The sequence below is a fragment of the Erpetoichthys calabaricus genome, chromosome 12 (assembly GCF_900747795.2).
Source record: "Erpetoichthys calabaricus chromosome 12, fErpCal1.3, whole genome shotgun sequence".
NCBI classification, from domain to species: Eukaryota; Metazoa; Chordata; class Cladistia; order Polypteriformes; family Polypteridae; genus Erpetoichthys; species Erpetoichthys calabaricus.
This window is the reverse complement of record NC_041405.2, coordinates 104,945,817-105,017,905: the sequence shown is the minus strand read 5'-3', so window position 1 is coordinate 105,017,905 and position 72,089 is coordinate 104,945,817. Positions and strand designations below refer to the sequence as shown.

Here is a 72,089-nt window from a genome sequence, read left to right as displayed (position 1 = left end):
GGGCCAGCCAGTCCGATGAAAGGACCCCTCCTTCCCATGATTCCTGCGATCCTCCATCAGGGATGACTTTACCTTAGGCAGGCAAAACAACTTGACAGGGTGCCACATTCAGTGCGGAAACGCCCGTGTCCGCATTGTGCCCTGGAACTGCTCCACCCACACTACCATGCCCCATCCTTAAGGCGCGAATGTGGCGATTATTTATTTAAAATGGCAAACAGCCGTGGACCTCACTTTACCACACAGTGTTATGAAAATATTGCAGTCTAATAAATTTCATCCAGAAAACTTTGTGATTATTCCAAATATATGTGAGTAATTCAAAAAGTAAAGGCAATTTGAACATTACGCGGTAACTGCTATGGATAGAAGCTGATGCAATACACCACGTTCTCATTGGCTTATGGGTAGTTTGACCACACACAGTGCAGCATTCTACCATTAATCTAGTTGAAGTCAAGGTCAAATGAACATGGACGCTTCCTGTGGGATTGCACCATTGTTGAACAACGTGCCAAAGTGAGATTTCTTTGGGCAGAGGAAGTGAAACCTGCTGAAATTCATTGAAATATGTTGGATCAATGCAGAAATGAAAACAGTATGACTTAATGAAAAGTTTATGAAGGGGTAGAGGTCTTTAAAGTGGGAAGAATAAGTGTAACCAATGAAACTCAATCTGGTTGACCATCAGAATTGTGCACACAAGCCAGTATTGACATGGTGAATGCCTTCATCATAGAACACCAACAGATTATGTTGTCTGCTGTTGCTGCACATTTGAAAATCAGCTATGGATCTGCACATGCCATAAGGTGTGATTACTTGGGGTACCGTAAAGTGTGTACCTAAGCAGCTTACTGATCTACATGAGCCAACATCCTTCAGTGAATTTTCTGTCTTAAGAAATCTCACTAACAGCAGATGATTCAAAATGCAATGGCATGTTTAATGTTTAACCAGTCGTGGTGGACACATGTCACTCGTCTCTTTAGATCACTACATTGGCTTCCTGTAGAGGCACGCATTAACTTCAAATTCTTGATGCTTGCCTACAGAATAGTCAGTAGATCCGCACCTATATATATTGTTATCACTGCCACAGGGGGACGAGGCCACTCTTTAGAAACTCCTTCTTAAACAGTATTTCAATAGGAAACAAACACACTCTTACACTTCCTCTTTGCGGAATCAGTTACTGGCTTGCTGGCTTGCCGTGTGGCATGTTCTTGTCGCGCAGGGCTTTGAACATTTAAAAGACTGATTTGTGGCCATCTTAAGGTCTCACTCTCCTATCCCTCTGCTCTAGTTGCTGCTTCAGAGCCGCTTTACCTCCTTGAAGAGGAAGACTTTGTGTACTTTTGACCAGGAGTCGGAGCCAAGGCGTCACGTTTGACAGCTGTTCCCTGTGTGGCTGGACCACTTCTGAAAGGGTCTTGTGTTTGTATCTGCCAGAAGTGCAATAAAGCTTCTGCTCCTTGAAAACCCTTCTGTGTTCTCCTGTGCAACTTTGTGAACCAAAGTTTATTGTTATGTGCACAGCAAGGAAACATGTTTCCCTGTACAATGAAATTCTTTCTTTGCTGTCCACACCAAATGACAAAACCAACGTATAAAGATAAACATAGATAATAAGTAGCAGATAGATAATAAGTAACAGAGGTAGCATAAAGTATAAAAACAGAATAGAAATATAAAGTGTAATGTGCAGGTAGGTGTGTGAAGGACAAGTCAAATACAGTTGTGTGAGGTAGATAGTGTCACGCACACGCACTTGGGGAGCCGCGAAAAGACCTGACGAGCAGCGTAACACATCGTGCCAGGGGATTAAGGCGGGGTACTAAACTTTCTTTCTCTTGTTCCCACAGAAAAACAGAAACAACGCCGCCATAACTTTCCCCTGACGCACTAAACCACACTCTGCCACTTCTGCATTCCATCCCTTCCTCTGGTCTCGCCTCGATGACGTCACGGCACCCATAACACATTTCCGTTCCTCCCAGCATTCCAGTCATCAGTTTCCGGTCCCTCCTTATTTAAGTTCCCCCTTTGCAAAAGGAGGGGGTTCTTTGCAATGACCAGAAGTCAAAGCATTGACCGCATTTTTTGTTTATTAATAAGTTCTGTACAGTATACGGGGCCAGAAACCCCAAACCTTTGTACATTTCCTGTCTCGTTATTACAATAGAATGAGGTGAACTACTGTTATAAACTCCAGTCAGTTATTTAGGAGTCTAATGGCCTTGGGAAAGAAAGAGTTCTTTAGCCTGGAAGTCCTGCATTTCATACTTCTATACTTCCTGCCTGAGGGTATAAGTGTGAACAGTTCGTGTTGGGGGTGGGTGGGGTCGGTGGGTGTTCTCCCTAAGAATCGAGGCAGTTCTCCTGTGGACTCTGCAGTTGTAGATGCTCTGCAGAGAGGGCAGTGGGGTCCTGGTGAGCTTCTCAGCAGTCTTTACCCCACTCTGCAGGCGTTTGCAGTCCATAGCAGTAGTGTTGCTGTACCATACGGTGATGCTAATGTTGACCTCTTTCTATAAAAGCATCTATTAAGCTAATAAACGTTAATGTAAGTTTAAACATCTCTTGGCGAATCAAAGACTCCTCTAGCATGATTGTTTAGTAAATGAATTGAAGTCAGTTAGCATGTTCAGATTATCTCATCCTGTATTTGTACAACTTTTGTTTTGCCCTTTGGGTTTAGATCTTTTTTGTTCAGTACGTCTCTTTTTTGCTGGTAACTTCCAACCGCCTTTTCACAATGTGCTTTTTCTGTCCTTTTGTTCCTTTTTCATCTCTTAGCCTTTTTTTCTCCCTAAAAAATGAAGTGCCCTTAATTGTCATAACTTTGTTTCCTGTTCTCATAGCTTGTTCATTGATGTCAATTACCAAGTGAAGTAAATTGCAAAATTAACAAGGCACAGAGGAACATATCAACACCTAATCACCATATTGATAATTCAATAAAGTAACAACACAATAATACTACAAACTCAATTAAAACATCTCCCTGGAACACAGTGAAAATCAACAAATGACACAATAAAAATGCATTAATACAATACAATACAATACAGTTTATTTTTGTATAGCCCAAAATCACACAGGAAGTGCCGCAATGGGCTTTAACAGGCCCTGCCTCTTGACAGCCCCCCAGCCTTGACTCTCTAAGAATACCAAATCTCTGTGCATCTGATGATGTTTGTGTTTAACTGTATCCATTGTGTATCATGTTGTTTATTCTATTGCAGGCTCTTTAGTGATTTTAACGAATGCTATGGTTTGATTAAAAACACATTTCTAAATTTGTGTCGTACTCTGAGCTTGTTGAACATCAGAATGGTAGAACAGTTTTGTCGAGAACAGGCCAGCAAAGCTGCCCGTTCCGATTCACCTAATTTTATCAAAATCACAACAAGTCCTGTTTTGAAACTCTCTGAACTGTCCACATTACGTGGTAATTTATTCCATGTGTTTAAAGTTCTCTATCCAATGAAAAACTTCCTAACGTTTTTGTGAAAATTACACTTAACAAGTTTCCATCTTTGTCTCCATGTTCTTGTTGAACCTTAATTTAAAATAAGGATTTTAACTTCATCATGAAAAATGAATAAAATCGAATCATAGATCTTATGGTGTGTTTTTTGGTAGGTATCCAAACCTTCTAGCACTCTCTTTGTACTTGATGTCCACACATGAATCCTCGTCTTTAACACCTTAGGTGTTCTCGGGTCCCAACCCTTCTATTTATCCAATAATTAGTTTAGAACGGATCTGAGACAGTCCTCTCTTCAGATTAGAATAGCCTGCTATGTCAGCCTTTCACTGCTGTTTGTTTGATGCGCTTATTCTACTTTTCACGTCACGTCACGCACCTCTATGGACAAGTGCAGAACACCTCTTATTCTAATTTCAATTCATTATGATGTTTAGGTTATTTGCTCCTTGCATTTTTCTAAATTAGACTTCTTGTCTTCTACACCAAATCTGCACACCTAGAGTGTTAACTCCATTAATCAGTTTTTGCTATATTTTATTAAACCTGCAGCCACTGCGGCCCTCCAGGACTGTGATTGAGGACCTCTGACCTAGACCATCAATTGTGCTGCAAAATCCATCAGATATGGCCTAATATTGTGGATGCTATATATAGTAAGTCTGCAAGACTGAGAGAAATCTGCAACACTGTCTGTGAAGGTTCTGTTTTCTTCTTCTGCCATAACCTCTGTCACTGGTAACTTGTTAATGAGCTTATTAGATCACTCAGGTTTTCATCTTTAACTTTAAACTACAGGACGCTGATGCTTTCATTTGAAGTGAAGCGCATGTCACAGAACCATTTTCACGTTTGGCGTACTGACAGATTTCAAGATTGCTCCGTCCATATAATAATGTGGTGGTTGGAGCTCAAGGTGAGCAACTCTCCGCTGGTATTTAAGTCCTACCTTCTCAAAAATTGTTCTCAAAAGTGTTGTTTAGCCTTTATTATCAGTAAATTGGTTTGTGTGCAGAATAGTGAACAATATTTTCAATACATGTGGAATTAAACTGATCATTCTGTGATCTCCATATTTTATCATATCTGCCTTGTTTTGAAGTGTTACTGACATCTTCTGGCCGGATATGAAATGTGTTGAAAGGGGCCATTAAACACACCACAGTGGGTCTTCTTAACATTACAGCAAAACATCTGCCCTATTATTAAATAGGTAAATAAAAACACAATATGGAAGCTGAGGAGGTCACAGATGTAAGAAATTTAAGCACCTTAAAATCTGACACTACTTCAGAATACGTGGTGAGCCTGAGCCTGGTTTGAAACAACAGACCACTTAATTTTATAAGATAGTCAGGACACTACAGAACTGCAGGGACAGTTTGGTCCACTAATTGGATCTCTGACGTAGCGTCCTGGATCAAAGGATGGATCAGCTCCGAGGCTTAAGGAGTGGTGAGCTTGGAGTTGGGAGGAACAGGTTAGGAGAAAGAAGAAAGGTCAGAGGTGAGGAAAGAGGATGCGGAGGAGTAAGGATTTTGGATGTAGGCACACACACCATACACCCCAAGGGACCCATCCTGGATTGTCCACCGTGGTATAGATTATTTTGCTTTCTACTTTCCCTCTGTGTTTGTTGCCTATTTGTGGACCTACCACTTATTTTTGGAATAAAACCCATTCGCTAAGTAACCATTTGTAGTCTTTAGTGCTAATTTCAGTTCGGACAGCTCTCAAGCACCAGCTCGGCCAATACATGCATACATGTATCTTAAAATGTGATATTCTGATATTCTAAAATACATTTTAGGATTTCTCAAAATGAGCAAAAACTTGTCTTAAGATGTTGGGAAATAACTGTACATACATCTGAAATGCATTTTAAGACCCCTTGATTACTTTTTTAGATATCCTGAAATAAGCACAAGAGCATTTTCAGATAATCTCAAATACGTTTGTGTGCAACTCAAGAAATCTCAAATATATTTCAAGAGATAATAAAATGGTAGGAAGGACTGCTGAAAATTTTACAGGTAGTCTTTTTAAGATTCATTTAATTGCATTCCAGATATCTGTAAATGTGCACAAAGTTATTTTAAGATATCTCAAAATGTGTTTACTTTTTCAAATACATGGGACGTATTTCAAGATATCTTAAAATGCATTTTAGTTATCTTAAAATGTACTTCAGATATCTCACACCAGCCAGAATGTCATCTTGAATATGTGTTTGAAATGGTCTCAGACATCTGTTGTATACTTCATTCTGAGAGATCTGAAAATGCATCTTTCACCTCGTGTGTGGTGAGCCCACTTGACAGCTCCACTCAGTTCTTTGCAGGTCACCCAGTCACATGTGGGGGAACTCAAATCTCCTGTGTGGCTTCAGGTATCCCCATTCCCCAAGAATATCTCTCTTGATTTATCTGAGGCTTGTCATGGGGGTATTTCATGGATTGCTCTTTGAATGGCCTCTACAATTTGACCATTTTACCACCTGTAACTATAGCATGAGCGTACATCTTACTGCTATGGCTCGTTGAGGCACACAAACCCCACCACACCAAGGACTTTTTATTTTACTTGGTTACAATAAAATCTGGAAAAAAATCTGTATTGATCAAAAAAAAAAAACTATAAGGTCAAACATAAAAACTAAACTACTGCATTCTTCAATGTCAGTTCAGCTGGTCCAGTTGTGCTGTCAACAGAAGATTTGGGAAGAGCAAACACAGCATCTGGTAAGAGAACTTCACCATTCTGAGAAGTGGAGAAGAATGTTTCAGAGTCATTGAAAATTCTCAAAAGCACACTAAAGTTCTTTGTAAAGGAGTTAAGAAAATAAGACTGTGTTAGGATCTTGCACCATGGTGTGATCCTGGGCTATGGAATTCATGAGAAATTCATGTGTTTGTGGGGATTCTTTCTTGGGTCATGTTTAAACTGTTTGACAGTGTATAGTAACTGCTGTTGGGTCACTTACTACCAGAAGAGTGTCAGTGTATGTAAGAGAAGAAACAGGAAAGAGACTGTGTAGGTCTGGAGACCACCTAGGTAACCTGTGTAAACGAAGTGAAATAAGGAAAAGGAAAAGATCCAAAGGAACTTGTGGACGTCTTGGAGTATCCCTCTTTGTGGCTTCTTCTGTGGAGCTCCATGCTCTTCAAATGCGGGTTCAAAATTGAAAGATGGCTTCCGGTCCTGCCGTTCTTTAATTAGCTCCTGAAAACTTGCAGCAATCTTTAGGGTTTGCAATTCTGCATGCTTATCCTGGTCCACTTCCACTTTCTCACAAACTTGCTATTTTCAAATACTGAATTTATGAAGACTTAATGCTAAGTTATACATTTTATATTATATACTGTAGATGCCACATGGGCTGGACGGACATCCTGGCCAGGAAAGGGAATAGACCTGGAAGGAAGAATTGGAAAAGGTGGACAGACAGCCCATTAAAAAGACAAAATGTGAATGGAGGTTTTTTATTCCCCCAACATGCTAGATGGCAGCAGCCCCAGAGTTTGGTGTACCATAAGGAACCAGCAGTGCATGCCGGGATATGTAGTCTTGCAGAGCAGCCCTGCTGGTGTCTCTGGGTACCACAAGAAGGCGCTGTAGGAAGATAAGCTCCCTATTATGGACTTCCGTGCGACCCAGAAGTACTTCCATCAGGCAATCGCCCTGACACCGGAAGTACTCCAGAGTCTGTAATAAAAGGGACCACACTCCCTTATTCAGGCGAGTCAGAGCTGGGTGGTAGAGAGGCAACACTTGACTGGAGGAGGGCAGTGTGTTGGTGAGAGAGTTATTAGGGAGGAGAGGAAAACTTGTGGGTTGTGCTTTTTGTACCATTGGAGGCATTTTTGGTTAATAAAACAACCTTTATTTGAACCCGGGACTGTAATTCTGTGTTCGTGTCTGGGTTTGGGCCTGCTGACGCCTGGGTGTCCATTACAGTACACAAAACACTAAAGGGCAAAGTTAATAAGCAAACATTTTATTTGTAAGAGGGTGTAATTTGTAAGGGGGCTCCACTGAGCCCCAAACCTCAGGCACAATCACCTCCGACACAGTCACGTGTTTAAATATTGTGCCTTATTATTAATAATGTTACCTTAACAGACAGGTAGGTATGACCAAAGTATAATCAGTACAGCAATACAATCCTCTTCCTCTACTCTGCTCCCAACTCTGACCGCCCGGTTATGGTGAAGTGGCTCCTTTTATCTTTGACCCAATAGTACTTCCAGGGTTTGGACATAATCTATTGGAAGCTCTTCTGGGTCGGACAAGAATCCCACAAATTAGAGACCACATATCCTCCTTCAGTACCCCAACTATGGTGGCAACCATGGATTTCAATAGGGCTCAACTTGAAGGTTCCAATTCACATGATGTTCTGCAGGTATATGAAGGGGACCCAAATCCCAGGGACACTGCTCCCTAGCACATCAGGGGATAACAATACCCACATGCTGTTTTCTCCCTAGTCCTTCTAATATACTGGCCTCCCTGATGGTTAAAGATTCTTGTTCCTATCTAGTCAGAGAGCCTGTCCTACCAGTTTCCTTTATCGAGGCTTTCCAGTCTCTGGGAGGCCCTGTTAATCCCCTGCAGGACTCATTGTGCAGGTATTCTATTAATGTAATGAATATTGTCTGGAGAATTGTTTTGCTTTTGGTGGGGTGGTGACAGGCATGAACTCCAGCTGATGCTTAAGTTGTAAGTCAGTTTTGCAGAGTGAGCTCTTCTGTGACAGTTACGATTTACCATATCTTACTGAAGTAGCGTAAGACAAGCAGACTTCATAACCTAAAGTGTTCATGTGAGGAATTCCCAATGTATCACTTTCAACAACAAAACAATCTCCAACTGTTGACTCACACCTTACATCTGCTAAGTTATGTTAATGGGCCAGTTTACGTCAACCTGTAGTTCAGCTTCACTGTTAGATGACCAATAGTGTGCTGAGCCAAAGCCTTAGACACTCAACCTGGTACAAGAACCCATGTTAAATGCAGCGTAAAAGAAACTGACAAGGATGGGATGTTTGAGATCAAAGCTTGTGTCACTATGGTGAAACACACTGTATCAAAATTTGTATCAAATTCTCATTACTAAGTGACTGATAATGGCTGAAGGTTTGAATGTCACTTGAACACCAAGAACAGTGACAATTTCAAAGCTTTTCACTTTCTCACATGCTATAAAAGTGAAACTACCAGTCTTATTTTATACAGAGACAATACTGAATTGAACATGGAGATCAGAAGTGAAGAAATCCATCAAAATTGCAGGACCATTTTGATTGATTATTTGGCAATTAATACTGTAGGCACATTCCCTAAACTCTCTTATTTTTCACCAAACACTAATGGGAAAAACTAATCATTCACATTGCCTCAAAACAAAAATCCCCATACATGAAAAAGTTCTGAATCAGTGGTGGCTTATGACATACTGTATTCCAAATGCTTGCTGTCATGACAACCAGTAATATCTCCAGGTCAACACATTTCAACATCCATCCATTTTCCAACCCGCTGAATCCGCATTTCAACATTACAGCATTATTTCATTGCAGAAAACTGTCACACATCCTAGCATATGCGTTTATTGACACATTTTATTAACAACATGCAATTGTTGGATTGTAACCAGGCAGTCATCAAGGGTCTGAGCTGTATGCCTAATTTCTGTAAACCACCAAATGTCATAATTTTGGACTTCTTTCGGCACAATCAGGAAGAAGCCTCAAAAGCTTTACAAGGTATCACTCACTACCAACTGAAGATGAGAGATTTTTATTGTCTGGGTGGTTACCATCATTGTTATCAACTCAGGTGGTATCATTATCACCACGTGTCAGGTTTTCGTGCTTACTGTATTTACTCCCTCTTACTTAAATTGGTGGTCTTTGGATTACGGCTGGGGGGTTAAACTCAGATTCTGGTGGGCCACAGGTTTTCATTCAGCCACTTTCAGAATTAATGAAAAATGAATGCTGATAATTTAATTAAATTCTTTTGGCTTAATTTTAACAAGCTTGACCTTCTTAAGGGCGGCACAGTGGCGCAGTGGGTAGCGCTGCTGCCTCGCAGTTGGGAGACCTGGGTTCGCTTCCCGGGTCCTCCCTGCATGGAGTTTGCATGTTCTCCCCGTGTCTGCATGGGTTTCCTCCGGGCGCTCCGGTTCCCCCCCACAGTCCAAAGACATGCAGGTTAGGTGGACTGGCGATTCTAAATTGGCCCTAGTATGTGCTTGGTGTGTGGGTGTGTCCTGCGGTGGGTTGGCACCCTGCCCGGGATTGGTTCCTGCCTTGTGCCCTGTGTTGGCTAGGATTGGCTCCAGCAGACCCCCGTGACCCTGTGTTCGGATTCAGCGGGTTGGAAAATGGATGGATGACCTTCTTAATTATCAGCTAAACAGAAAGGAGGCACAAAGCAAAAGATTACTTTTTAGAGATGAAGGTTTAAAATAAAGAAAAAAACTATTTTTGAGAAAAAGTACAATTTTTAAAATTGATTACACTTGCAAAAATTACAAATTACACATAAAATTGTTTTAAATATAATTATATTTATAAAAAGTAGTCACTTGATAGTTTTTCTCTCTCTTATAAGGTGTTTCATGGTGGAATTACCCCAGATGTCTGCTAATATGGACTCACTCCACATTCCACTATTACATCTGTCCAATTGAGCGACGTCCTGGTGGAACCTCTCCCCATGTTCATCAGAGGCCGTTCCCATGGTCCCAGGGTAAAAATCCATTTTTAAGGACCTGTGGCACCTAAGTGCTAGGTATGAAGACAGAATCTCCCTAACTAGTTCCTCATTGTTTTCCACCCTTGTATTCCCAAGAAAATTGTGGCACACGCATTTTTGTTTTTCTCTCAATAAAGGAAGGGTGTGTACTCTTATACTGTCTGCTTGCTGTTACCCAGCCAAAACGATGGTTAGATCAAACTGACCTTACAGATTTCTGTAAAAACCATTTCAATGACAACTTTTCCTCTTCTGAAGAGATAAAGGCATCTCTCAATCATCTAAATATAAATTCTCAGTTATTTTGAAGAAATAAGAAGAAAAAAAAAACTGTTTTCTATAAAGTACAGCAACATTTTTGCACTGGAGGATTTTGATTTAGGCCCAGAGTATCCAAAACTTTAGCCTGTAATACACTACGTTTGCCCACATAACATTATTGATTAACTTGGAACAGATGCTGGAATAGGTTTAGACTCCGTGTAAACTGGTGTGGCGGGCGACCTGGTACCATGCCCGGCCAGCAAACCTCTTCTACGTATGTTCCAGGGGAGCAACCATGAGCATTTCAGTACCTCCCCAGGCAGCCTCCCTGGCTGATGATGGTGACTCAGTTTCCTGCAGGGCTCCATGGGAGATGGAGTCCTCAACAGCCCGGTTGGGAGCTGGGGTGGCCGCCAGGGGGTGCTGCATGGATTCCACAGCCCAGCTGGACAAATCTTCAGCCCCATACAGAAGTGCACCTGGAACAGTTCCGGGCGGGCTATAAAAGGGGCCAGCCACCACTACTCAGGGCCAGAATTGGGAGGAAGAGGTTGCATGGGAGGAGTGGTGGTGCCAGAGGAAGGACTGTTTGTGTGGAGTTAAGTGCTTTTGGGACTGTGCATTGCCTGTGGGGTTCACAGGGAGGACGTGCCCCACATGTGAAGAAAAATAAAAGTCCTTTGTGTTTTACACATGCCTCAGTGTGAGTCTGTGTCAGGTTGGGCGCAATACAGCATCAATATCACACTGGTAATACAAAAAAAGTAGTTCAAAAAATTGATAGATTGATTGAAGCAATATACTGTACATGTTTATTCCTCCTTACAAGAAGAATAACATTCACAACAACTAATCAGGCTCAAAATTCACTTCTAATGTTTATTTTTCTGCACATTTATTTTGCAGATGCTTTTGTTTTTACTGTATTAGAATGCTGCACTGTTGAATTGTCTACATATTCTATGTTATGCTATTCTGGCAAAAGCGCTGTCCTTTAACTAAAATATATTGCTTTAAATGAAGATGTAAATCTGCCGACCATATGCCAGGCCCTACACATCGTATGATTTACAGCATTCTCATTTCATACTGTAGAGCAGGGGTAGGCAACGTCGGTCCTGGAGTGCCACAGTATGTGCAGGTTTTTGTTCCAACCCAGTTCCTTAACGAGAACTCAATTATTGCTGATGAAGCACATATTGCTTAAGTGACATTTTAATGCTTCATTTTAGTGGTCTCGCTTGTTAAGGTTCTCCAACCTTAATTGCTTATTTCAATCTTAAACTGCTGCATTCAGTGTTTTAATTGCTCCTTATTAGCAATAAGATGTAAAACAGGGGTAGGCAATGTCGGTCCTGGTGAGCCGCAGTGGCTACAGGTTTTCATTCAACCCAATTGCTTAATTAGAAACCAATCATTGCCAATCTCAGACCTTATTTAATTTTATGGCTTGTTAGTCTGTGCAATGTAAGGCTTTTATATCGTAGATTTTTTTCCTTTCCAAGGATATCATCCAAATGATTTGAAGCCTAAAACAGATCATTTTCAGTCTGTCACATTTTTCTATTAAGTGTTTTATTAAATCAAACCGTGCATGATGAACACACACAGATGTAATTGGAAAAAAGCTAGCTGGAGAACTGCTGGCTGCTTTGTCTTTTACATCTTATTGCTAATAAGGAGCAATTAAAACACTGAATGCAGCAGTTTAAGATTGAAATAAGCAATTAAGGTTGGAGAACCTTAACAAGCGAGACCACTAAAATGAAGCATTAAAATGTCACTTAAGCAATATGTGCTTCATCAGCAATAATTGAGTTCTCGTTAAGGAACTGGGTTGGAACAAAAACCTGCACATACTGTGGCACTCCAGGACCGACGTTGCCTACCCCTGCTGTAGAGGATCATGTGCTGACAGAAAGGTGTATTGGGCTGCTGGCATAGTCAGACACACACACAAACACTCCCTCAAACACAGTATGAAATTCAGTTCTCGTATTAACCAATATATATATATATATATATATATATATATATATATATATATATATATATATATATATATATATATAATGTTAATAATGTAAAAGGCTTATAATCTTTCCAGATTTTATCAAAAAACACACATGTATCTTTCATACCCATTAATTCTTCAGAGTAAATTCAATTAATATTAAAATACATTGTAAGTATCTAATGGCTGGTTAAATTACACCAGTAGGAATAAAATTAAAATAATATGCAAATCATAACAGAGATCACTAGTAAACATATGAACTGCTAAGGAGGTGGTCTTTGTTTTTAATAATCTTCTGTTTATTAAGTGCCGTTTCACATTCAACATCAATAGAAGTTTTGTAAAATATCTGGACATATTTTGAATAATTAAAGATAATGTTGGTGTTAGTTTAGTGGTAGTCAATATAACCTAAAATGAAAACATAGAAACAAATGCCTAAAATTACACAGGTTATACAGTATTGGTACCCAAGTCAAATTAACAAAAAAAAGGTTTGTAATGGTAAAAACTGATAGGAAAATATAATAATCTACATTGACACTGCTCACAAGTTGAAATGTGTATTCATCTTTAAAATAAGCATATAAATGACCACAATATACAGTGAACAAGGAGTTTCTGAAGTACATTATTACCTGGTTTTTCTCCAAAGACACCATTGCAGATTTCTCCCACAAATGTATGCAATATGTTTCACCATGCATGATTTTTGTATTTAACATGAACAATACAGTGATAAAGGGAATCAACATCACTTAATTTGAAAAATCTGAAATAAAAATACATTTTTTAAGTTTGGAGATTTTTACATTATCAGATAACAAATGTCATGGTTTAGGATTGTTCTGCTTTTTTAATTCTGATACTGAAATATAAACATTTAATACAGTAATTCATTACAAATCTCTTATTCGTAATGCATTTTATAGGATAAACTCAAGCATTTAAAAATCCAGCAAAATATAAGTAAATACAAATTGTTTTTTTCTAATATGCAAAAGAAAATATACAATATATTGAAACTTATAAAATTGGTTCTCTGATTGCTCCTTTAAAAATATACCTTTCTATATTTTTGGCTCTATTTTCATGTATAGAAAACGTGCAAAATTACAAATTTGAATGTATTAAGCTGAACATAGGCAATAAAGAACAGGCTTTCCCCATTTTTGAAGATTTTCATTATGCTGACAGTTTTGTTCACTGTATTACTGGAGGTCAACTTGAAATGGCATATTCACATCTGCTCTCTTGCATTAGCTTCAGCTTCCTGAAAATAAAGATGGCATGACAAGTCATTCCAGTGTACACAGATACAAAGTGGTATCAAGTTATTCAAAATGAATTTAACAATTGAACAGACTTGCTAGACTTACTTAGCATATCTTCATAATCAGTCCACAAAGGGCATCACATTTCCTGGGTCAACAACATTACATTTCTTTGAGTTACCATCACTCACAACCTGAAGTGAGCACAATATATCATGGCTATTGTAAAGAAGGCTCACCAGCACCTTTATTTCCACAGGAAAACCAGACATCTCAATTTATGCTTATCAGCTTTAATAGGTACACAGTAAGGCTTTATATGGCTTAGGTTCAACTGACTTGACAGAGCGTACTGATGCCTAAATACTGGGAGGGTATAATCTAAAGGTGTCAGTCTTCCAAAGGTTCAACAGAAACAAAAATACTGTGTAAAGCAGTACCTTTAGCTACAGGGCTCCAAAGCTGTAGAATGATCTGCCTGCTTATGCACGGGATGCCCTGCTGGTCCCAGCATTTAAATCTAGACTGAAGATTCATTACTTGAATTTGAAATACCCTGATTTGAGGTGTTGATTATCTGTTAACATTTAGTCACACAAAAATACAAATATGGTAAATATTAGGAACTGCTATGGACCTTAATCTATTAATGGGTTCTCTTCTAGGTATCCTGCTGTGTCATTTGGTGTCACTGCCAAATTGTTAACTACTTTTCTCCATGCGAAACACCAGAGATTTGGGATCCTTTGGATTCAAAGATGAAAAGAATTAATCCTACTTTAACAAAATGTTTTAAATGTATTAGGAGTGGTCAGGCTGCCATTTGGCCATGGTCATCAGAACTGTGAGTTTGTCTGATTAAGACTGTTACAGTGACATCTATAACTGGATGTGCACTCCTCTAGTATTTTATTCTCAGCAGTAAAGCTGCTGAATAGAGTTTTTGTTGTCCTGTATTTTGCGGTTATCTGTCTATAGCTCATTATAATGTTAAAGGACTTTACGTTGTCATGATTTTTCTTTGTGTTAAATTAAAATTGTTCCGTTTTTATGTGTATGTTTATGTATGTAATTTCCTGTATATGCACATGAGTTGTGGGTTTGTTGACAAATTCAGAGCCTGTACTCTGTCAAAAGACATATAAAAAAAATTAAACTGAACTAAAAGACATTCATTTGGACTACTGAGCAGTAATATACAAGTACCAGTAACGGCGCACTGCACGATAACGTGCAGTAATACACTTGACTTGAGCATTCATAGTTTTCATACTCTTTCTCTGTACATTTAGCATTTGTTTGCTCAGAAGTTGATACGCTTGCTGCTTCCTGAGCAGCTCTTTTTTTCTCCACCCTAGCAGCCCGCGTCTTCTTTTGTTTTGTCAGCATCTTTTTGTGTTAAAACTGATTAAGTCAGTGTTTGTGTTGCAATTACTTAGTACCTTTCCTTAATTTTTCACTTAAGCTGGCACTTAAGTCTTCAATCTGCCTCAAGAATGATTTAAGATAGGTAGGGGAATTGATGGTGAAAGTGATAGAAATGAGAACGGCGCACGGCTGCCAAGAGTTGATTCTACACTAAAATAAAATAAAAACAAAAAGAGGAATAACCTTGGAGATCAATCGGATAGTAGACGTCACATTTTATATGTGTACCAAATTTCAGGTCAATAGGTTAAATGATTTGCAAGCTACAGGTGATTTAAAATCCTGGACAGACAAATGAATAGCCACGGTAGCGTATTACAGTGCATCCGGAAAGTATTCACAGCGCATCACTTTTTCCACATTTTGTTATGTTACAGCCTTATTCTAAAATGGTTTAATTCATTTTTTTCCTCAGAATTCTACACACAACACCCCATAATGACAACGTGAAAAAAGTTTACTTGAGGTTTTTGCAAATTTATTAAAATTAAAAAAAACTGAGAAATCACATGTACATAAGTATTCACAGCCTTTGCTCAATACTTTGTTGATGCACCTTTGGCAGCAATTACAGCCTCAAGTCTTTTTGAATATGATGCCACAAGCTTGGCACACCTATCCTTGGCCAGTTTCGCCCATTCCTCTTTGCAGCACCTCTCAAGCTCCATCAGATTGGATGGGAAGCGTCGGTGCACAGCCATTTTAAGATCTCTCAAGAGATGTAAAATCGGATTCAAGTCTGGGCTCTGGCTGGGCCACTCAAGGACATTTACAGGGGTGTCCTGAAGCCACTCCTTTGATATCTTAGCTGTGTGCTTAGGGTCGTTGTCCTGCTGAAAGATGAACCATCGCCCCAGTCTGAGGTCAAGAGCGCTCTGGAGCAGGTTTTCATCCAGGATATCTTTGTACATTGCTGCAGTCATCTCTCCCTTTATCCTGACTAGTCTCCCAGTCCCTGCCACTGAAAAACATCCCCACAGCATGATGCTGCCACCACCATGCTTCACTGTAGGGATGGTATTGGCCTGGTGATGAGAGGTGTCTGGTTTCCTCCAAACGTGACGCTTGGCATTCACACCAAAGAGTTCAATCTTTGTCTCATCAGACCAGAGAATTTTCTTTCTAATGGTCTGAGAGTCCTTCAGGTGCCTTTTGGCAAACTCCAGGCGGGCTGCCATGTGCCTTTTACTAAGGAGTGGCTTCCGTCTGGTCACTCTACCATATAGGCCTGATTGGTGGATTGCTGCAGAGATGGTTGTCCTTCTGGAAGGTTCTCCTCTCTCCACAGAGGACCTCTGGAGCTCTGACAGAGTGACCATCGGGTTCTTGGTCACCTCCCTGACTAAGGCCCTTCTCCCCCGATCGCTCAGTTTAGATGGCCGGCCAGCTCTAGGAAGAGTCCTTGTGGTTTCGAACTTCTTCCACTTACGGATGATGGAGGCCACTGTGCTCATTGGGACCTTCAAAGCAGCAGAAATTTTTCTGTAACCTTCCCCAGATTTGTGCCTCGAGACAATCCTGTCTCGGAGGTCTACAGACAATTCCTTTAACTTCATGCTTGGTTTGTGCTCTGACATGAACTGTCAACTGTGGGACCTTATATGGACAGGTGTGTGCCTTTCCAAATCATGTCCAATCAACTGAATTTACCACAGGTGGACTCCAATGAAGCTGCAGAAACATCTCAAGGATGATCAGGGGAAACAGGATGCACCTGACCTCAATTTTGAGCTTCATGGCAAAGGCTGTGAATACTTATGTACATGTGCTTTCTCAATTTTTTTATTTTTAATAAATTTGCAAAAATCTCAAGTAAACTTTGTTCACGTTGTCATTATGCGGTGTTGTGTGTAGAATTCTCAGGAAAAAAATGAATTTAATCCATTTTGGAATAAGGCTGTAACATAACAAAATGTGGAAAAAGTGATGCGCTGTGAATACTTTCCGGATGCACTGTATATATAAAGATTGAGTATTTGCCTTTCTCATGGTCTCGTTCATGTAGCACGTTAACAGTTAGAAATGGAAACAACTTATACTGTATGCTTTATATGCTTATATTTTAACTTATATTTTATATGCTTCTTTACATGCTTTTAACTTGAAATTTACACTATTTTATATCCAGTTGTATTACAACAAAACATGAACTTACATTTTACAAAGTTTTAATTTAATTTGAATTTGCCTTTTAATATGTTAACCTTAAATAACTACTTGAGTAATTCTTCATTTTCCAGGAAGTCAAAAAATATATAATTAGTTATTTATAAAATGTACTAACCTTTGATCCAGGGGGTGCAGTTAGGCCTAGAAATGCATAAACTGCATTGTCTTCTCTGGCATTGAAGAACGCTTCATAATCCTAAAAAAAAACAAGAGTACAAGAACCATCAAGTACTACCCATTATTAAACTGAACGTTTTGTTAAATACTGAATTCTCTTCCTGAGGCACAAGGTTAAGATGAACTTAATTTCTTAAAGAGAATAAACTGAACTTATACAGAGCTTTGTTTTTGGCAGAGAAATTCAAAACAAAATATGATTCAGAAAACACTGGCAAATACACTGCAAAATGTAAAGAACAGAAGTTGAAACACAGAATCCATGCATTATGATGTAAAGGGACAGAAGTTCAATCTAATGTAACATGTATTTGTGATAACATAAGTTTATGTTGCATTTGCTAGGAACATATAAATTTGAACAAGATAACTGTGAACCCCTACTCAATTTCAAAAGACAAATTGTGTAAAAAATTGTCAATGTTATAATCAATAGATACTACGATGCACAACCTTAGAGAAGAACATGATGAAGGGAAAATCTAAGGATGATAAGAAAAATTTCATAGGTGTCTCTTGAATTGTCTTCCACCCCTTTATATTTTTTGCCAGCTGCACATGCATTTGAAATGAAAAGCAAATCTTTAATAATTTATAATTATAACACTTGCAGGACAGTCTTAACGTTTTAATGACTCTTTACTAACAAGCAAAGTTCCAGATGCATTTAAAATTGTTATTGTCAGAACTGGAAAAAATCAGATTTACAGGCAACCATGTTCTTTATTTTCTGAAGTACTGAAAAAATAGGACCTCTGGCACTTTTTATTTTGATCGTTTTTTATTAAAAAACATAAATTCCAAGTAAATACAACAGCCAATTATTATAAAACAAATGTAGTAGATATACAAAGAAAGAGAAAACACATAGTTGTAAAAGTAATTTAATGTACACTTTAAAATTACCCAGAGTTCTGCTTTAATTATTCATAAAAATGTGGTCTGATGTTCAACTAAAACCAGTGTTCATACGACGAGTCTTTTAGTTGTTTGGCATCTCACTCTTGCCAAATAAAGTTGCTGATCTTATAATCGTACTATGCTTACTTCCACAACTGAATATATGGGTATGTCACATTTAGCGACTGTATTCTGACCTTTTAACACAGTCGTACTCTTCCCGTAGTGTAAAATACAGTAACGCGCTACCTCAAGGAGCTGGTGCTATGCAAAGATTTAACAGTTATAGTGAGTTCAGCCACAACCATTCTGTCGTGGTATATAAAATATGAGACAGGCATACTTCTTTTCCGTTTGTGAAGTCCAAAACACCTGTGTTCCTTTTTCCTTGTCACTGCATTATATACATTGTACTTGCGGATGAGCATTCATTGTTGTCAGCTCTCATGCACACAAGCCCAACCCTGCATTTAAAGAGAGCTGTGGACTTGTTGGAGTTAGTCGATGGGCATGTCACATTACACAACTTGCTTCAGGGGAGCACACTGGATACTGCCTGCAACTGTTTAAGATTATGTAAATGAAGACTATGACTGAATATTGCTGGAAAAGTCATGTAATGGGACATGCCCTTAAGTCATAATAATTGACAAACATAATCCGCTTAAACAATAACATACAAACCATTTTACGTCTTTTCAATAATAAAAACATATTTTAAACACCCACAGACTAAGTTTGAAAAAGGTATTTGAACGTTTAGGTTAATGATGACTCCAAAAGTTAGCCAGGGGTCAGCTGTTCTAAATAATAAGATATGACTAGATGCAAATGTTTCAAGTGTCCTGCCCTATTAAAACACACACACACACACACAGACTTCAGTAAGTGACAGAGCTTATTCTCCTCAAGAAAGATCTGTTCATGTGAACCATGTCCCAATCAAAAAAATCAGAGGACCTTAGTAGAGGAATTGTGGAGATGCATAAAGCTGGTAAAGGATAAAAAACATCTCTAAAAGCCTGCCTGTTCCATAAATCCATAGTAAGACAAATCCTCTATAAACTGGGAAAATTCAATACTTTTGTTACTCTCCCTAGGAGTAGGCATCCTGCAGCACAAGAAAAGGTAAAAAAAAAACAACCTAAGATAACAATAAAACTCTTGAAGTTGTCAAAGTCTGTTCATGTCTCACTGTAAGAAAAAAAATAAACAAGCGATTTCCATTATATTTTGTTCAAGCTAAACAAGCTGAACTTAAATACAGGACACTTGCATGGGCAGTTTAAAATCAAAGCATTCTGGTTTACTAAATTGTACCAGTATTAATCACAGTAACATCTGTTTGAACTGAGCAGGAATTTAGGAGATGCCTGAAGCTGTATTGACAATTTTATCACCTGTGAAGAGATGGACACCAGAACTAAATTGGTTTACACCTTGGGAAAAGAAGACATGCCGATGCTTCAAGCTGTACAGTAATCCCTCGCTATATCGCGCTTCGCCTTTCGTGGCTTCACTCCATCGCGGATTTTATATGTAAGTATATTTAAATATATATCGCGGATTTTTTGCTGGTTCGCGGATTTCTGCGGACAATGGGTCTTTTAATTTCTGGTACATGCTTCCTCAGTTGGTTTGCCCAGTTGATTTCATACAAGGGACGCTATTGGCAGATGGCTGAGAAGCTACCCAACTTACTTTTCTCTCTCTCTCTTTTGCGCTGACTTTCTCTGATCCTGACCTAGGGGGATTGAGCAGGGGGGCTGTTCGCACACCTAGACGATACGGACACTCGTCTAAAAATGCTGAAAGATTATCTTCACGTTGCTACCTTCTGTGCAGCTGCTTCCTGAAGCGACATGCTGCACGGTGCTTCGCATACTTAAAAGCTCGAAGGGCACGTATTGATTTTTGCTTGTTTGTTTTTCTCTGTCTCTCTCTATATCTCTCTCTCTCTCTGCTCCTGACGGAGGGGGTGTGAGCTGTCGCCTTCAACAGCTTTGTGCCGTGGTGCTTCGCATACTTAAAAGCCAAACAGCCCTATTGATTTGTTTGCTTTTCTCTATCTCTCTGACATGATCTGCTCCTGACGCGCACTCCTTTGAAGAGGAAGATATAGTCTGCATTCTTTTAATTGTGAGACGGAACTGTCATCTCTGTCTTGTCATGGAGCACAGTTTAAACTTTTGAAAAAGAGACAAATGTTTGTTTGCAGTGTTTGAATAATGTTCCTGTCTCTCTACAACCTCCTATGTTTCTGCGCAAATCTGTGACCCAAGCATGACAATATAAAAATAACCATATAAACATATGGTTTCTACTTCGCGGATTTTCTTATTTCGCGGGTGGCTCAGGAACGCAACCCCCGCGATGGAGGAGGGATTACTGTATAATTACTTTACGACCTGTGAACAGAAGGAGATGATGTGGGACTAGAAATTGCCAAACTAGTTTACAGCTTGAGACAAGAGATTCTTAAAACATCAAAAACGTTATTGTTTGGGAAAATGGATGTACTCAAACAGATTATAATAATAATAATAATAATAATATTACATTTATATAGCGCTTAAAGAGTATGAGCAAATTCATCCATCATATTCAGAGCCAGTCAATCAGGCGTATGTAACAATAACGTGTTGTGCAACCCCCGTGAAATTTTAAAATAAATATGACGGAAATAAATAATAAGGCAACAGAGCAGCGATGTCAGGAGAGGGCACCAGCAACGTGCGACCATTTCATCTGATCCTCAGCTGAAGGATTTCATGAATATCGATTGCTAAATCAATGCCACCATGGACATTCATCTTTGAGATCTTTAACTTTTTGTAAGCCCTTTTCTAAAGACAATATATATGTCCAGACTTTGCTATCCACATTTTCTTTTATGCTTTCCTCTACTGGTATTAATGCTCTTTAGTAAATACCACATTGCTTTTAGCTTTCTACACTTTGTCTTCATATCTAGAGTGACTGAAGTAATAAGGTATATTTCTTAGAGCACCTGGAGAAGTGAGGAAGTGCCATATGATCCAAGCTGCAAGGTTTATTGAGCTGAAGACATACAGCTCTGTCCAATAATGAACACTGTGTTAAAGTAAAACATTCACTGGTTGATAAATGGCCTATAGCCAGGGATGTTGAGCCTTTGTATGTTTGAATATATTCTTGGAGACCAAAGGTAATAATTAGGTCTGAGTTCTTAGGTCTGCATGTTGTTCGTACTTATGATAAGCAAGTCTCTTGGAGTACTAGGGAAAGCAGACTGTGCATGTGTTATTTATACTGTACTTGTGTGGATTAAAGTGCTAGGGAATAACATGCATGTGTATACATCTTTCATACGGTATGCATATGTGTGTATGCTGTAAGGGACAGCTGGCCAGTTTATCCCAGCCAGGACACCCCAGTAATGGAAGGATGGGGGAAGGCAGCTTATCAAGGACACTGCCTCCCCCAAGATGATAGAGAGCAGCTCCCCGGACTGCAGCAGTGCCCTGGATACCCGCAGGGCACTATGGGACTTGGAATTCGGCAGCACAGCCCTGCTAGGTACCGTGGGGACACTGTGGGAAGTTGGTGGGAAAACAAATTCTCACCTAGCCTGGAAGTACTAATGGACTATGACAACGGTAGCCCAGAAGTACTTCCTGGCTGATTAAAACCTGAATTCTCCAGCTGACCTGGAAGTGCTGGCAAGCCACGTGGGAGGAAGAATAGAAGCACTTCTGGCTCAAGAACTATATAAAGGACTGATGGAAACCCAGCAAGCGAGCTAGAGTCGGGAGGAGTGTGATAGAGCTTGCTGGGAGATGTAGAGGCGAGATTATTGTGGTTTATTGGTGTGTTTATTGTGACTGTGGTGCTTTGGAGGCACTAGAAAGGAAGAAAATAATTAAAAGTATCTTCTTGGTGCTTTTACCCTGTGTCCTGCATGTCTGTCTGTTGGGTTTAAGGGGCAACAGCAACCCCTAGTGTCCATCCATCCATTGTCTCCCGCTTATCCGAGGTCGGGTCGCGGGGGCAGCAGCTTGAGCAGAGATGCCCAGACTTCCCTCTCCCCGGCCACTTCTTCTAGCTCTTCCGGGAGAATCCCAAGGAGTTCCCAGGCCAGTCGAGAGACATAGTCCCTCCAGCGTGTCCTGGGTCTTCCCCGGGGCCTCCTCCCGGTTGGACGTGCCCGGAACACCTCACCAGGGAGGCGTCCAGGAGGCATCCTGATCAGATGCCCGAGCCACCTCATCTGACTCCTCTCGATGCGTAGGAGCAGCGGCTCTACTCTGAGCCCCTCCCGGATGACTGAGCTTCTCACCCTATCTTTAAGGGAAAGCCCAGACACCCTGCGGAGGAAACTCATTTCAGTCGCTTGTATTCGCGATCTCGTTCTTTCGGTCACTACCCATAGCTCATGACCATAGGTGAGGGTAGGAACATAGATCGACTGGTAAATTGAGAGCTTCGCCTTGCGGCTCAGCTCCTTTTTCACCACGACAGACCGATGCAACGCCCGCATTACTGCGGATGCCGCACCGATCCGCCTGTCGATCTCACGCTCCATTCTTCCCTCACTCGTGAACAAGACCCCGAGATACTTGAACTCCTCCACTTGGGGCAGGATCTCGCTACCAACCCTGAGAGGGCACTCCACCCTTTTCCGGCTGAGGACCATGGTCTCGGATTTGGAGGTGCTGATTCTCATCCCAGCCGCTTCACACTCGGCTGTGAACCGATCCAGAGAGAGCTGAAGATCACGGCCTGATGAAGCAAACAGGACAACATCATCTGCAAAAAGCAGTGACCCAATCCTGAGCCCACCAAACCGGACCCCCTCAACACCCTGGCTGCGCCTAGAAATTCTGTCCATAAAAGTTATGAACAGAATCGGTGACAAAGGGCAGCCCTGGCGGAGTCCAACTCTCACTGGAAACGGGTTCGACTTACTACCGGCAATGTGGACCAAGCTTTGGCACCGATCGTACAGGGACTGAACAGCCCTTATCAGGGGGGCCGGTACCCCATACTCTCGGAGTACCCCCCACAGGATTCCCCGAGGGACACGGTCGAATGCCTTTTCTAAGTCCACAAAACACATGTAGACTGGTTGGGCAAACTCCCATGCACCCTCCAGGACCCTGCTAAGGGTATAGAGCTGGTCCACTGTTCCGCGACCAGGACGAAAACCACACTGTTCCTCCTGAATCCGAGGCTCGACTATCCGACGGACCCTCCACTCCAGGACCCCTGAATAGACTTTTCCAGGGAGGCTGAGGAGTGTGATCCCTCTGTAGTTGGAACACACCCTCCGATCCCCCTTCTTAAAGAGGGGGACCACCACCCCGGTCTGCCAATCCAGAGGCACTGTCCCTGATGTCCATGCGATGTTGCAGAGGCGTGTCAGCCAAGACAGTCCTACAACATCCAGAGCCTTGAGGAACTCCGGGCGTATCTCATCCAGCCCCGGGGCCCTGCCACCAAGGAGTTTTTTGACCACCTCGGTGACCTCAGTCCCAGAGATGGGGGGGGCCCACCTCTGAGTCCCCAGGCTCTGCTTCCTCATTGGAAGGCATGTTAATGGGATTGAGGAGGTCTTCGAAGTATTCCCCCCACCGACCCACAATGTCCCGAGTCGAGGTCAGCAGCGCACCATCCCCACCATATACAGTGTTGACACTGCACTGCTTCCCCTTCCTGAGACGCCGGATGGTGGACCAGAATCTCCTCGAAGCCGTCTGAAAGTCATTCTCCATGGCCTCCCCAAACTCCTCCCACGCCCGAGTTTTTGCCTCAGCAACCACCAAAGCCGCATTCCGCTTGGCCTGCCGGTACCTATCAGCTGCCTCCGGGGTCCCACAGGACAAAAGGGTCCTGTAGGACTCCTTCTTCAGCTTGACGGCTTCCTTCACCGCCGGTGTCCACCAGCGGGTTCGGGGATTGCCGCCACGACAGGCACCGACCACCTTACGGCCACAGCTCCGGTCAGCTGCCTCAACAATAGAGGCACGGAACATGGCCCATTCGGACTCAATGTCCCCCACCTCCCTCGGGATGTGGTCGAAGTTCTGCCGGAGGTGGGAGTTGAAGCTACTTCTGACAGGGGGCTCTGCCAGACATTCCCAGCAGACCCTCACAACACGTTTGGGTCTACCACGCCTGACCGGCATCCTCCCCCACCATCGAAGCCAACTCACCACCAGGTGGTGATCAGTTGACAGCTCCGCCCCTCTCTTCACCCGAGTGTCCAAGACATGTGGCCGCAAGTCCGACGACACGACCACAAAGTCGATCATCGAACTGAGGCCTAGGGTGTCCTGGTGCCAAGTGCACATATGAACACCCCTATGCTTGAACATGGTGTTCGTTATGGACAATCCGTGACGAGCACAGAAGTCCAATAATAAAACACCGCTCGGGTTCAGATCAGGGGGGCCATTCCTCCCAATCACGCCCTTCCAGGTCTCACTGTCATTGCCCACGTGAGCATTAAAGTCTCCCAGCAGAACGAGGGAGTCCCCAGAAGGTATGCCCTCTAGCACCCCCTCCAGGGACTCCAAAAAGGGAGGGTACTCTGAACTGCTGTTCGGTGCATACGCACAAACAACAGTTAAGACCCGTCCCCCCACCCGAAGGCGAAGGGTAAACCCCAATGTACAGGCTCCAAGTTGGGGGGCAATAAGTATACCCACACCTGCTCGGCGCCTCTCACCGGGGCAACTCCAGAGTGGTACAGAGTCCAGCCCCTCTCAAGGAGATTGGTTCCAGAGTCCAAGCTGTGCGTCGAGGTGAGTCCGACTATATCTAGCCGGAACCTCTCAACTTCGCGCACTAGCTCAGGCTCCTTCCCCTTCAGAGAGGTGACATTCCACGTCCCAAGAGCCAGTTTCTGTAGCCGAGGATCGGACCGCCAAGGTCCCCGCCTTCGGCCACCACCCAACTCACACTGCACCCGACCTCCTTGGCCCCTCCCATAGGTGGTGAGCCCATGGGAAGGGGGACCCACGTTGCCTCTTCGGGCTGTGCCCGGCCAAGCCCCATGGGTGCAGGCCCGGCCACCAGGCGCTCGCCATCGAGCCCCACCTCCAGGCCTGGCTCCAGAGAGGGGCCCCGGTGACCCGCGTCCGGGCAAGGGAAAACGCCGTCCAAAATTGTTTTTCTTCATAGGAGGTTTGTTTAACCGCTCTTTGTCTCATCCCTCACCTAGGACCAGTTTGCCTTGGGTGGCCCTACCAGGGGCATAAAGCCCCGGACAACAGAGCTCCTAGGATCATTGGGACACGCAAACCCCTCCACCACGATAAGGTGACGGTTAAAGGAGGGGACCCCTAGTGTCTACAATGCATATATCTATGTATGTGAGTGTGTTAATCTTAAGGTGAGACAATAGATCAACCCGGTAACAAACCTAATGAGTACATTTATCCCTGAAGAACATAGGTGAAAGGTAAGTAGAGGGAAATATCATGATAATACAACAAGAATGGTGTCTGTGAAAGGACATCACAGGGGAAACCTCTGCTCTCCAAAAGTAATATTGCAGCACATCTCAAGTTTGCAAAAGATCATATAAATATTCCGCAGCAACATCTGGGAAAATACTCTGTACCCTTTGGCAGAAACGTGCAATACTGTTTTGGAGGGAAAAGAAGCATTACACATCAACACCAAAACCAAAGAAATAGAGAGAGAATCATGCATTGGTTCCCAGGGCCTTGATAGTTTGAATTTACATGGGGAACAATGCATTAAAAACTGCAGTCAACAAATTTTAATGGAAAATTTTGGAGAAGTGGTCCATCCTCTAAAGCTTAACAAAGCTCAACAACAGAATGGATGAAACATAAGAAAGTTTATGTTCTGGAATGGCCAAGTCACAATACAGAAGAGTGACTGCAGTCAATCCTAATTTACCCTCTGCATGACCAGATCCATGGCTTTCTTTTTTAGGACATTCTCATGCTGTCAAGGAAAAAATTAATATAGAATGTCTTGTGGAGAATCTCCAACATCTCACAGGCCTTAGCCATCATATGATGTCTACTAGTACATCTTAAAAACTAGTTGATAAGAAGACAGAGGTTGATCGTGCTCATTAGGTTTAAGATTCTATGGACCATTTCAATCTTCAAAGTGGCACCATTCACTGAAGAACACCATTTTGTTCATGCTCTCTATAGGAAAATGTTATCCTTCTCAGAGTTTTCAAGAAGACCCATTAGTTGCACACGTCTCTTGTACATGCTGTCCTCCCAGCCTTCAAGCTTAAATTTAACTGCTTCAGCTTTACTGCACAAGGCACAAGTTTCATTACTCTAAGAAATGCTGTACTAAAGAGAGTGTATTAGTCTTATTAATTATGATTGGCTCCCTTTCTCTTATTCTGACTGGAGCCACCCTGGACGGTAGCCTGAAAGGTTAGTTAAATGTAGTTGTTTTTACTACACTGCTAGTTGGCTATTTTGTCTAAATATGGCAAAATAAGCATGGTATTGTACAAATGCTGCATGCATGATATTCTGTATCATTAAATAGTTTTAAAAAAATAGCTCAGCTGGGTTACAAGTACATTTTGGCTAAAGTGCTATTTACTTTATTACACTACGTCAAACCAAACTAATTTACTGTAAATCTCTGTAATATAAATGAATCAACAAAGCAAAGAAAAAGAAAAATACTTTACCCCACAATATTTTTCCCCATTAAAAATCTGAGGTGGAAGAGGGTTCCCAGTTGCAGGTCTCGCACTCTCTGGTACATTTTCTCTCATCCACTTCCTGTTTTCTTCATTGGCTGCAATGTCACATTCTTCAAATTCAATCTTATTGGCTGCCATGAAACCCAATACATCCTGTTGCTGCTTTTTGATCTATAGTTAAGAACAATATACCATAAAATAACCAAACACAGCACACACAATATACATAAAAATATAAATATTACCTAAATGCTTCAGATAAATGAAAAGCTTGGGGTAATCACAGTATTTCAAGATCACAAGAATGTGGTACACATAATATACATACTATATTGAAAGATATATTTTAATTTTTATTTAATTTTAAAACTGTCCTCTGAATTGGGTTCACAAAGGTTCCTCAGGAAACATACGCAAAAATTAGAAAATCGGTCCACAATGAAGTATTTAGCTTTAAATATCGAAAAGAAAAATGTCAGCTACATACATTTTTGATCAGATTATACAATTTTAGTAGTTCAGAAAGATCAAACAATTAAAGACTGTTCAATGCCCAAATTTTGAACACAAGAACTTAAAGGTACCCTGGGTAGTATTTTCAGACAGGATATTACAATCCTTCTGCCTGTCTGGTAGACAGAACTGGAACAGCATAACTCCAATTTGAATCTCATTCAAATGTGACTTATTAAATCCATTCAATAAAACATTTGTGCCGGACAGGGGTAAAGACTGTCTTAGACTGTTGATGTCTGTCAAGTAAAACTGTATTTGAACCATTTTCAAAACAGGGCTAAAATAACAGCAATGGATCAAAAATCAGCTCTAAAATCTTGATTAATGTAAAGGGTAGTTATTTAAAAAATGTTAACCAGTTTCATTATCAAAAAAGTACTCGGATATATCTCCAAACCATACCCAATGCCCATGTTCTACAAACTAAAGTCACTTGCTGTCTTAGTGAAATTCAGAATTGGATGAATAATAATTGTTTGCAGTTAAACAGCAATAAGTCTGGAGGTTACACTTGTGGGTACTCCTTGTCAGGTAAAAAAAAGTCAAGCATAAAATATATCATTATTGATCATCCCTTAATTCCCGTTTCTTCATTGGTTACAAATCTTGGGGTTAAATTTGATATTACACTTTCATTTCAAGTCACTTTGCACCCTTGTCCATAACTTCATTCTGTCATTTACAGAATATAGCAAGAATTAGGCCTTTTCTATGTATGCATGATGCCAAGAAGTTAGTTTATGCTTTCATAACATCTTGTCTTGACCACTGTAATTCCCTATTTGCTGGTCTCCCTGAAAATAACATTCAGAGGTTACAGTATGTCCAAAACAGTACTGCATGTCTTTTAACAAAATATCATTTTTATTTTGGTTACCTATTTACAGGTTTACAAATATATTGCTGATACTGCCCCCAGACCATCTTTGAGACTTGCTTATTACACATACACCTGTTAGTTTTTTGCACTCTGGGTCCTCTTACCTTCTGGCTGTTCCATGGATGAGAATGTTTACAATTGGCGACCAGGCCTTTGGTTCTACTGGACCTTGCCAATGGAATGAGCTCCCACAGTTTGTTTGAAGCTCTGCGACAGTTACTACTAACTTCACTTCGCCTTGAGTTAGGCAAAATCATGAAAATGTCTGCAAGCTTCACCAAACTCTGAGAACTGAATTGAAGTCAATAGGAAAGAACTGTACTAGTTTTGAGTGGATTATAATGGTGCAATGATTTTTTAATTGTCCATGTGATTTAGGGAAAGGTCTGACAACTATGCTGGACTGATTATTGGGCCCAAATATATGATCTGAGCTGTGCTAGCCATTGTGCCATAGTGCTGCAAACATCAAAAGACACAGAGAATGGATTGTTAATGAATGTTAGTAGCTGAAATTGCATTTTTTAAACTCTTGTGCTTGTGATCCAGTTATGGCCAGGTTGGTATCGATCTTATAGTAGGCATAAAGAGAAACTTTTGCACATGGCTTTTACAGCTCTGCAATGTCACACTGGACTCGCTAAGCATCCTAGGGCAATTGGAAAAAATGTTTGCCTAAGCCGACTGTACAGTGAATTTCCAGGAAAATACTTGGGTGAATAAGGTTACTGGCAAACACAACATATCTGCTACAACATATTTGCTGTGGCCAATTTCACTGATCAATGCTAGTTCCTACTTTTAAGAAGGATTTAAAGATGTATTTGTTTCAATGTGCTTTTAATAATCTATAGTAAGTAGTATTTACTTTTGTTTTATTCTGTTAAAATTTTATTTTTATAGAGTTTTAAACAGTATTATTGTTGTATTTACTGTTTTATTTATCTTGATTTGTAAAGCACCTAGGCATGATTACATTATTGTAGTGTGCTATAGAAATACATTTTATTAGTACTACTACCAATTCTAAGAGAACAGGTATGCCAGTGGCCCAGAATCAATATACCAAAGAAAAATTTCTTTTTAAACAAAAATACTGATTCACGAAGTTCACACATAATATTTTAAAGCATATTGAACTTCAATTAAAGCACCTCAACATGTACAAGAGCATTACACACACAAAAAATGGTTTTAATCAAAATAGTTTTAACAGATGCAGATTAACTGGCATATTAAAACTCTAAATTTTTACAGCTTTCATCTATTCAAAATGAAACAAACATTAATGATCTTCAGAGATACTTTGTCATAACAGACTCACTTTATATTGTGTTGCTGGATAATTCACACACATACAATGTGTTATATGTGGCTTTAATTTTGTACTGGGCCTGGAGAGTGTTTGATTATCTTTATAAAAGATCTCTCTATATGAACCAAGACAAGCAAAGGAGATACACAAATTGCACCTATTATAGCCTTTTCAAAGCGTTACAAACATGACCATCTTTTACATGGAAATGATGCACACATTTGCATGTTTTGACCAATGATTTTGTTCAGATGTTTTTTTAATTCTACCATAACCACCTCCAGTAGAAATCCAGTCTTGGAGTAAGGGAAATGGACTTTGTTGGTGATCTATGCCATATTTACAAAAGATGGTGAAGCTGGCAGTCTGTTTCTTGAGAGGGTAATTTCTGTGTGAAAGTAAACATTTTTTTTTTAATTATATAACCAATAATGTGTACAGGCTTCCAGCTTTAGCTGCATATTTACAGTATAACTACACTGAAAAAGCAGGAGATGTATATTTACAATGGGAATTAAGGAATGTGTCTATTATAAAACTACTTGCTTCCAAAGCGTTTGCAGTTATTTCCCTTAAAAAGAAGATTTTGGGATTAATAATGATCAGCAATATCTCCAGTGGGTACTTAAATTTTTAGGGGTGTTGCCAGAGCCAAATTCTATAGACAATAGGCATTTGTAAAGTTTGGGTCTGGCAAGAACCCTTTAACTACCAATTGCGTAATTGTCTAGTATTTCCTTCCATGAGCATAAACATCTGGAGTTTAGAAAAGTAGCTAAAACACTGTTCTTACTAATTTTCAAACATTTATTTATTTTTTTGGCATTGTCAGTACAGTATTATAAATAGTATTTTTGCCAAAGACATTGAAAATTTAGCACAACTCAAATATAAGGATTTTAATGCAATACAATTACTACAGTTACTCATATATCAAATATACTATATTTTCACATATCTGAGTTAGGAAAAAATGTAACAGCACCTTTGCCATCTGACACATGGTATTAGTGCAGAGAATGTAGTTTTTCCTTACTGACACAAATTTGCTGCATAATGAGCCAAAACATATTTTGCTGCAAAAATACTAGCTATAACACCTTTCTTACAGAATAAAGTAGTAAAATATGTTACAGAAGTAACACTTTTTTCATTTTTGTCACTCACATAGATAAAAAAAATTGTCTCCTTTTGCTCAACTAAACAAACAAAAAGCAAGAAAATATAAGCAAGTATCCCACTCCACACCCAATATGACAGCTGGATACCCGATTTGCCACTGATGGCTGCTTGCACTTAAGCTTTTTTATTTTATCATTTTCTAAGAATCAGGTACCCACAACAATTTCCTTGCTTGACAGTGTCAGGACCATGTAATATTCTTGACAGATTTGTCTGTTGCCCTTTAGTTTGGTGGAGGTATAATTCAGGTTGTGACCCCACTAATGCCATAGGTTTTTTTCTTGAAAAACATCCTTTCTAGGATACCCTCCACAGCTCCATCATTTAGTGTCACCAGCCATAATGTAGAATATGTACAGAAGCAATTAAAATGCAAATGAAATTTTAGATTACGGTATAAAACCTGTTCAGTATAAATTAAGAGTCAGTGCATTCAAATGCTAGAATTAACTTAACTTCCTTGGTATTAACCTCAACCATCTCTTGGGCTTGGAATTCTGTGTAAAAATGATTCAGCCCAAGTGTTTCTCAGGTTAAGGTGTTATGATGTACAGTGTTAAGACCAAATAATGCTTGAAACAGGATTTTATTGTCATCTAGTGAGTATAACATCATGCCAGCTCTTTCTTATATGCCTCCGTGGGTGCAGCATCCCAATCATGTGTGGCAGGAAGCCGATGATGCAAGTGAAAAAGAATGCACCCTCACATACAGGTGTGTCTTGCCCCAATTACTCCACCAACCCTCCCATAGCTGTGTGAGCACGCACACCCACCGGGAGCGAACCGGCCAATTAATTATGTATTTTAAACTGCTGTCTTTTTCTGAGCCGCGGACCTGCTATACCCCAATAATACACAATGATGAATCAACAGAAAGCTGTAACACCAGTTTTAGAACAAACTAAAACTGAACCATTAATTGGCTCAGGCAATAGTGGTGACAATGTGAACTGGTGGTCAGATGTTGATATGGATAGTGAAACTGATGCATATGACACTGTATGATCGATTCGCCATGCTATGTCTGGTGACTTCAGTTGCATAAAGCTGCAGTGGGGTTCAGTATCCATGTGGCTCAAAGGCAAAATGTTTGCAATCGAATGAAAGGACATAAAAAACATTAGCCCCCTAAGCACTGTTTACAATGCAACAATTTTCAATGGTTGTGTCAGTGAAAATGTGCGGATTGGGCACTGACATTCTACCCTCACATGCACAAGCAATACAATAAATATTATTAAAAAATGAGCAAAGAAATATGTTTCTGCTTTCCTAATTTTGACATTGGGCTTTGTGTTGGTGACTGTTTCAAAATATCGAGGAGGTGTACTAAATCTTTATCAGTACATCAGTGGGCAGGGCACTAGACATACCTTTCTTACTGTATTTATGCTAATGTTTTAGCTTTCATGTGTTTCAGTTACACGTAACACTGCTTCTTCTTGTTGAAAAAAAAAATATGTTTTTGGCTTGTTTTTCAGGGGTAAGCATAATGTTAAGGAGGCTATTACATCAAAACTGGAAAATACCTAATCTAAGTCTTAAAAATGTTTAAAGGTATTGACAAAATGTATCCAGTAGAATGTGTTAGGTTAAAGAGAATCATTTACTAGAGGTCACTGCTGGAAATTAAAGGAATCTATATTCACAATGGTGTTCTCCCCGTGTCTGCGTGGGTTTCCTCCGGGTGCTCCGGTTTCCTCCCACAGTCCAAAGACATGCAGGTTAGGTGGATTGGCGATTCTAAATTGGCCCTAGTGTGCGCTGGGTGTGTTTGTGTGTGTCCTGCGGTGGGTTGGCACCCTGCCCAGGATTGTTTCGTGCCCTGTGTTGGCTGGGATTGGCTCCATCAGACCCCCGTGACCCTGTGTTCGGATTCAGCGGGTTGGAAAATGGATGGATGGATGGATGGATATTCACAATGGACATTACGAAGCTCATCTGCTCATAAAGAACTACAAATTCTGGTATAAACAAGTCACACAACTGCAGGAGAGTGATCCTGATAGTAAATAAGTAAATAAATATTTGGATGGCATATTGTGGTGAAACAACTTTATCACTATAAGTAAGCTTGATAGTCTACATGGACTTTCTTCCTGTGTTTATGTTCTTCAGTTAAAGTTAATTATGCAGGAATATGTCAATAAAATGCATGTTTTAAGCAGTCATGTCAACTTTATAAATAAAAGTACATTTAAAATAAGCAGCACTGACAAAAGTGTTAAACAAGATAAAAGTAAATGCCTGCACAACAGCATTGAAAAGGCAAACCAGATTCTCAGATCAATAATCAAAGGGTGGAGTTTCAATAGCATAAGTGAAAGGAACAGCTATGCAACCATTTCAATACTGATTCACTACAGAAAAGTTAAAGAGATGGAAACACTACACTGGCATATTTGATCTCAGAACTGAGAAATGAAGATCAGCATCAAAACAATTAGACTATAATCAGATAAGCAAATATCATCTGTTGAACTATTGCAAGTAGCCACCCATATGAAAGAATAAGTAAGACCAGTAAGAAAATAACAAAAATAGAATCGATAAGATGTGGGAATTCAATGAGTGGAGATTTAAAAGGAGAAGCTAACATGAATATTAAAATACCAAATAATTAAAATCTGTTAACATCTTGTAATAATTATAGAATTATAGAAAAGTTAGAGAACTGTGGAGGAAAACTCTGGTTTGATTTTGTTTGCCTATGCAACAAGGTACAAATCATGGGTTTGGTGAAAAAAAAAAAAAATTACTGCTGAACAAGGTGCTGGGCCAGTAATTCTAGGAGATTGAAAAAGCAATAATCAGATGGAGAAACATAGAAAAACAGCCTACCAGCATTCAGTCAAGTCTGAGTAAGAAATAAAAAATCCAACTGACACGACACAAAACATCATTCAAGATAAAGGTTTTGTTGGCTACAGATTTCATATTGACGAGGACCATCTTAACTGAAACACCACCGAGTGATCTCAGGGAGTATTCAAGCTGATGGAGATTCCTGGGAATCACTCCACCTCTACATCAATCCTGGGATGTGTTATGTAAAGGTTCACTTGTCTTGGGTAACATCCCATAGCTAGGCATACTTCAAATTCAAAAAATGACAGATAAAGTGATTTGCACAATACCAATCACCTGATGTTGATGTCTGGGAGACCCATTAAATTAACAGTTCTTTCATCTTTGATACCTGCTCACTCTTCAATGGTGCAGTGAGCTAAAGATATACTGGCACAATATGGCAGAAGAGTAATGTTTATTTGCACCCGAAACAGTAAAAATTAAAACTTGTTTAAATTCACTGAAAAAACACCCTTCTGTCTGTGTCACACAATTTAATGACTAAAACATCATCTCTCAGCTTTCAGAAGGCTGCTGTACTCTTTCAACAGGGACGTTATAACCAACTATGTTTGCTTCACATTCACTCTGCATGCTTTCATATACAGTAATAAACTAAAGCTGCATGTACTATAAGGAATAGTTTAAAAACAAACAAACATATAAAGAGCTCTTTTTGTATTTTTCACTACATCACATTCTCAACAGACATTCACTTGTGATAGAGATGTAATAATATACAGTGCATCCGGAAAGTATTCATAGCGCATCACTTTTTCCACATCCAAAATGGATTAAATTCATTTTTTTCCTCAGAATTCTGCACACAACACCCCATAATGACAACGTGAAAAAAGTTTACTTGAGATTTTTGCAAATTTATTAAAAATAAAAAAATTGAGAAAGCACATGTACATAAGTATTCACAGCCTTTGCCGTGAAGCTCGAAATTGAGCTCAGGTGCATCCTGTTTCCCCTGATCATCCTTGAGATGTTTCTGCAGCTTATTTGGAGTCCACCTGTGGTAAATTCAGTTGACTGGACATGATTTGGAAAGGCACACACCTGTATATAAGGTCCCACAGTTGACAGTTCATGTCAGAGCACAAACCAAGCATGAAGTCAAAGGAATTGTCTGTAGACCTCCGAGACAGGATTGTCTTGAGGCACATATCTGGGGAAGGTTACAGAAAAAGTTCTGCTGCTTTGAAGGTCCCAATGAGCACAGTGGCCTCCATCATCCGTAAGTGGAAGAAGTTCGAAACCACAAGGACTCTTCCTAGAGCTGGCCGGCCATCTAAACTGAGCGATCAGGGGAGAAGGGCCTTAGTCAGGGAGGTGACCAAGAACCCGATGGACACTCTGTCAGAGCTCCAGAGGTCCTCTGTGGAGAGAGGAGAACCTTCCAGAAGGACAACCATCTCTGCAGCAATCCACCAATCAGGCCTGTATGGTAGAGTGGCCAGACGGAAGCCATTCCTTAGTAAAAGGCAATGGCAGCCCGCCTGGAGTTTGCCAAAAGGCACCTGAAGGACTCTCAGACCATGAGAAAGAAAATTCTCTGGTGTGATGAGACAAAGATTGAACTCTTTGGTGTGAATGCCAGGCGTCACGTTTGGAGGAAACCTGGCACCATCCCTACAGTGAAGCATGGTGGTGGCAGCATCATGCTGTGGGGAATTTTTTTCAGCGGCAGGAACTGGGAGACTAGTCAGGATAAAGGGAAAGATGACTGCAGCAATGTACAGAGACATCTTGGATGAAAACCTGCTCCAGAGCGCTCTTGACCTCAGATTGGGGCGACGGTTCATCTTTCAGCAGGACAACAACCCTAAGCACACAGCCAAGATATCAAAGGAGTGGCTTCAGGACAACTCTGTGAATGTCCTTGAGTGGCCCAGCCAGAGCCCAGACTTGAATCCGATTGAACATCTCTGGAGAGATCTTAAAATGGCTGTGCACCGACGCTTCCCGTCCAACCTAATGGAGCTTGAGAGGTGCTGCAAAGAGGAATGGGCGAAACTGGCCAAGGATAGGTGTGCCAAGCTTGTGGCATCATATTCAACAAGACTTGAGGCTGTAATTGCTGCCAAAGGTGCATCGACAAAGTATTGAGCAAAGGCTGTGAATACTTATGTACATGTGATTTCTCAGTTTTTTTATTTGTAATAAATTTGCAAAAGCCTCAAGTAAACTTTTTTCACGTCATCATTATGAGGTGTTTTGTGCAGAATTCTGAGGAAAAAAATGAAATTAATCCATTTTGGAATAAGGCTGTAACATAACAAAATGTGGAAAAAGTGATGCGCTGTGAATACTTTCTGGATGCACTGTAAGAATACTGCGTTGTTCTTATTAGGAAAGGGCATATGTACAGCTTAATAGCTGGTTCATAAGTTCAGCGGTTTCTCAATTTTTGGATTACTGTTATGTTTGCATTTAGTTTACGAAGAGAAGAGAATACTTGAACATATACCTTACAGAAATCAACAGGCAAATAAAATCTGATTAAATTTTCAGTTTCCTTGGAAAAAAACCCCAATGTAATTCAAGTGAAAATAAACTTCTAATAAAAAACACACACACACACACACACATAAGTACAAACGTCACTGTCTCCATAATTAGTTAGAGTTAGAAATGACAAGCAGTCCGATGCTGTGTTTATATTATTGCTCTTCATTTTTCAGTGATAGTAAAGACAACAGTTCACCATCCCTAGTATACAGTACATTTGAAATGGAAAAATTCACAAAGAGGAGTTGCCAAGTAAAATTTTGTAGGAGATTAACATTAATGCACCAATTTTCCCGTTTCATCTAGCTGTATTGAACATAGGAGTGTGCGTTATTGGGGAAAAAAATTATATCTCGATATTTTCTGGGACTTCGATGATAATGATAATTAGACAATATTTTGCATCCTTCAAAAATGTGTTTGTAAAAGTCTTATTGATCTAGCATGGTCTTGATAACAAGATATTTATTGTAGCTTATTTATTTACTCAAAACTGAAGTAAAATAACAAACAATACAATCACCAGTCAAAAGTATTACTGACATCAAACAGTGCAAGTATGAATAAACAATTTTAAGGTGGCCTGCAGGATTTACACAAAAAAATTGCACTAAGACTAACACAACTATTAAAATGAGGGCATTTTAAACAGACACTTAACCCTAATGTAAACAAGATATATATCCAAAGGGTATAAAATACTAATCATAACTGAAACACAGGGCATGAACATTACAATCTGCATAAACATAAGCTGCTCTGCTATAAGGTGAATTGTGCAGCATACAAGCAAGAAGAAAAATCTAAAATACTGTACTATAGTGTAAAAATCCAAAGGTCTGTCAAATACTGCACAGGAAAAAAACTACAGCATTTGTAAACAAGTAAACAAAATACTAACTTCAAGTTCTGTCCAATATTGCACAAAAATATCAGAAAACATAAAACAATTGTAAAATTCTACTGAGGAAAGTTCAAGTTGTGCGACAGAAACAGCAGTGTCTCCACAGCATCTGCCTTCGGAGCAGTATGGGTACATTTTACAATATTTCCTCCAGTGGCTGAAAGCCATCTCAGGAGGGCTACCTGGCAGGGAGAAAATTCTTTGTTAGTTGTGGTAATTATAACTCAAAGACACATGATATTCTATATGGTGTTCCACAAGGCTCTATCCTGGGTCCACTGCTCTTCTCAATCTACATGCTTCCATTAGGTCAGATTATCTCAGGGCACAACGTGAGCTACCACAGCTATGCTGATGACACATAGCTGTATTTATCAATAGCACCTGATGACCCCAAATCTTTTGATTCGCTAACACAATGTCTAACTTGTATCTCAGAATGGATGAATAGTAACTTTCTCAAATTAAATAAAGAAAAAACCGAAATCTTAGTGATTGGCAATAATGGATACAATAAGGCTATTAGAAATAAACTGGATGCATTAGGATTAAAAGTCAAATCGGAGGTAAAAAGCTTAGGGGTAACCGTTGATTGTAATCTGAATTTTAAATCGCATATTAATCAGATCACTAGGACAGCATTTTTTCACCTAAGAAACATAGCAAAAGTTAGACCTCTTATATCATCGAAAGATGCAGAGAAATTAGTTCATGCGTTTGTTTTCAGTTGGCTAGATTACTGTAATGCACTCCTCTCAGGACTACCCAAAAAAGACATCAATCGTTTGCAACTAGTACAGAATGCAGCTGCTAGAATCCTTACCAGGAAAAGAAAATCCGAACACATTTCTCCAGTTTTGATGTCACTACACTGGTTACCTGTGTCATTCAGAATTGACTTTAAAATTCTGCTTATGGTTTATAAAGCTTTAAATAATCTCGCCCCGGCTTATATATCGGAATGTCTGACACCTTATATTCTAAATCGTAACCTCAGATCCTCAACTGAGTGTCTCCTTAGAATTCCAAGAGCAAAACTTAAAAGAAGTGGTGAGGCGGCCTTCTGCTGTTATGCACCTAAAATCTGGAATAGCCTGCCAGTAGGAATTCACCAGGCTAATACAGTGGAGCACTTTAAAAAACTGCTGAAAACACATTATTTTAACATGGCCTTCTCATAACTTCACTGTAATTTAATCCTGATACTCTGTATATCTAATTCATTATAATAACTATTAATTCAAAATCTGTACTAACCCCTACTCTCTCTTCTGTTTCCTTTTCCGGTGTCCTGTTGGTGGTGGCGTGCGCCACCACCATCTACCCAAAGCACCATGATGTTCCAACAATGATGGATGGATTAAAAGCCAGAAGTCTGTATGACCATCGGCATCAAGTGACTCCGTGAAAAGCCCGAACTACAAAGAGGACTATTTCATTTATGTTAGGTAGAATGCCCAAAGGGGACTGGGCGGTCGCGTGGCCTGGAACCCCTACAGATTTTATTTTTTTCTCCAGCCTTCTGGAGTTTTTTTTGTTTTTTTCTGTCCACCCTGGCCATCGGACCTTACTCCTTTCTATGTTAATTAATGTTGTCTTATTTCAATTTCTTATTTTGTCTTTTATTTTTCTTCTCTTCATTATGTAAAGCACTTTGAGCTACTTTTTGTATGAAAATGTGCTATATAAATAAATGTTGTTGTTACTTCAGGCAGGGGTGCACTGGTACTTTTTTTCCCCAAGTTTCCCAAATTTGGGGAAATGTACTTCTTATGTTTTCCACCACTCAAGTGGATTTACATCACTTTCCATCTTAGGTATCATCAAGTAGCTCTTGATCTCTTTTCCAATGGCAGTGTGCAGAGATTTGCCTTCTTTGAGTCCTGTTTTTATTTTTTTTTCGAAACAGCTGTTTCGGTTTCGTTGCCTCCCCTGTGTTATCACCAGCTCCAGCTTCTGCAACTGTATAGGTGGGATGGAGCAGTGTTTTTAGCCAGCGGTTGGTAGCGCTATAGCGCGAACTATTGCAGTGTTAGTTTTCTCTGTCGTTCAAGGTTTTCTCAGTGTTATTCAATGTTTTTACATTTAGTTTACTATTACGCTGTGCATTCTATGGTATCATATGTATGACCACGTGATATGGAAATTACGTCTGAAACGGAAATTACGTATGATCACACGATATGGAAATTACCTATGACCACAGAACATATTATAATACAGGAACTAATCACTTCATTTGTGGACGCCATTTTTCTATCGTGTTTACGAATTGTTATTATTTGTGTGTGCTCCGCGTCACCCTCTCCCACCCCTCCCGTCTGGACTAAAGTGCTGAGCCGTCCGCCACCAGGCGCGTTCTGACAGAGAAGTTTTATTTATTCGTCCACGTGACTGTCCCTGAAACTGCCACATTGTAACTTTTTTGTAGTTGGCAGTACTTGATAGTAGAAGAGATGAGGAAAACAGCTTTGCGTCTTTCTACTTTTTAACTGCGCCAAGCTGTAAACAATGTGAAGACGAGACCGCCTTCAGCTGTGAGGGGTCGTGAGAACAAAGTGGACGCTGGGAGGCGCGGAATATCAGGCTGCTCCGCCGAGTCGAGAGCTTCGCAGTTTTGGGCAGCGTCCTCTCTTCTCGCACTGTTTGTGACACTTCAAGTCCCCCGTTGGCTCCTGGGAGAGTGGAAATCTTTGCGAATGAGTATAATTGGTGCCATCGAAGCAGGACTCTGTTTGTAAATTGCCCTGCACAACTACTTACTGTCCCTTAAGGTAAGTTCGGGTCACTAAAACCCCACAACATTCAAGGTTGCTTTTGTGATTAATTATTTTAACAAGTAAATCACAGGCATGTAGTGCAAGGTTGTCAGGCAAAAATTTGGACGATCACATATAAAATGTAATTTCTATACCACAGCGGTCGTGTAGCGCCTTTCACAAGGGATCTACGACTTACCTGTTGTGTTATAGCGCCTTTAAAATGTAGTTTAAAAACCACTCCAGTAGTGCTCAATGTATCTTTACTTCTTAAATGTTAATGTTTTACTGTTTAATAACTTATACACTACATTTTATTTTTTTCCCCTTGCACTCAGTGAGCGAAGCCACTGGGTAATCAACCATTATATACATATACAGTGCATCCGGAAAGTATTCACAGCGCATCACTTTTACCACATTTTGTTATGTTACAGCCTTATTCCAAAATGGATTAAATTCATTTTTTTCCTCAGAATCCTGCACACAACACCCCATAATGACAACGTGAAAAAAGTTTACTTGAGGTTTTTGCAAATTTATTAAATATAAAAAAAATTGAGAAATCACATGTACATAAGTATTCACAGCCTTTGCTCAATACTTTGTCAATGCACCTTTGGCAGCAATTACAGCCTCAAGTCTTTTTGAATATGATGCCACAAGCTTGGCACACCTATCCTTGGCCAGTTTCGCCCATTCCTCTTTGCAGCACCTCTCAAGCTCCATCAGGTTGGATGGGAAGCGTCGGTGCACAGCCATTTTAAGATCTCTCCAGAGATGTTCAATCGGATTCAAGTCTGGGCTCTGGCTGGGCCACTCAAGGACATTCACAGAGTTGTCCTGAAGCCACTCCTTTGATATCTTGGCTGTGTGCTTAGGGTCGTTGTCCTGCTGAAAGATGAACCGTCGCCCCAATCTGAGGTCAAGAGTGCTCTGGAGCAGGTTTTCATCCAGGATGTCTCTGTACATTGCTGCAGTCATCTTTCCCTTTATCCTGACTAGTCTCCCAGTTCCTGCCGCTGAAAAACATCCCCACAGCATGATGCTTCAACCACCATGCTTCACTGTAGGGATGGTGCCAGGTTTCCTCCAAACGTGACGCCTGGCATTCACGCCAAAGAGTTCAATCTTTGTCTCATCACACCAGAGAATTTTCTTTCTCATGGTCTGAGAGTCCTTCAGGTGCCTTTTGGCAAACTCCATGCGGGCTGCCATGTGCCTTTTATTAAGGAGTGGCTTCCGTCTGGCCACCCTACCATACAGGCCCGATTGGTGGATTGCTGCAGAGATGGTTGTCCTTCTGGAAGGTTTTCCTCTCTCCACAGAGGACCTCTGACAGAGTGTCCATCGGGTTCTTGATCACCTCCCTGACTAAGGCCCTTCTCCACCGATCGCTCAGTTTAGATGGCCGGCCAGCTCTAGGAAGAGTTCTGGTGATTTCGAACTTCTTCCAGTTACGGATGATGGAAGCAACTGTGCTCATTGGGACCTTCAAAGCAGCAGACATTTTTCTGTAACCTTCCCCAGATTTGTGCCTCGAGACAATCCTGTCTCGGAGGTCTACAGACAATTCCTTTGACTTCATGCTTGGTTTGTGCTCTGACATGAACTGTCAACTGTGGGACCTTATACTGTATAGACAGGTGTGTGCCTTTCCAAATCATGTCCAACCAACTGAATTTAGCACAGGTGGACTCCAATTAAGCTGCAGAAACATCTCAAGGATGATCAGGGGAAACAGGATGTACCTGAGCTCAATTCTGAGTTTCATGGCAAAGGCTGTGAATACTTATGTACATGTGGTGTCTCAATTTTTTTATTTTTAATAAAATTGCAAAAATCTCAAGTAAACTTTTTTCATGTTGTCATTATGGGGTGTTGTGTGTAGAATTCTGAGGAAAAAAATGAATTTAATCCATTTTGGAATAAGGTTGTAACATAACAAAATGTGGAAAAAGTGATGTGCTGCGAATACTTTCCGGATGCACTGTATATACACACATACACACACACATATATACAGAGAGAGAGAGAAAGAAATGTGTATAATGATAAATATTCCTAAATCCTTTCCACTCGCAGCCTGCTTGTAAATCATAAATGATATTAAAATCATGTACAAGTGAATGAGCATGTTGTCTCCACCCAGTGAACGCCCTCCAATACCTTATATGGTATCATATATGATGCCATATAAACATCAGGAAATGACCCATGATTAATTCTGTTGAAATGGCAAGTGAATGCCAAGTGAGGAGTAAGGAGAAAACATTCTCTCCAAATGAGACAGAGGTTGAGACAAACAAGTACAGTACTTTATTTGTATCTGGCTGTGACAGTGATAGCCAATAAAACACTAGATGAAAACTGGGCAATCAGCAAGATTCTACTAAGAGTAGGCAGAGATACTCCCTAACTGTCTGCAGATTTTCTCTGAAAAGTCCTTGAACTTGCGTCTCTCTTTGAGCAACATAGTTACACATATAGCTTTCTACGGTGTAAGGAATCTGCTGGGGGAGGTTTATAATGGTGGCTCTTTGTAGCCAGGAACATCTCATGAGTCACTAGTCATCTAAAGCTAAAAAGTCTAATCAGTCTCTGAAAATGCAGGCTCTATCCAAACACATGACATGTAACTATTATGCTCACAAACTGGATACTCTCCAAGTATCAAGTTGATATGCATATATATACTAGTAAAGTACAAAATATACATTATATCTCAAGCACTTCAACCAAATAGCTAGTATCTGTTGACAGGATCATTATTTTTATTACTTCGATGTGTTTACCTGGAAATGTGAACTATCAAAAGGTGAAAGTTAAGCAAGAAAGTAGCTTGACTACCAGTGTTTTAGTAATTAGTTTTTACTAAGAAATTTGGATTCCAAAAAATACACAATAATTCCAACAGTATTTTAAGCCTCTATTATTTACTAATTACCTCTTAAAATTGTTACATTAATGACTACATTAAAGCTATTACATTTTTACAACTATTAAATTAAAAATACGTCTTTACTAAAATATTTACTTTAATGAAAATACAGTAATGAGGTTGGCAGTTAAGTCAACTGTAGAAAATGTCTAATGATGCAGAATCTATCATTTAGACTGAAAAAAATATTAAAACTATTAGCTATTGCAGTCAAACCTTGTTTAGTCAAAACACAAAAGAGCCCATGAGCTCTATTTTCTCTTTCACAGAAAACATTTACCTTTCTTTTTCTTGAATAAACAGTGCAAACAAGATGTACTTCACACAAATAACTTTTTTTTTTTTTATAACGCATTTATACTCAAAACACCCAATTAACTTTACAAAGCAAGCAAATTTGTCTGTACCAAGACTGCAATCACAAAAGGCTGAGAGGTTTACAATCAGTTTGGTTGCCTTTCAGTATTCTACAGATGAAAAGGGATGGGTTCTCAGCAGATGTAGCAAACTAAAACAATTTTTCAATGGTGGGTCACCAGCACTGACAGAATATGGAATAAACTCACATGACTGTTACATAAAAGCACCACTTATGTATTATATAGCATTTTTGTTATATTTATACAAATTTTGCAGGAAATTCATATTTTGCTGCTCTCTGTCCCTTAAAATTTTATGCAGGAACGTCTTTTTACAACAAAGCAAGATCAATTCAATTCGTTGCACACTGCATACTATATGAGTATAAAATTACCCTACTCAAATATTTCTCCCTCTGATTTAACCATTTGAATTCTGTTGTATAGACAGACATCCCATTTAAAATTACAGAATATTATGTGAGTAATTATTATACTGTGCCTGTTTACTTAATTTACATATCAAACAAAAAACTTTACAGGAAGCAGTCGCTCTTTTTCTGGAAGGAAGTGGTTATTTAGATCTAATTTTGATTCAAGGTTTACCTATAAGTTCTTGTGATACTCTGGCAGTAATGTAACATACTTGTAAAAACTCTTTCAACATGTACACAACAGAGTTCTCCAGAGACCTCCATTTCAGTGATGCAGCTGTATCTCATTACATTAGTGGAAGTTCAAATCTGGGTGTAGGAAAGTTGAAGGTGTCACTCATAATGTATATGATCATGTCTTGGAAATTCATCTAGATAGATGTTCTTTCTGTGGTATAAGAACAAAATTCCCAGATATTCTTAAAAATCAGTGCCAGCTACCATTACTACTTGTCTGACTTAATTTCTGACTAACCTTATTAAATAATCCATTTGTAGCATATAACACCGTAGGCCAGATTTTTCAGTTGCATTTTACATGGACTCAAGGATTAAGAAGAAATGTGTCCTACTGCATTTATAAGACAATTTCTGGCCCATTCTATTTACTTACAATTATTTTTCCCCTGAGGTTTGCTTTATAGCTAATTACATGGGCATTGACCTGTTCATCTGTGCATCAAGCACAACTTCCTGAATGAAAAGGTTGATGACAGTGGGTAAATGATGTCACACAACACTTACCAGTAGGAAGCAAGAGAACTGCAATCATTATTACAGGTTTTTTCCTGAAAATTTAGATACATCTTCAAAGAGATCAGCATTTTTTCCTAATAGCAGCTCTAAATGTTTCCATATCTAATTTCCATTCACTTCATTTATTCTACATATTTAGGGTGAAACTGCGGAGCGGCCTTGATATAACCAAAGCCTCAATGACCAATACTGTAATGCATATTTTCTAGAAGAAAATAAGTGACAATGCCTATAACACAATAGTATTTCTAGAAGAAGTTTAGGAGTGTCACACTTAGAAATATGTGCAGTATGTGGTCATCAAAAACACCACAAGGTGAGAGCTTAAAATACAATAACACTGCCTAACTTAACCCATTTTATATGATGTGGTAATTTCCTGTTCTTAAAACATAACTGAACCAGAATGACAAAGAGGTACTTGATAATGACTATAGCGACAAAACATCATGAGTGTTGATTTAAAGAACCATAAAGTATTCTCCAATTCAGTGGTTCTTAAACTGTGGGGAGCGAAGTAACAAAAAGGGGGGCACAAAGATGTGAAAAAAAGAAAAACGAATCGAAAATATGAAAAATACATCTATTGAAACCTAAACAAATAAACTTAAACTACATTATGATACTAGAAAAATAGAGTTAGATAAATGTCGATAAAAGTTAATCAGGTATAATAAAAAATGCATCTATGATATATCATTAATTAAAAAAGAACAAACTGGTATTAGTGGGATCCTTTCACAAAAACGTTAGGGGGGCGCGATTAAAACTGTTATGAAAACTCGGGTCGCAAATACTTAAAGGTTGAGAAACGCTGCTCCAATTAATAAAAAGTGACTTAAAATTGTACCCATACCATTTAAAAATCACTGAAAATGACACTTTCTTGTAAAATTTAATACAGTAAATGCTTCATCCTTTATACTGCAATGAAGAACTCGGTATGGATTACAATTGCAAGCTATTTAATGTAATACACGATAAAGTTGGGTCATAAGACACCATAGTAGGGTACGCACTATCAATAACACTGCCAAATGGCTGACGTGTGTTAGATCTACAAGCATTGGGTCCTCCAAAAACATGTTTTGCATAGTCTAGCTGCTTACACATTTGTATGTTTGTGTATATTTATTTATTCATTTTTAAAGTTGTTAATGCCACCCAGCTATCGCCTAGGCATCCCATTGACTGGTTGGAAACTACTGCCCTAAACTCTATTTATTTATGTATGTATATGTTGTCACATTTTGCCAAAGCATATTTTTGGGTCATCCGGCATCAACCTTCAAAATATAGTAATCAATCAAATCATATTTTTTATACAGGGCGCACAAAAGCACTTTCAAAGCACGCATGTATAATTTACAATGGAAAACACGATAAAGTAAGATACAAGACTATTCAAATACAAGGAATAAAAAAACAAATTCCATCACAGGAATCTAATAAAATAGGAAAAGCCTATCAAAGTAAAAATGATAATATACCACAGTAGAGTGAAGTGTACAGCTGAATTAGAGCAAGCATAGTAAGTAAATACGCAATTGTAATAAAGATTAAAATAAAAACATATTTAATTTAAAATGCAAAAGAAAAGTGTGTTTTTAGATGTGATTTGCGTGTTAACACTACTAAAGCCTCAAGATCAAACAGCCACAAATCTAAAAACATTACAAATACATGAAATCAAACAACTAGTGACCTGAGAACTCACCTGGAAATGGAAATTTTAAATGGCTTCTGGACTCCAAAGCTGCATGTGAAAGGAACTTCTATATGGTACTGAGACACAGGAAGGAGCAGATGGATACATTTTACAAAAAATTACATGAGCAATATACACTTGAAGGGAGTTCTTATCAGTTTTTGATTAGGGCTACTTCCTTCGGCAACTCCCTTTAAATACTAAGTTAACTGGGAATTCTGCATCTTTTACCCGAGATTTTGCCAGTTTTTTTTTACTCATGTTTAACATAAGACAATATGAAATTTGCCATCTCACTTGTGTACATACTGTATAGAAAAGAAGAAGTATACAGTGATACCAAGTTACAAATTTCACAAAAAAATCAAAAGCATTTATTGGTTGTTCCTTTTAAAACTTTTATATTTAGGTTTTTACCTAGTCATATTCAATGTGCATATGAAGAACCTCTTCATTACTAAAACTTTACAACCTCAGATGCTTTTTGTTAAAAAGCAGTAAAGTACTGAGGAAAAAGGGAGTTTGTGATCCCTGTCTCATGGAAAGCACCCAATTCTATAACAGTTTTAATGGCTTTTGGATTGTTTTTTTATTAAACTCTCTTTTCCTCCTCCCATGTACCATTTTCCTTTTATAAAGGAATTATATATTATCTACTGTAAACCCAGATTTTCCTTCTACCTCATTTCCTCAGAGAGCATGCTGTCTCTCCAATAGAAGTGCTTTAATACCTTTTGTGATCCAAGGCTTACTACTCAGGTACACAACAATAATATACCCTTGGTATTTATTCTATACTTAATTTTATCAGCACCTGCTAGGACTGTTTCCTTGGTGTGCTCTAGAGACTTTGATGCTACAGGAATCCTTATACAGTAGCTGCACTGTTGGGAGCTCTCTATGCAAGCAGGATTACCATTAATAAACTTGTCTAAGTAGACAGAGGTAGATAAAAATTAAAAAAAAATAATACAAAACTGATTCCCATATTAGTTAACAAAGAAACTAATTGGGCCACATTTAGAAGAGAGTTCCTGGGAATCACCCTTACAGTACTGCCTTGGCATAGCACCATGTTTCCAGTGTAACCTACAAGATGAAGGGTAGAGACTACCTGCTACATCACTCTAGTGATAACATTGCAGCATCCGGGCTGGAGTGAACCGGAGGGAAAGCAACTGTTGGATCGAGCTAGTAGGTTGGAGAACAGTGAGGAGGATTGACATCAGGGATATGATTGACTGTAAAGGGAAGAAAATGGGCAGCACCCTGAATGGAGGGGTGGGGAACGGAGGCACGGATTTCTGGATGGTTCGTGGAACAGCTAAGAAAGTGTAGAAGGACAGAGATGGGGAGTTAAACTGGGTACACAAGGTGGGTTACGGAAATGGAACTGGTGGTGTTTTTTTGGTCCATTGACGGCTTTTCTCTGCCATAACAATGAAAGATTCATAGATAATTTTGCATTCCTGTATATTTTTTTTGACTTTTCAAGTAAACTGTTATGCAATCCCTTCTTTGTCCTGTTGTGTATTTTCTTCTTTTCCTGTCATAGTGAAGTCACTACAATATGATAGGTGGTTACAGAAAGATTAGACCTTGACAACAAAAACTGGCTCCTGGGATCTGGAATGTTACTTTAGTTGTAGGGATGGAGAAAGACCTTGTGTGGAATGTTGAAAAGTACCATTTAAATATACTAAAATATAGAGACAGGATCGGCTCTAGAACCAGACTTATTGATGAAAGGTGTTCACTCTCCTTTTCTAAGGTTGGCAGATAAGAGTGAGATCTAGAGTGTGTTTCAGAATCTTCATAAGACCTAAATGACTGCTGTACATTTGTAATTTGAAGCCACACCATGAGAGAGTTACCCACTGTGATTTGATGTCACAGGTTGTAAAATTCTGTGTTTGCCGGGATGCACCTAACAGCAAATTAAAGGATTTAACCTTCCTGGAAACATTTTTTGTAATGATCAATAGAGTCTCTTAACATACCTAGCACACTCACATGAGTCAGTGATAGTCACACCTCTAGGAACATGTCTTTGTGGAACAGCCACCATGCTTTGAGTTGTGAATTGCTATTGGACATCACACTGACAGTGACACACCTCTCTGTATGTAACAGGCATAGAACCATCAAGGATGATGATAAAAATAATAATAATAATACATTTTATTTATATAGCACCTTCCCCATGCTCAAGGATACGGTGGATTCATAAAGTATGGCAAACTCCATTCAGGCTGCCCTATGCCTTTAAACTTAAGAGTGGCTTCCATCTAGTCAATTTACCGTACACACTAGATTGACGTTGTGCTGCTGAGATGGTTGTTCTCTCCACAAGTTCTCCCATCTCTGCCACCCTGCTCTGAGCTGTGAATTGCTATTGGGAGTAACAATGAGAGTTACACACTTGTCTATATATGAAGGGTGTAGAGCTGTCAAGGATATAGTAGATTCATAAAATATTTAGACCCTTCACTTTCTGCACACTTAATTATGTTGCAGGTTCAATTTTAAATGGACAAATTTGCCTTTTTGCCCATCAGTCTATGCTCAATAACCCATAATGAAAAGTACAAACATGTTTTCAGAAAGGTTTGCTAATTTTTAAAAAATCAAAAACTGAAATCTCTCATTCATAGAAGTATTCAGCCCCTCCATTCAGGATTTTGTAGAAACCCCTTTGGTAGCAATAACAGCTTTGAATATTCTGGGGTAAGTCTCTGCAAGTTTTGGACACCAAGATTTGGGCAGTTTATCCCATTCCCACTGACAGATCCTCTCAAGTTCTGTTAGATTGGATGGGAAGCATCTTGGAAGCATCCAAGAGCAAAACTTAAAAGAAGTGGTGAGGCGGCCTTCTGCTGTTATGCACCTAAAATCTGGAATAGCCTGCCAGTAGGAATTCGACAGGCTAATACTGTAGAGCACTTTAAAAAACTGCTGAAAATACATTACTTTAACGTGGCCTTCTCATAACTTCACTGTAATTTAATCCTGATACTTTGTATATCCAATTCATTATAACTATTCATGGCTCTAAAATCTGTACTAACCCCTACTCTCTCTTATGTTTCCTTTTCTGGTGTCCTTTTGGTGGTGGCTTGTGCCACCACCATCTACTCTAAGTACCATGATGTTCCAAAAATGATGGATGGATTAAAAGCCAGAAGTCTGTATGACCATCAGCATCAAGTGACTCCGTGAGAACCCTAACTACAAAGAGGACTATTTCATTTATGTTAGGTAGAATGCCCAGAGGGGACAGGGCGGTCTCATGGCCTGGAACCCCTACAGATTTTATTTTTTTCTCCAGCTTTCTGGAGTTTTTTTTTTGTTTTTTCTGTCCACCCTGGCCATCAGACCTTACTCCTTTTCTATGTTAACTAATGTTGCCTTATTTTAATTTCTTATTTTGTCTTTTATTTTTCTTTTCTTCATCATGTAAAGCACTTTGAGCTACGTTTTGTATGAAAATGTGCTATATAAATAAATGTTGTTGTTGTTGTAAACTGACATTTGCACATCTCTCTACAGATGTTCTGTGGTCTTTAAGTTTGGACTTTGGCTTTGACACTCAAAGATAGTCAAATACTTGTCCCTAGCACTCTAGCATCATCTTGTCATTGTTATGAAGAAAAGTGAACTGTTGCCCCAGTTTAAGGGCATGTGTACTCTGGAGAAGGTTTTGTCCAAATAACTCTGTATTTGGCTGCATTCATCCTTCCCTCAATTCTGAACAGTCTCCCTGTCCTTTCACTAAGATCCCAATTGCATAATGCTACCACCACCATGCTTCACTAGGTACAGTATTAGGCAAGTGATGAGTAGTGCCTGGTCTTCACCAGACACAGTGCTTGGGTTCAATTTTTGTCTTATCAAATCTGAGCCCTTTAAATGTCACCGACAAACTCCAAGCAGGGCTGTCATATGCCGTTAACTTAAGAGTGGTGTCCATCCAGCTACTTTACTATAAACACCAAACTAATGGTGTGCCGCTGAAATGATTGTTCTTTCCACAGATTCTCTCATCTCAGCAGGGGACTTCTAAAGCTCTCCTAGAATGCCCATTGGGATCTACTCACCTCCCTAACCAAGGCCCTTCTTGCTCAGTTAGTCTGTTTGGCCAGACGGTCAACTCTAGAAAAAGTCCTGTTGGTTTCAAACTTCTTCCATTTCATGCTGATGCCAACACGCTTTTGGGAACACTCAAAGCTTTAGAAATGGCTTTATAGCTTTGCTGTGATCTACTGTACGCCTCACCACAACTTCATTGCAGATTAGTACAGACAGCTCCTAAGATTCCATGCTTTGCTTTGTGTCTTGAAATGCGTGTGAGTTGTGGGACCTTTATATACCCAGGTGTGTGCCTTTCTGCATCCAATCAATTCAGTTTGCCACAGGTGGACTCCAATCAAGTTCTAGATATATCTCATGGGTAATTACAGCAAACAGGAAGAACCTTAACACAATCTGAAATGCTACAGCAAAGGGTCTGTGTACTTGCATGAATGAGAGATTTCAATTTTTGATTTTTAATAAATTTGCAAAACGTTCTGAAAACTTTCACTTATTTTAGGTTATTGAGTATAGACTGGTAAACAAAAATGGCAGATGAATCCATTTAAAATTAAATCTACAATACAATTAAGTGTGCAGGAAGTGAAGGCGCCTGGATAACCTCTGAATCCACTGTAAGTTTAAGTACATTAGGCTCTAGTTCACCCAATGAAATAAATGATGGGTAATAACATAAATCATGAGGCTAGAGATATGAGCCAGTGGAATAGGTTTTCTCCACTGGGCTACAGGGCTTATGCTGCTGCTCCACTAGAATTAAGGATCCAACTGATACAATATGGGCATCAAGACAAAGTAAGGCTTAGACTTATCTTGTAAAAGGTCAGCTGGGTACAGCCTAATAGGAGGAGACCCAAGACATGCTAGATGGATTGCACCTGTCAGATGGTTTGGGAGTGATAGGGAAATTTGCAAATGAATATGGAGAAGCTGCATTTGACCTGCTTATTTTATTAGAATTAAAATATGTACTAGGCCATTTAGTTAAAAGAAAAATGAGAAGAATGTTATCAGTGTATGCACCATGATACATATGTGTAAGTTTTCAACTACCAAAAGGCGGCAGCCTACTTTATGATTTATCTATTTTCTAGAGTGCAGCAATCTTTAAAGTACATATACAAAGACATTTTGGTTTAAAATAAGAAAATAACTTACTACTGTTTTCTTATTTTTAAGTCATTTAATAAACAAAAAATTGAAAGTGTAATTTATTAATAAGAAAAATTTAATGACATGATCATCATGGTTTCATGTCAACTGAAAAAATTACTTTGTTATGCAAGATTTTTTACACTGTGCTCTTACAGTGGTTTCCAAGATCAAAATTTATAATTTAGCACCATATAGACGTTATAAGTAGAGTGTACTGACAATCACAGTGCAAATATTAACAATACTTGTATGGCAGCTGTCCACTTCATCGGCCACAATATTGAAATATGTCATAAATTATCCTGTTTGCCAAATTATTTTTAGTAGAATAAGTTGGCTTTCCCTTAAAGATAGGGTGAGAAGCTCAGTCATCCGGGAGGGGCTCAGAGTAGAGCCGCTGCTCCTCCGCATCGAGAGGAGTCAGATGAGGTGGCTCGGGCATCTGATCAGGATGCCTCCTGGACGCCTCCCTGGTGAGGTGTTCCGGGCACGTCTAACCGGGAGGAGGCCCCGGGGAAGACCCAGGACATGCTGGAGGGACTATGTCTCTCGACTGGCCTGGGAACGCCTTGGGATTCTCCCAGAAGAGCTAGAAGAAGTGGCCGGGGAGAGGGAAGTCTGGGCATCTCTGCTCAAGCTGCTGCCCCCACGACCCGACCTCGGATAAGCGGGAGACAATGGATGGATGGATGGAAGTAGAAGTCTAGATCACAGAATACACTGACCATTTCCATGAGGTATACTTTAAGGAATACAATACTTTGTGTAAAGAGACATATTATGCGTACTGTACCACCCCTCTACTCCAGACTTAAACTGCTTATGCATTAATGTATCCATGTGGATAAAGACTGAATTATTTTATAGACTGAGTTATCAAAGCTGATTTACAAAAAGCAGAACACATACAATACACCTAGTGTTTGACAGCACAAAGTTAATAGACAGTTACATTAGGGATCATTACTACCATGCTAATATGCCACAGCAGTTACAATCAGATTTAGAAAGAGAAGGAAGCACCTATGCACAAGAAATGAATAGATATCAGACAGAAAAAAATCTGCTGGAAGGCTTTGGGTTTCTCAGGGTGTCATGTGAAAAGATGGGTCTTCAACAGTTTTCTAAGGGTCAATTTACTAGAAGCATTTCTGCTAACAAGAGGAGGAAGGTCAATGGATGATGAAACTGAATAAAAGAATAAAAATAAAAACTTATGTATTTGGAAGAGTTGCATAACACATTCACAATTTAAGGCAAAACATGCAGTACCTTGGAGATAAAACTTGAAAGAACATTGTATACTGTAAATATTTTATAAATAAAATATAAACAGCTCTGACCCCTTTAAACAATGGATATCCAGAGCCACATATTCACATAAAAATGTTCAGAACCACAGAGAGGACAGAATTTGGTTTGCATTTTATTTCTGACAACTGCGCAAGCAAATAACTTAAAACAGGAAGTTTATGGGGGAAAAAAGCTGCAGGAAACTAATAAAAAAATCTCATGTCAGTTTTTTTTCTTCTTTGGATGTCACTGGTAGTCACAAAGACTGCAACATCCTGAATTCCGCAATATGTTAAAAAAATAAACATTCTAAATTCAATCAATTAAAAATATAGTTGTACCAAAATGAAGTTCTGGCAGTTTAAGGCAAAAAGACTAAGTACCACGCAATTTACTTGAAAAATTTTAATGCATTTCTATGTCTACTTTTCAGGCTTTATAGAAACATTTAATATACTGTACATGGATTCTAGTTTTATTCTAACTTTAACATTTAAATTTAAATTGTCAATAGTATATTATTAAGATTCCTGTTCTGATAACTATAGCACAGAGATCTTGTCACTGTTTTGCTTTTTGGCAAAATTTCATTGTTTATAAATAAAATTACTAGGTAGAAAGTTTTACATTTATCCAGCGAATCACATACAGATTCTGTATGCAGTTTACATTAGTATAAATGTATACTGTATACACACATATAAAATGAGTTCACTGCTTTGGTGAGCAGTTAAAATTTCCCCTCATATTCTACATTAAGAAACAAAGAAAATCAATTGCTTTTTTCTCTGCTACATAAGTCTTACTTGTAATTTATAATTTATTTTTATAAAACAAAAAAGCTAAGTTTGGGTAAGCATAATTAAATGACTGATATGTATTATTTTAGAAGCAGTAAAACCAGAACATCTTTTCCTGTTGTGTAGGAATACCCTATTTTCTGACTCAGCTCACAGTGCAACTGCTGCTTTTTTTAAATCATTACAGTGTACAGAATGCACAATGTAGGTTTAGACATGTGACAAAAATGAAAGCAAACATAGCTCTGCACAAACTGCAAACTCTTAGCATCCCTTGGGTAAGCTTACAAATTCCATCTCTGACCCCTGAAATTAACTCCTCAAATAACTCATTATAGGAGAGTAAGAAGGAAAAACAAGAAACAAGAAAAAAAAAACCACGCACACACACCAACACCCTCACCAAATACACATAAAACAAAGGCACTCCTTACAAAAAGGATATGATGCAATTTTCTATAGATTTGTATTATAGACTGCAAACATATTCCTTCTATTGAGATTGGATTTAAACTTATAATCTACCTCCTGGCACTTATGCTCACAGCTCTGATGCAAACTGGACAAACTACTGACCAAACTAAACTGAACTAATGATAAATTAACTAAAAGATTAACCCCTTATTGCACCAACAACGTATTCATCTGTATTATGCAAGAGACGATGCAGTTTTCTCACATACAATAAGTAATGTTATACAGGCTTCACAATACAATGTATTCTCTGAACATAAGACAAAAAAAAATATGTATAATATGAAACTGATTGTGAAACTAAACTCGGATGTATTGCTCGATACTTCATGTGTTTCAAACTGTTCTCCAAGCCTAAAGATGCCTGTCCTTTCTAATTAATCACTTGTCGTGCAAACTTAAAAGACTGACAGTTTAAAGAAATTCCAGAAATTAACAAAATGGCATAATCAGACAATGCAATATGCATGGGCACCAGCCCGTCATAAACATTAGGTGGACAGAAACAAAAAAATAAAGGTAAACATTAATCAAATAGCAAAAAAAAATAAAAAAATAATAATATTCCTCCAACTGGCACAGCATAGTAGACAACGATGTAGCGAAGTAAATTGAATCAACAGCTGCAACTGTAGACTTTGAATGAATTGCTAAAAGCAGATTTAATTCAATGTCAAAGCATGTTTCAAATGGGTTTACATTAAAACTTGCATTAAAACTCTACAAATACCGTCCTCTTTCGTTCACCCACCATCAATGACTTGATGGTTTGATTCTTCATATTCACTCCTTCACAGCTGGGAAAACTGATGTCGAGCAGCGACTGGATGTATGGATTGTGTTATCTGCATGTATTAGTGAGGACACGGGAAACAGGAATCATGGGTAAATGTTAGAGATGATCACTATATTTCAATTTCCCTGAATTTTGTGTTTATATTAGGCCCTTGAACTAATCAGAAAAACCTAAGTATAATATATACAGTTACACTGTATATAGTCACTGTAAGCTACCTGGCAGGTTAAATACAGAGCTACCCTAACTAAGCCTTGTTTATATTGCCATTTAAAGATAAATTAATTGATTAAAAGATAAGTTAATTCCATAGAGAAATGTAATATACAAAAAAAGAAAAAAGAAAGCCTGCCAATACTGCTCAAATACTACAAGGTTTTCCTGCAATGTCAAGCCTCAAATGTGTGTTTTTTGGTAGTAATGATTCCACTGAAAGCACCTTTAAGCACTGACCATCATAAGATGAGCAACTTACAGACGGTCTGCGATTTAACTTGAGGCCAACATGTAGCTAGTATTCATGTTTGTTTATTAAGTAACATCGAGCTGATTAATTAATTTTATTAAATTTATATTGTCAGGATAGATATCAGTACACAGCTGTATCAGATTTGAATCACTGCAAAACATAAGAGAAACAATTTTATCTACAGCTAAATGTAGCACAAGTAGGCTGAAAAGTTAAAACTTAGCTCATTTTTACCACTACAATTCTTCTCTAGCTTTGCTCCAGCAGGATTGCACCCCTAAAAATGGAGCCTTTTGGCAATATGTAAAAATCAGGAAAATGAATGCCAATAATGTGGACTGACATGTGGTGCTGAAATGTGCATACGGCATCTTAATTGTTAAATGCTCATATTGTGGCGAGTAGTTGTGAACAACATTATTTAAAATTTGAAACCCATGCACCTGTCTCATGCACACTTATCTGTTTTGAATATAATTCTGTAGTTGTTTTCTTGATGTATGTTAAAAAAATACAATTGTTGGAATTAAAAATACTGCTGGTACAGAGAATTAGATTTTTTGCCACACTTGTTGAAATTCACCTGCTTTGACCAATTGTAAAGCTAGAGACCAGTACAGCTATTTAAACTTGCCTGTTAAATAATCGTGCATACAGCAGTAAAACCTTTTGATCTGCTTCTACTATACAGGCTAATATCAATAATTTAATTTTAATTATGAGTCTGCGGAATGGACTCCATCTCCCTCAAATCTAGACAAGGGAAATAGCACAAAGATGAAGTTCTCTCTTTTAGGCACAGCATATATTAATGTTTGGGTTTACTTAAACAAGTTATGCAGGAGAGGATTCAACATACAGTCTGGGTGAGGGTGAAGTGGTTGATGAAAACATATATGTAAATAATTGATCTTCTCCCTTCTTTTAATGGAATTGGACACTACCCCATCAAGTGTTGGATACAGCTATGTGGCCAGTGCTTTCAAAGTAATAAAGAAGATGGATAAATGGATGAGCCTATCCTAGAAATGTTATTTTCTTCAAACCAATTTTTCAGCTTTGTTTCTTTGCCAGAGCAGTGAGTACTATAATAAAGAATACAAGTTTTTTTTGTTCTTGACTTCAAATTAAACAAACGTTTATTGCAAGTGTAAAAGTATATATGTAATGGAATTTACACCTAGGAACACTAAGAAGGTACTGTGCACTAGAACTACCATAGAAGTGACTTCACACTGGGGTCAATAAGTCTGTTCTTTGCCAGAGATCTGAAAATTTGGACTTAAGAAGGGGAGAGATAAAACAATTACCTAATTGCAGTAGAACAACTTTAAATACAGAAAAGGGGAGATGAGTGCATATAAAATGCATATCAACTAAAATAAGCCAAGTTCTACTTGTTAATAACAGTTTCAATTACTGTATAAAATGGCCTGAAAGTAACATCTTTATGTTCTTTCTTTTTTCCCCTTTGATTCTCTCCTTCTCTACATTTTTAAAATCTATGTTTCCTTTCTTGTTAATACAATAAATATTCCTCAATGTAAGTGATTTGTGTCAATATCAGTCATTAAGTGGCGCAACTGAGTCTTGCATTTCTGCAATATCTAAAATAGTAAAAATGTCAACTTCATAAACTGTACATAATACTTTAACATGTGTAATTATGTGAAAAGATGGGAAAAAATAATAGGGATTAAACCAATAAACACATATAAACAAAACCCTAGCAAAGAATTCAAATGAATAACTTTTACAAAATTATTGCAAAACGGTCATATACTGGGTGTATATCTTGAGTATAAACTAACTGCAAATGCATAACCACTAAATATGTATTCTCTTTTTTTGTGTGTTGCCTTGTGTAATAGCATCTGGTAAGTGTTCAACACCATTTTCTTAAATTTTCCTAAAAACGACACTGAGGATAAATACAATATACAGCATAACGACATCTGAATGTGAGATGATCAGAAAAAGTATTTTAGTGACAATTCAATCATTAGAACTCATTTGACAAACGAGAGGAGACCACTCAGAAAACTAAGAACCAGGAAATGCATAAATATACAAATAAAATGTCAGGAAATAAAGTATATAATAATCAGATGTAATATAATTTACATAATAAAAACTTTTAGTTACATTTTTACATTGTTCCTGTAATGTGCAACTACTTTTGTATTTATTAATGCTGTGTTGATTATGTTATATCACAATTCTAAGGGAAATAAGTTTGCCTGTACCCTGCTAGGCCTATATTTAAATGAAAAGGAGAACTGATAAATAAAGAACATGAGCAAAGTAATAATAATAACTAGGCATTTCAGACAACTTTGTGGTTTGCAAGACAGCTATTAGACTGAATGCCTAAAACAAAAGTGTAGTTATTTTACTGGTTCCTCCATATGCAAAGCCACACCTTCAGTTCATACATCTCCACTGTTTAACATGTTTTACAACAGCATGTCTGAAATTTTGTGTAACATTTATCAGTATCATTGCCGAGAACTGGCACAAAGCTTTCCATGTTTCCTTATAAAGACTTAAAAAATTGCCCTTGTGGAACTGGAGGAAAAAATAAATAAATAAAATAAGCAAAGAATTTTAAGATCCCAAAGTTTTTTTTTGTTACAAACACTACATGTCAGTGTAAGAATTGCAGGGTTTAAACAATACAGATCTGGCAGCTTTAAAGTGCCCAGGTACTGCTGTCTGCCAAGCATTGACCACATATGTGGTAGCAGAGTGATTCGCAGTAGTTTAACTAGTGTACATTATGTTAATACACCAGGCAAAACCTTTCATGCATAATGTTGCAATGCAAGAACGATAAAAGATCTTAAACCCCTCCCCACCCACCCACTACGATTCACAATTTTCAAAAAAAAAACACATTCCTCACACCTCTGGTAAACACTTAAATGGCTTGCAGATCGGAATGAGAGCCAGATGGCACACAATGCCAGTGGCTCACTTTCTAAGGAGTTATTTTACTTAATAAAGACTCTCTCTGTTAAATTAGCTTTGAGAGTTGGCTTACACCCAAAGCACTAACATGACACCCACACTGCTATACCGTGGTCACTCTTGCTACTTCCGACTAAACATTCTCCTTGCATTAAAGTAAAAGAAACAGAATCCAAAAAAAAATCTTTACACTCGAACATTTTCAAAACCCTTTAACTGAATTTTTAAAAAGCTTAACTCTTTTTTGACTCATGAAAAGTACTGCACTCAGTTCATGACCATTTCTCATTACCATCAGTGCAACAAAGATACCATATGTGTAATTTCAAGTAACACTGTCAAATAATAGTGCAACGTTTTTCCTACCACGAGTGGAGGGGCAGAAGTACCAACATCTGTGCAACTTTAACACGTGTTTTTCCATTTAGGATAAAGTAATATTAGTTCAATTTCGAGAACAATGATAGATTCTCCGTTCTTATTCACGTCTGTCAACTTGGGAGCCTAATTATACACACACTTACTTAAACGGAGCCTGAAAATCATATTTGCCAATCTGAATAAAGCAACTTTATCATTGAATGCTGCCTTAAACATTGAAACAGTATTTAAAGTAAACTACATTACACGCTGCTGCAATAATAACCTGTGTCGTGTTTGAATAAAGTATTCCACAAAACACTATTTCGGATTACCTACGTGCTAGTTAATACCAGTTAAAATAAATGCCCCTTCTCGTGCACTCTTCACTCCCAACATTTAGGCTTCTCGAAGAAAGCGTTGACTTACCGAAGTTGATCCAGAAGAAGATGCTATGTAAACTTTAATCACCATTATTAATTGCTGAACACCTGCAAAGGCAAAGACAGGAAAACACCGGCACAAGCACGTCAAGGACAGCGGTTACTGGAATGCGCCGTGGACAGCTGGAAAGGTCCGAACACGTCGCTGGTCGTCCGCTTACAAAACCGCTGTACCTTCGAGACAGTCGTGGCGGTGGCGCGCGAGATTCCTTGTAAACTGGCTCGCGCTTGTTACGGGTACGCGACAGTTGTGGGCTCCGCCTCTGAGAGGGCGCTGCGCGTGCACGTACGCATGCGTGGAAGAATTTACCAAGGTTCCCGTTTTGCTTCGAGGCCACCGTTTAATTAACTGATCGCTTCAGGTAGATATGCTGAAAGTAGAATAGAATGTTTCTCGAAAACAAAGGAAAACATTTTGTGCTCGATGCATAAGTTATATTGAGTTACCTTGTTCTTTTTTTATAACAGCTTCTCACATTAATTTCCCTTTTCTTTATTCAAGGGGCGTATGCTTGCTTGTTTAGTAAAATGCCTTATCTACTCTGGTGCACATACAGAAGGTGTGCCTGTCGCACATAATGTTGAATGGTCGAAAAGATAAAAGGTCGCAATGGTAACAAATCACGAAAGGTTTGCCTTTTCAAGTTCATTCTCTGATTTTGCTGGAGTTCGAGATATTTTTTCAGAATTATAAAAATGCACATATCTTTAGACATTGCACTGGAATGTATTAGGATTACCATTTTGTGGATATACTGTATATACTTAATCATTTGGGCTTCATTTCATTCCAATGCATATGATTATTAGAGGCTTATTTACACTGTATGCCTGAAAATGCTGTGGTTTTGCCAATGGGACAAATTTTATTATGCTGTTGATACTACTTTTAAATATGCCTGTTCGATTAAAGTGTTTCTATCAAAAACTACTTTCAACTGAACTGGCACAAATGACAAGTCAAGCATTATTACATTCCTACCATTCATCTGCTTATCAGAAATGACTCATCTTTTAACAAAAAAGGTCCGTTGGGATCACAAAAGCACTGCAAATCTCATATTTTGGAGAAAGGCAACACTGATCCGGGATCCTGTAAATTCAGAAATATTTTAAAAAGAGAGTAGAATTAAGACTGCACAGTAGCACTGTGGCTATTGCTGCTGCTTCACAGCCTGAAGGCCTATGGTTCAACTTCAGACTCTGCCAGTGTGGAGTTTGCATGTTCTCCCCTATTGGTTTCACTATATATATTAGATTGGCGTGCACATCTACATTTTGTAAGTATGAATAGGGCTGGGTGGGTGTGTGGTGTAAAGGTCTGGCATTGTATTCTGATTTGAATCCTGCCTTGTGTGCAGTGTTGCTTAGATATACTGCAACTCCCTGCAGCACCATACTTGCCCCAAGTGAGTTCAGAAAATGAGAATATCGAGTAGAATTAGGTAAGAGGTCCCATGACAGGCTCACAGTGGCTCATGAGCATAAGATTAGCTGCAGTAAAAACCAAGCTTTCCCCGTGTCTACTTTTATATGAACTTTGGCATAACATGATATCATGAAACACAGAGCACCCATGATGCTACTTTGAACCATGTGGTTTCAAATATAAAATATTCTCATACTACACTGATTCATAGCAAGACTTGGACTCCATATTATAGTCTAATGTAGTATGGTTGTGATTTGTGAAATGCTGTTTGTGACAGTGTTCAGTGCTCACTAGGAAAGGTGTTTTATAAAAAACATAAACTTATCCTTTTAATATTAAAAACTACAAATTAATGCTAAACCTCTCTGTTTTAGCAGTTTGCTGAATTTAGCTTTTGAATCTGTTTAAAATGACCCTTGGCAACAATTTTCTCTTCAGAGTTTAAACCTTTTTTGGCTGGCTAATGATCACTGTGTACATTAAACTCGAGCCCAAGTCACTGTTGACACTATCCAGATGTTGCTTCTGTGAGGATGGGAACTGCAAAACTGGCCAGTGAAATAGCTGCTTTATTGTCAAGGTAAAAACTGTTTGTCATCTATAAAGGATCCAAAATGTCGAATTGGTAATAAATATATAAACATGCTCAAAAACTATATTCTTACTTTATAGGCTATTATAAGAATCTAAGAAAATGTATTATTATTTGAGTAATTATCATATAATTTGTGAAACCTTCTTTAACTTTGTAGGTTTGCAATAGTTAAAATCAAATGTTTCCGTAACTTCTAGGATATGATAAAGTTTCACAAAATCCCTCGTTGGCCAGAAATGTTTCCTGTCATATGATGATGTGCCTCAGCTGCAAGGATGAACGCGAGGCACTTACAATAAATGTTAGATAGTTACCATATGGTTAAATGAATGAATTCAGTTCTACAGGGAATTCAACTGTAATAATCTTTTAGCACTTTCAGTATTTAAAACTGCTCACCACTGTACCATTTAAAGGAAACCACAAAGTTATTTGGGCAACAGGCAGTAAAAACAGACAAAGTTACAGTAAGTAAATTTAAGTATCTTATTTCTTTTTTTTCAGTATATAGCAGCCCCTTACTGGTGAAAAACTGGAAACTCCGGAACTGCTGAATAATAGCAGACAAACCTCACTAACTGAGGACTGTGGGCAGTAAATGCAAACTTTAGGCTTGAACAATAATGTTTATTTTGAATTGTCTGCTAGTAAGCGTTGAATGTGCTGATACAGTTTCTTACTAAGTGGCACTGAAGGAAGCCGTGTGCTGCTAGGGTTGGGGAAATAAAACATTCATGTCCAAAGATGGTAATGTAACGATCACTTCCATGTTGAAGCTTAAGGAAGCAGTTTAGTTCCAGTGTCATCACACTGTGTCATTTAATAACAGGCTTTGACCTTTTCAGACCATCTGTTATGCAATAATCATTTTTTTTTTAATGGCAGATGTGATTTGTTTGGCAAAAAAATCAATTATTCTATCGGTGTATAAAAACATACCTGAAAGTGGAATTTTGAGGTCAGGGGGCTGTGCTATTAAACAGTGATGGCCGCAGGACTGGATAAGTAAGTGAAGAATTTATGTGGAGAAAACAAACAATGGAAGAATGCATTAAGTTAAACTGAATACAGAATACAGGAGATTAACATATCAAGATGGGTAGAATAAATAAATTTAAGAAAAGACTGAATTTACCTCCAACAGTCTAAACTAAGTGAAGGAAAAAATGTAAATAGCAAAATAAGAGTTAGGAAAAGGTGATCAGATGAGCAGTTACTGCAAGACTGACTAGAAATGTTTGGACAAGTGATGGAGGAAATGCATTTTGTTCTAACTGGAAACAGAAACCAAAGACACATGAAATCCAGGCTGAGTTTATTTAACGTTTAAAATAGACAGCTGTTACAAGTGAACTGAGTAATTTCAAATTATTATTAAAAAAAAATCTGAAGAAGGCACAATAATTAATTTGCCACTTTTTGAAAACCAGCAATTTGATTGGTCTGTGATGAATTTTTTCTCAAGTTATAGAATGCCGTTTCTTTCTTAAAATTTAATGAGGGTGGGCTGCCCCAGGAGGGTAAGGTTCTCTACGCATGGAATTATTGAGACAAAAGAAGTGTTCCTTTATTGCAAACTACCTAATTTGTAACTGTTATTAAATGTTACATTATGGCCAATCAAGTAATTTAAAATTTGAAAACAAATGCCTTTGAATACTGGAAACAATTCTTACACCACCACCAACCTATCCATGCCTGTTTCTTTTGCGTGTGTTAAAAAGTTACTAAATTGAGTAGAACACTGACTCACGTGGCAAACATTTCATTGCTGAGCAAAAAAAAAAAATAGTTCTAGTAATAATGGCCTAATCTTTTAATTTAAAGGATAGGCAATTTCCTTCCATTGGCTTCCTAAATGGAATCTTTTGTAAATCATCTTCCTTGGGGGTTGTTGTGAAAAAGTAGGGGTCACTCCCTTAGCAGCACCGAAGGAAAGGTAGAAACCAGCATTCAACAAACTGTCATTTGATCATGGGTTACAATTATTCATTCCAACCCTTATCTCCTTCTTCTGGTCATCCTTTAGATTCCCAACCTGTTTTTTCCCTCATTTTCCATTATCTTCTTTCATCTGATTCACATACGACAGTCCCACTAATAAATCTTTGCTTTGCATCTGCACAAACAAATTACTTTACAATCTCTTGTTATGTATCCATCTTTGTAACATTTCACTTTTATTGCAATATAGCCCGTTTTCCACATTTCCAGCCTAACATGTCTTGCCCACTCTTACAGTATGTAAATTGACAGACATTATATTTTCCTCTGAAGTCTAACTTTGAAACTGAAAGTGACCTGTCTTGTTTTTATGAATTCATCCATTTTCTGAACAATCTCAAGATCCTAAAAATATTTTTTTGTTTGCTTACTCTATACAGTTAAAAGCATTAAATGCACTTCTCGTAATATTATAACCTTTTGTGTGTTTAGATATGTCTATACAAACACATTCACTTTTCAGACAAAGAATATCTTCTTTTTCTTTCGGCTGCCTCCCATTAGGGGTTGCCACAGCGGATCAACTGTCTGCATATGGATTTGGCAAAATTTTACACCGGATGCCCTTCCTGACGTAACCCTCCCCATTTATCTGGGTTTGGGACCCGGCATGAAGAAACACACTGGTTTGTGCATCCCCTGTGGCCTAGGGTTAGACAAACAAGTATATACCCCAAATAATTTTAAATTTCCACTCCATTCAACCAACCATTTTCCTAACCACTTTACCCAGGTCAGTTGGAGCCTGTCCCAGTAGACATAGGGCACGAGGGCAGGAATACCACCTGTATGGTGCCAGTCCATCACAGGGTGACACACACACACCCACACATACTCACACACTCACTAGCGGAAAATTTCGCAACAGCAAGTCACCTAACCTGCATATCTTTAGACTGCGGGAGGAAAACCCAATGGACACTAGGTCTCAAATTTCCTTCATACTGGAATTTCAACTAAATACTGTATACTGTACTTGATGTGCATACAATTCTAAACTTGTCTTCAATTTCTTTGCTAAAGAGAGTTCTATCCATTCCTTAAAAATTTGTTTTATTTCTGTGTAGAAAATGTCTTTCTCCATAGCTTACACAATGCTTCTCTGTGAAGATCCTGTCAATCTTCTCATTGTTTACCATTCTTGTCTCCATCTTTCACAAATTCTTTAGCAGACTCAGGTCAAGGCTTCAATTCAAATTCTTTTTTAGGCTTAAATCTTAAAAATTTATCTGTCACAATACTAGCCCTTTCTGAACACCCAGAAATAATAGTGAGAAGAAGGGACTTACACAGGATTGCAAAGACAGTTGGAGGCAAAGAGATTGATCTGGCAACCTTCAAGTGTAATGACCAATCTTCATATTTAATGGCCAGTACTATAAGCAGTAGCATTGGTGAAAAAATAAACAGAGAGCACTAAATGGGTGACTATTAGGTAAACCTACTGTATTTGTTGCCAGGTTATTCTTACCATTTTTCATGCTTAGATACAGCCTTAATTCTTCAAGGCGTATTTTCAACTGGAATGCATTAACATGCCTTGGGGATGATTTTTCAGGTTTGTTTTGACCCAATAGGCATCACACAGTTCCAGCACAATTTTTTGTGTACACATTCCTACTGGAAACATCTACCATTCCCATCCATCCATCCATTACCGAAACCCACTATATCCTAAACACCATTCCATCTAAAGTTAAAGGGATCATGAGCAGGAATTGGAGTAACTGAAGTCACTTTCAAGGACCTGAGATGATGCATCTTTGTCGTGATGGCACATTATCCAGCTAAAAGTAATAATCTTGATCAACGGGTACACTATGACCATAAAGGGGTTGTAAAGTGTAAAGGAAAAAACGTTAAGCAAAACAAAGGGTCGGAGTACCAACTGATAGCCCCACTTAATAATGAAGGATGAAAAAGATGGAAAATAACTAGCACACATGGGTGAAAAACTGGCATCAAACCAAACAGAAAATAATGCTGGTGAAGTAATGCTCTATTCCTTTTCAACAAATGGTCCTCAAATGCGTTATATGAACCCTGGCTGGGGTGTATATTATTTTTTTATATATTTTTGTTCACTTCTTGGTTATTATTTTATGGTAATGTTACTTTCATGTATTCTGTGCTTTGCATACTATGTCTTGGTTATGTTTCATGTGTTTTGTGGGTGGTCCCCTGAGAGACTGGGCCCACTGCCAGGAACTGCCCTTTGCCCTATCCGGAAGGTCTCCCATTGTTCCTGGTGGTTCATTATGAAAGTACTCTGGGAGTGTGAGTTCTTGTGCTTTGGAACTTTTTGTGATTTTTTTTCTGTGCTTGGGATTTATTGGATATTTGGAACTTTTGCTCTGTTTTTGACATTTTTTGAATCTGCTTTGGAACTTGTTTGCCTAGGATTGCCTTTCTTGTTACAGTGGAACCTCGGTTCACGAACGTCTCGGAACACGTATAAATCGGTTTAGACCAAAAGTTCGGCAAACTTTTGCATCTGTTCATGACCACACACTCGGTATACGAACAAGCCAGTGTAGAAAGGTACAGCCTGGACACAAACAGGCAGACACGTTGCAGTCCATCACCACACGTTTATTTACACTATTATTGTACATAAGTCACTAAGTGCACCGCCACCAACAAACCCCAACAGTCTCCCAAAGTCCTGGCTTCTCCTCCAAGCCGTCTCTTCACTATACACACACTCAGGGCCTCTCCTTGCTGCCTCCTCTGACCTCGTCCACCTCCTCACCCGACTCCAACCTTGATTGCAGGGCGGCGGCTCCTTAAATAGGCGGCTGATTGAGGGCCGCACCCGGCCACCTGCCACATGACTCCCCCGCTAGCCGAGACCTCCTGGGACCAGCTAACCATTCCGGGAGGACGGGAACCCCTCAGCGGCAAGCCAACACATTGTAGCCTAGGGCCCGATCCTGCAAATCCAAAAGAAAAACAAGGGCAGAGGCGTTGCCCTGACGCAGCCCCTCGGCTCGTCCTCAGCTGGGCCAACGCTCTCGGCCCCGATCGGCGCCCCGATGCTCCCTTTCTCGGCTTCCCAGCCCGAGCAGTCCGTGCTCCCCGCCACGGAATCACCAGTGGGATTACGCTCCGTTTCGACCTCTCCAGCTGCGGGATTCTCCTCTGCCTTCGCAGAGGACGGCCCTTTGCGGGACACGCGCACCCAGCAGCATGTCCTCGCTTATCGGAGGAACTGGCTTCCCAAAGCCGCTTCCTCCGTTTACTTTGGGACGCCGCGACGGTTCGGATCTGCCCATTGTAAGAGGGCAGACCCAGCCCCGCTGGCGTCCGGAGCTTAACGGGGTCGGTCTCCCTTACCTTCCCCGCTGTGCCTCTCCGTCCAGGAGCTCCTGCAGTGCGGCGATCCTCTTCTGCCTGCGGCTCTCGATCCGACGCCACTGCCATCCCTCCTGAGTCCAGCGTCTCCGCCCGGAGGGCACATCGCTCGGCCGGTGGCGACAGCACAAGGCGCAGTTGTTCTTGCAGCTCCTGCAATATCGCCGCCAAGGAGAGAGAAGCAGACGGCAGTGGGCTTACCTCGCGAGTAGTTCCACTCACCGGCTGCTCTCTGTGGACACTTCCTTGCTGCCCACTCGGGTTTCTTCTCGGCACGAGATGGACATTCCCTGCTCCCGCCTCTGACCAATCATTGGCGGGAGGACAGGACACGCTGCCCAATCCCGTGCCTGCTACGAGGAGGGACCTTCGGTCTGCGGCCTCCTCACCCTCATTCCACACTCGAGGGCGAGGTTCTGGGCAGCTCCGCGGCTGCTGCAGCTGCAGCATCTCCTTCCAGGCAGCTCTCCTAGCTGCCGCCGCGCTCCCAAGCTGCCCCTGAAACACAAAGTCTGACACCGGACCGCTAACGGTCTGCGACACTGTATTCCCCTGCGGGGTTCAGTGCACGCTGCCCCTGCGGAACGTGGGTGAGCTCGCCTGCTGTGCCGGGCCTTCCACAGACAATATTTTGAATGCAGGTCCGCACCTTGTGCCAGGTGCAGCATCCTGCCGACTACGCCACTGTAGAAAGGTACAGCCCGGACACAGACAGGCAGACACGTTGCAGTCCATCACCACACGTTTATTTACACTATTATTGTACATAAGTCAGTAAGTGCACCGCCACCAACAAACCCCAACAGTCTCCCAAAGTCCTGGCTTCTCCTCCAAGCCGTCTCTTCACTATACACACACTCAGGGCCTCTCCTTGCCGCCTCCTCTGACCTCGTCCACCTCCTCACCCGACTCCAGCCTTGATTGCAGGGCGGCGGCTCCTTAAATAGGCGGCTGATTGAGGGCCGCACCCGGCCACCTGCCACACCAGTTTCCCTTTCGGTTTGTACATGTTCAGTCCCTCCCTGTGCATTTCCTGTGCAGCGAGCAAGAGAGAAAGAGAGCAAGAGAGCGCAACACACACAAGAGAGAGAGGCACACACACACACAGGCGTGTGAGAGAGAGACACACACACACAGGCAGCGCGAGAGAGAGAGACACACACACACACAGGCAACGTGAGAGAGAGAGAGACACACACATAGGCAGCGGAGAGAGAGAGAGAGACACACACACACAAGCAGCGCGCGAGAGAGAGACACACACACACAAGCAGCGCGCGAGAGAGAGAGACACACACAGGCAGCACGAGAGAGAGAGCACACACACAGGCAGCGGGAGTGAGAGAGCTGAACGCATAAGGTAGAGAAGGCAGTTAAAGAATGAACTGGGCATGTTTTTGTTTTCACTTCTGTTTACAGTGATCGGTTCGTAGCGTGCATTGTTGTAATGTTACTTTTCTTGTTGGTTTATTAAATTACGGATTTTTTCAAATGTTCATTTTTTTTCCCTGTGCTTAAAACTCATTAAAAAAAAGTGTTTTTATCCAGCGGTTGGTAGCGCTATAGCGCGAACTATTGCAGTGTTAGTTTTCTCTGTTGTTCAAGGTTTTCTCAGTGTTATTCAACGTTTTTACATTTAGTTTACTATTACGCTGTGCATTCTATGGTTTCATTAACTATATATTTGTGCTTAAAAAATTAAAAAATATATATATTTACATACATTTTGTATGGTCTGGAACAGATTAATTGTATTTACATACAGTCCTATAGGGGAAAGTACTTCGGTTCACAACCAAATCGGGTTACGACCAGAGTTTTGGAACGAATTATGGTCATGAACCGAGGTTCCACTGTATAGGCAATTCCATGTTGCCTTTGTGCTCCATGAAGCTACATTGCTATTGGAATGCAGTCAATAAAGCTTGTCCCTACTGTGACGTCTAGGTGCTTGCTGCCCAGTCATTAAAACCGGGAAGTGGTCTTTTCGTGGTGGTGGCCTTTATCTCTTGTCAGCCCTGTTGGGTCAATTGGGAGGAGGATCTGTTGCGCTGTTGCCCTACTCCAGGAGGGGGCACATTCAAGTTCCTGCTTATGACCCCAGGTGGGAGCACATTTGAGTACCTGCCAGTGACCCCAGTAGGCAGAACATTTGAGTTCCTGCCCATGATCCAAGAATGGGACACATTCGAGTACCTGCCAGTAGGGATGCACCGATACCACTTTTTTGGAAAACGAGTACGAGTACTTGCATTTCAGTACTCGCCGATACCGAGTACTTAATAAAAACATGATTTAAATTTACAGGTAACAGCTTTAGTCATATAATTTAACAAAAAAAAAAACAAGGGACTAGTTTGGAATTAAGAACATTTATTTAAAATGAAAAGCATGTTGTATGCAACATATTACAGAATAAATAATTATAAAAAAAAATGTAAACAGTGACAGTGCAACTCAAGTATTTTTTTCAGTTTGTTGTAAACTCTGCCGCTTTGGACAACACAAGGGGCATTAATAAACATCTTTGCTATTTAGTGCACAATATTTGAATAAACTAACAACATCCACCAACATAGAACTGTGGCAGTCAGTGCAACTGAGGTAGGTATTAACATCAAGTCTAAGACGACTCACTTAATGGAGCCTATTTAGAAAATGTGAGTGGCAGGTTTTTTTTTAAGAAAAGTAGCTTTTCTGCATTATCAGCAGTCAGCCTGTTTCTGTTTTCATCTATAATGTGTGACACTGAGCTAAAAAGCCTTTCACTTTCCACCCTGCTACATGGGGCTGAGAGGTATTTCTGGGCCATTTTAGCCAAAGTGGGGAACCTGATTTTGTTGACACCCCAGTACTTCAGAGGACTGTCTTCATGAGGGCTTGGGGCCTCTCCGAGGTATGTGTCGAGCTCAATGGCAGCACCTGCTGCCAGCGGCTGTGCTGCCTGGGGCTGCTCCTTAGCGATTTCTTCAAATACAGTGTCCAGACTGCTGCTAGTGCTGGCCTGGGCCTTGAGGAACAGTTTAGCAGGAGGTTCTGCAGCTTCTGCCTGACTCCCCTCTGCCTCAGCTCTGGACATCATCTGCAGCTCCTGCTTCAGGTGCAGCTTGGCCTCCGGAGCAGTGTTGGAGAAGAAGCGATCTTTATACCTGAACAAAATTCATGAATGTATTAATATGTGGAAAAATAGGACTGATTTTAGTTTCCCCTAAACCACTGTCACAAATGCCAGCCATTTGGCTTTCTGGTAGTAATAAGGGAAATATATTTCATATTATATATTGCATACATTTGTATTTGTGTATTTTAGTTACAAAAATATAATATAATATTTCAGATGGAAATTAATCTTACATTTAGTACTGTAGTTTATCATTGAATACCTATAGCACACAGACTTTACCTTGGGTCAAGTATGGTGGAGATGAAGTACAGTGGGTTGGTCTCGACGTCACTGAAGCGCTTCTTGACAGCTGCCAGTAAGGTTGCTTTCATTGTCTTGACGCCGTGGTCCTCGTCTGTTTCTCTGTTTAGAAGTCTCACTAGCACAGTCACAGCTGGGATGACATCAGAGGCTAGTGCGTCGTAGCTGCTCACTTTTTTAGTTAGTTCCTCAAAGGGGGCAAGGATGGCAACTGTCTTCTCCATAAGAGCCCATTGGTGAGCGGTGAGATAGTCAGGGAGTTCATGCTCGGACACATACACCCCCAGCACTCGCTCAATGAGGGACTGGAGCATGTAATACGTGCTGTTCCAGCACGTCTGTACGTCCTGCTGCAGTCTCTTTATTGGCTGGTTGAGCTGTCCCTGAATGTCCTCGAGGCGGGAGTAGGTTAAGGCGGAATGTTTAAAATGCCCAACTATCTTCCGCCCCACTGCTATAGCATCAGCTATGCTCCTCTGTGCTAATAAGCCCTCGTGAACAGCCAGTTGGAGCGTGTGCGCGACACACGGCAGACTTGGGAGCCCTGCGTCATTCATGGCTTTAATCATGTTTTTGGCATTGTCACGAAGCACAACATGTACTGATGTTTTAGGTATACCCCATGTCTGGAGCATTTCCTCAAACACATGCGCTATAGCCTGGCTGGTGTGCGAGCCGCGGAATTGTTTTGCATGTAATATGGCTCGTTGTGGCATGAAACTCTCGTCTATCCACTGGGAGGTTAGGCTAATTAGCGACACCGGGCTAACACTGCTTGTCCAAATATCCGTGGTGAAACTAAACGCAGAGGAGGCTTGCAGTAGGCTGTGGATATGTTTTTTCACGGAGTCGTGTAGTTTAGGCAGCTCCGTGTCAGTCATGTAGCGGCGGCTTGGGACATCATATCTGGGCTCCAGAACATGGAGGAGACGCAGGAATCCCACATTTTCTACCTCCGAGAGTGGCTGGTCACTCAATGCAATGTACTCGATAATTGCCTGTGTTATTTTCACAGCACGTGGATTGTCTCTGGACATTTTCTCTCGTCTTGCAAGAGTTTGCTGCAGCGTGGGTTGTGTTGGTTTAGAAGCGTGGGTAAACTCTTTGTACTCGTTGTCGTGTTGGGATTTTAGGTGCTTGATTAAATTACTTGTGTTAAATGCGCTACCTTTTGAGCCTCCTCTGGACAATTTCGCTGAGCACAATTTGCAGTCCGCCTTTGTTTTGTCGTCTTCATTCACTTTGAAATAGTTCCACACGGCTGACATGTCTCGCCTCGCCTTCTCCCCGCTCTGAGCTGCAGCCGGGGCCTGGGGGCGGGCACTCGGCGCCTGTGATTAACCCTTACATGCCGCTCAAACATAGACATTTCTCAGACCGTGGTATCGGTCCCCGGTATCGGGGGACTTTTAACGAGTATGAGTACTTTAAAAAATGTGGTATCGAGGCCGATACCAGATACCGGTATTGGTATCGGTGCATCCCTACCTGCCAGTGACCCCAGCAGGCAGCACAATCGAGTTCCTGTCTGTGACTCCAAGAGGGGGCACATCCAAAGTACAGTCAAGGGCTTCAGAGAAACTAGAACTGAGTACCAAAAGCAACAACTCACCTCTTAGCTTATACTTTATGTTTTAGCCCCGACATCCATGCTGGGAGATGCCCAGGTGCCTGCTATCCAGGGGGGGTGCCAGGAAGTTGTCTGCTCTACCCACTTGCCCTGAGGTGACTGCCATTAGGAGGCCTGTTAGTTTCAGGCCTGCTAGTTTCACTCCTCATCCTTTTTATATCTAGCCAGGGATTTTGACTGTGTTTTTCCCCCAGTGGGCATTACTGGAAGTGCTTTTTGGAACTTAAGTGCCAAACTTAAGTGCTTAAGTGCTTTTGGAACTTAAGTGCTTTGGAACTCTACATTCACAACAAAATGAACCCCAATTTTCAGTGTCATCTGGGTTTTCATATTAACAACCTGGAAGGGATGGGGAATCAGTGTGGAAGTGGAACTGGGTCACATATCTTCCAATTGTTGAGGTATGGAACTGCAGGCAGAAAAGGATAAGTGATTAGTGACAGTGCTACCTCTTTGATCAGGTGGTATTGTTTACATTATTGGGGCCCCAA

At 39.8% G+C, this 72,089-nt stretch overlaps 2 protein-coding genes across 2 annotated transcripts; both read right to left on the bottom strand.

The window, feature by feature from the left end:
* Positions 1–13,484: 13,484 nt before the first annotated feature.
* On the bottom strand, positions 13,485–59,388 carry sh3bgrl (SH3 domain binding glutamate-rich protein like). The gene is made up of 4 exons (XM_028815949.2): positions 59,146–59,388; positions 27,170–27,355; positions 17,528–17,608; positions 13,485–13,814 (listed from the first exon to the last, which is right to left on the bottom strand). Exons 1-4 carry the CDS (start codon positions 59,188–59,190, stop codon positions 13,782–13,784), a joined length of 345 nt encoding a protein of 114 aa, XP_028671782.1. The 5' UTR covers positions 59,191–59,388; the 3' UTR covers positions 13,485–13,781.
* Positions 59,389–68,764: 9,376 nt separating this feature from the next.
* Positions 68,765–70,661, bottom strand: LOC114663124 (zinc finger BED domain-containing protein 4-like). Its single transcript, XM_028816880.2, has 2 exons — positions 69,948–70,661; positions 68,765–69,693 (listed from the first exon to the last, which is right to left on the bottom strand). The coding sequence occupies exons 1-2, from the start codon at positions 70,601–70,603 to the stop codon at positions 69,192–69,194; spliced, it is 1,158 nt and encodes a 385-aa protein (XP_028672713.2). The 5' UTR covers positions 70,604–70,661; the 3' UTR covers positions 68,765–69,191.
* Positions 70,662–72,089: the final 1,428 nt, after the last annotated feature.

Excerpts from the sequence above, each read along its gene's own strand:
- sh3bgrl (XM_028815949.2), bottom strand. The coding sequence starts at position 59,190 with ATGGTGATTAAAGTTTACATAGCATCTTCTTCTGGATCAACTTCG. Across the intron at positions 27,356-59,145 it reads CTTCTTCTGGATCAACTTCG|ATCAAAAAGCAGCAACAGGA; the intron begins GTAAGTCAACGC and ends TCTTAACTATAG. Across the intron at positions 13,815-17,527 it reads CTGCACCCCCTGGATCAAAG|GAAGCTGAAGCTAATGCAAG; the intron begins GTTAGTACATTT and ends CTTTATTTTCAG.
- LOC114663124 (XM_028816880.2), bottom strand. The coding sequence starts at position 70,603 with ATGCTCCAGACATGGGGTATACCTAAAACATCAGTACATGTTGTGCTT. Across the intron at positions 69,694-69,947 it reads TCCACCATACTTGACCCAAG|GTATAAAGATCGCTTCTTCT; the intron begins GTAAAGTCTGTG and ends AATTTTGTTCAG.